At 45.2% G+C, this 72089-nt stretch overlaps 1 protein-coding gene across 1 annotated transcript; it reads left to right on the top strand.

The window, feature by feature from the left end:
• The first annotated feature begins 16693 nt into the window (after positions 1-16693).
• Positions 16694-50117, top strand: LOC136632015 (phospholipase A2 inhibitor and Ly6/PLAUR domain-containing protein-like). Its single transcript, XM_066606551.1, has 5 exons — positions 16694-16800; positions 22713-22826; positions 42394-42540; positions 48082-48216; positions 49789-50117. The coding sequence occupies exons 1-5, from the start codon at positions 16746-16748 to the stop codon at positions 49971-49973; spliced, it is 636 nt and encodes a 211-aa protein (XP_066462648.1). The 5' UTR covers positions 16694-16745; the 3' UTR covers positions 49974-50117.
• The last annotated feature ends 21972 nt before the right edge of the window (positions 50118-72089 follow it).

The following is a 72089-nucleotide window of genomic DNA, read 5'->3' as shown; positions in this document are numbered from 1 at the left end:
TATGGCTTCATGGGCTAGGAATAATCTTTCCAGCAAGCACTCTCTTTCTGGAGCTGCTCGTCATTTTGTAGACGTTCATGATGCTAACATCTTATTATTTAGGGTTTCTGGTGTGGAAAAAATATCCCGTCTGGTGAGAGGAGGTGCTTGGTCTGGGAAATTGTATGCCAGGGAAGCCTTTTGTATCCTTAAATTAGGCACCCAATATCCTAAGGGTCTCAATTATAGGTCTGATTTGGTATATATCTATTAAAAAGAGAAACGGTTAATGCAGTGTGTTACCATGCGGCAGTTGCTGGTTCTCCCGGGGCGGCGGTGAGCGGGGTCCCACGGCCGGGGCGCATCCCCCCGGCTTGTTGTCCGGCTGCCTGTCCGGCGTGGTGCTGGTGACGCATGGTGCCATGCACGCGCTGACCTGTAAGTGCAGCTGCCGTGCACGAGCTCCCTTTTAGTATGTTGTGTTGGGAGTTGGCTGCCTCCCTTTCTCTGCCCCTGAGGGGAGGCTTTTGTTTAAAGGTCGGGCAGAGACTGTCAATCACTGCCAGTTATGGGTTTCCCTCAGTGTGCTAGCTAGTCTGCCTCTGTTGGTCTCCTGCCTCTGTCGGCTTGTCTGCTATGCTTTTCTGTTGTCCACCAGGTTTTTCCATCTGCCTCAAGTTCTGCTTGGTATTCTTCATGTTGGTTATTTTTATCTGCTTTTTCTGACGGTATTCTACCCTTTTCATCCAGGTATGCCAGCATTCCTTTTCGATCCCTAGTGAGAGTAGGGACCATTGCCCAGTTGCCCACCTGGGGTTAGCCAGGAGTGGAGGCAAGCAGGCAGAGACAGGGGCTGTGGGTGAGATCTAGGGCACCCGGGCTGGCGTATCAAGGGTAGTATACCGTAACATAGTGATTGGGTATAGATTAGATATTATTCAAAACAGTATCCTCAGCAGACCCAGTGCATCCTTTAACCCTCTAAAAGATAGATTAGCTTCATACTTAATTGCAGCAGCAAAAGCGTTGATTCCCCTCCTTTTGGGAAAAAAACGTCCCCTTCATCAGTGGTTTTGTAGAAAGAAAAGGTAAATCAAATATGTGTCTTTGAAGAATTACTAAACTGGGCGAATTTATCACATTCAACATTTCTCAAAATATGGTCCCCCTGGAAACAATACTCAATACTTAATTAAAAAAAAAAGCATTGATTATCAGCAAAATGTAGTTTACATGACCTATACATTTTAAGGTTAAGGTGACTCTGGGATAAACATGATAGTGATGTGGCGTTTACTGGAATATGCATTTTGGATAAACACGTTAACAACTAAAAGATATCTTCTTTTGGGACTCCCTTCCTCCCCCCCCCATACCTTCCCCTCTACTCCTGGCCTTCCCCTACCAATTTGTTCACCTCCTCTCCTCTACGTTTCTTATTTTTTTTCTTTATCTTTACTATCTTCGCTTTTCTCCTCAGCTGTTTCATGTCAAGTGATACCACTCCCTAGCAGTTTTTCTTGCCTCTTCACATCTACTCACCAGCTTAAGGGTGTAAAGTGAGTGCAGGGAAGTTAACATGCTCAGACTAGTCAGGACTGGCCTACGGGGGCACATGAGCTGAGAAGGAAACAATTTCTTTAAATCTTGTTTAGTGACCTTTCTTGACATGACAATCTTATGACTGTAATAGGATTGTATTAAAGCAAGTTATCACAACTAGGTTAGAAATGTTATATAAAATCAAAATGCTTGAAATTTTGATATACAAAAAATTAAACTGCAAGATTTTTGTCTGTATTGATGTATGAAAACAAATATGCAAGATTTTTTGTTTATACTGTCAAGGTAAGTCTTGAATAGAAAGCGATTTTAAAAAAAGGAGTCCGTTATAAACTGCACAATGATTAGTTGTTTACAGTGCTAAATATATCTTCATAATCATATTTCTTGATTTATGAAATAATTTTTCACCCCGTTATTTTGGTTGTTTATATTGCTGGACACATGATCATAATCAATTTTTTTTACAAATACCCAAAAATGTATTCATTATTTTTTAGAGATGAGCGAGCACCAAAATGCTCAGGTGCTCGTTACTCGGGACGAAAATTTTGCGATGCTCGAGGGTTCGTTTCGAGTAACGAACCCTTTTGAAGTCAATGGGCGACTCAAGCATTTTTGTATTTCGCCGATGCTCGCTAAGGTTTCCATTTGTAAAAATCTGGGCAATTCAAGAAAGTGATGGGAACGACACAGGAACGGATAGGGCAGGCGAGGGGCTACATGTTGGGCTGCATCTCAAGTTCCCAGGTCCCACTATTAAGCCACAATAGCGGCAAGAGTGGGCCCCCCACCCCTCCCAACAATTTTTACTTCTGAAAAGCCCTCATTAGCAATGCATACCTCAGCTAAGCACCACACTACCTACAACAAAGCACAATCACTGCCTGCATGACACTCCGCTGCCACTTCTCCTGGGTTACATGCTGCCCAACCTCCCCATGCACGACCCAGTGTCCACAGCGCACACCAAATTGTCCCTGCCCAGCCTTCAGCCGCACTCATGCCACACCACCCTCATGTCTATTTATAAGTGTGTCTGCCATGAGGAGGAACCGCAGGCACACACTGCAGAGGGTTGGCACGGCTAGGCAGCGACCCTCTTTAAAAGGGGCGGGCCGATAGCCCACAATGCTGTACAGAAGCAATGAGAAATATAATTCTGTGCCACCGTCATCAGGAGCTGCACACGTGGGCATAGCAATGGGGAACCTATGTGCTACACACTATTCATTCTGTCAAGGTGTCTGCATGCCCCAGTCAGACCGGGGTTTTTTATAAATAGTCACAGGCAGGTACAACTCCGCAATGGGAATTCCGTGTGCACCCACAGCATGGGTGGCTCCCTGGAACCCACCGGCTGTACATAAATGTATCCCATTGCAGTGCCCTGGACAGCAGAGCTAACGTCAGATTAAATGCAGGTGGGCTTCGGCCCACACTGCATGCCCCAGTCAGACTGGGGTCCTTTAGAAGTGGACACATGCAGTTACAACTCCGTGTGGACCGACAGCATGGGTGGGTCCCAGGAAGCCACCGGCGGTACATAAATATATCCCATTGCAGTGCCCTGGACAGCAAAGCTAACGTCAGGTTTAATGCAGGTGGGCTTCGGCCCACATTGCATGCCCCAGTCACACTGGGGTTCTTTAGAAGTGGACACATGCAGTTACAACTCCGTGTGAACCGACAGCATGGGTGGCTCCCCGGAACACACCGGCGGTACATAAATATATCCCATTGCAGTGCCCATCATAGCTGAGGTAATGTCAGGTTTAATGCAGGTGGGCTAAAAATTACTAGGATTACACTGTAGGCGAGGGCCCCAAAAAATTGGTGTACCAACAGTACTAATGTACCTCAGAAAAATTGCCCATGCCCAACCAAGAGGGCAGGTGAAACCCATTAATCGCTTTGGTTAATGTGGCTTAATTTGTAACTAGGCCTGGAGGCAGCCCAGTTAAAATAAAAAATGGTTCAGGTGCAAGTTTCAACGCTTTAATGAGCATTGAAACGTATAAACATTGTTTACAAAAATTATATGACTGAGCCTTGTGGGGCTAAGAAAAATTGCCCGTTCGGCGTGATTACGTGAGGTTTCAGGAGGAGGAGCAGGAGGAGGAGGATGAATATAATACACAGATTGCTGAAGCTAAAAGGTCCCCGTTTTTGATGGTGATAGAGAACGATGCTTCCATCCGCGGGTGCAGCCTACGTATTGTTTAGGTATCGCTGCTGTCCGCTGGTGGAGAAGAGAAGTCTGGGAAAATCCAGGCTTTGTTCATCTTTATGAGTGTAAGCCTGTCGGCACTGTCAGTTGACAGGCGGTTACGCTTATCCGTGATGATTCCCCCAGCCACACTAAACACCCTCTCTGACAAGACACTAGCCGCAGGACAAGCAAGTACCTCCAGGGCATACAGCGCGAGTTCAGGCCACGTGTCCAGCTTCGACACCCAGTAGTTGTAGGGGGCAGAGGCGTCACGATCGGCTACGTACTCCCTCACCATTCTTTTACAGTGCTCCTGCCGACTCAGCCTTGACTGGGGAGCGGTGACACAGTCTTGCTGGGGAGCCATAAAGCTGGCAAAGGCCTTGGAGAGTGTTCCCCTGCCTGCGCTGTACATGTTGCCTGATCTCCGCGCCTCCCCTGCTACCTGGCCCTCGGAACTGCGCCTTCTGCCACTAGCGCTGTCGGTTGGGAATTTTACCATCAGTTTGTCCGCCAGGGTCCTGTGGTATAGCATCACTCTCGAACCCCTTTCCTCTTCGGGTATTGGGTATTCCTCTTTGGGTGTTGCGTACAGGGTACCTGTACGCAACACATGGCTGTCCTCACTAGAAAGATCACTTTCAGGATCCTCCTCCTCCTCAGGCCATACACGCTGAAAGGATGACAGGCAAGCAGCATGGGTACCCTCAGTAGTGGGCCAAGCTGTCTATTCCCCCTCCTCCTCATGCTCCTCCCCCTCCTCCTCCTCCCCCTCAACGCGCTGAGATATAGACATGAGGGTGCTCTGACTATCCAGCGACATACTATCTTCACCCGCCTCCGTTTCCGAGCGCAAAGCGTCTGCCGTTATGCTTTGCAGGGAACTTCTCAAGAGGCATAGCAGAGGAATGGTGACACTAATAATTGCAGCATCCCCGCTCACCATCTGGGTAGACTCCTCAAAGTTTCCAAGGACCTGGCAGATGTGTGCCAACCAGGCCCAGTCTTCTGTAAAGAATTGAGGAGGCTGACTCCCACTACGCCACCCATGTTGGAGTTGGTATTCCACTATAGCTCTACGCTGCTCATAGAGCCTTGCCAGCATGTGGAGCGTAGAGTTCCCCCGTGTGGGCACGTCGCACAGCAGTCGGTGCACTGGCAGATTAAACCGATGTTGCAGGGTCCGCAGGGTGGCAGCGTCCGTCTTGGACTTGCGGAAATGTGCGCTGACCCGGCGCACCTTTCCGAGCAGGTCTGACAAGTGTGGGTAGCTTTTGAGAAAGCGCTGAACCACCAAATTAAAGACATGGGCCAGGCATGGCACGTGCGTGAGGCTGTCGAGCTGCAGAACCGCCACCAGGTTACGGCCGTTGTCACACACGACCATGCTCGTTTGGAGGCTCAGTGGCGAAAGCCAGCGGTCGGTCTGCCCTGTCAGACCCTGCAGCAGTTCGTGGGCAGTGTGCCTCTTCTCTCCTAAGCTGAGTAGTTTCAGCACGGCCTGCTGACGCTTGCCCACCGCTGTGCTGCAACGACGCGTGACACCGACTGCTGGCGACGTGCTGCTGCTGACACATCTTGATTGTGAGACAGAGGTTGCGTTGGAGGAGGAGGAGGAGGGTGGTTTAGTGGAGGAAGCATACACCGCCGCAGATACCAGCACCGAGCTGGGGCCCGCAATTCTGGGGGTGGGTAGGACGTGAGCGGTCCCAGGCTCAGACTCGGTCCCAGCCTCCACTAAATTCACCCAATGTGCCGTCAGGGAAATATAGTGGCCCAGCCCGCCTGTGCTTGTCCACGTGTCCGTTGTTAAGTGGACCTTGGCAGTTACCGCGTTGGTGAGGGCGCGTACAATGTTGCGGGAGACGTGGTCGTGCAGGGCTGGGACGGCACATCGGGAAAGGTAGTGGCGACTGGGAACCGAGTAGCGCGAGGCCGCCGCCGCCATCATGCTTTTGAAAGCCTCCGTTTCCACAATCCTATACGACAGCATCTCCAGGCTGATCAATTTGGCTATGTGCACGTTTAACGCTTGAGCGTGCGGGTGCGTGGCGGCGTACTTGCACTCGCGCTCAAACAGTGGCGCTAGCGACGTCTGGACGCTGCGCTGAGAGACATTGCTGGATGGGGCCGAGGACAGCGGAGGTGAGGGTGTGGGTGCAGGCCGGTAGGCACTCTTGCCTGTGTCCTCAGAGGGGGGTTGGATCTCAGTGGCAGGTTGGGGCACAGGGGGAGAGGCAGTGGTGCAAACCGGAGGTCTAAGACCTATCTGCCTACCACATTGCTTTATCTTTGATATAACCTATTAGTCTCCTCCCTTGTTTATCAGAAAGAGGCAAAAAGTATAGGCAGCAAGTGGTAGTAAGTCTCTCTTTTTGAGACTTGTACACCTCTATAAAACTTGGAGGTCTATGTGTAGTGCCCTATTTGTGCTTTATGTTTTTTTTAAAAAATTACGTATTAAAAAGATTTGTTTTTATAAATTCTTGTCTAAACTGTGAAGGGCTTTATTTGAATATATTAGACGTTTCTGCCTCTGTGATTAGATAGTTTTCAAAATGGGGTAATTTGTGGGGGTTCTCTATCGTTTTGGCCGCTCAATGGCTCTACAAGTGGGCAATGGGGCCTGGAATGGCCACGGGACAAACGGGGGTATCCATTTTGGGGTGAACGTTTTCATTCCCATGTACACCGTACAAAAAAACCTGTTTTTAAATTGACACAATTGCCAAAAAAAAGAAAATCATAATTTTTTCCTTCTGCTTGGCTTAGATTCTTCAAAAACTGTGAAGTCAAAAAAGTCATCGTACCCCTAGATAAATTCGTTAAGGGGTCTACTTTTCAAAATGGGGTCACTTTTGGGGGTTCTCTATCGTTTTGGTCACTCAATGGCTCTACAAGTGGGCAATGGGAACTAAATCTCCTTCAAGCAAAATTTTTGTTCCGAAAGCCACCGGTTGCTCCTTTCATTTTGGGCCCCATTGTGCATACAGATGTAATACTAGGGCCACAATGGTTATGTTTCTGAGTACAGGACAAAGAGGGGTATCCATTTTGGGGTGAACATTTTCATTCCTATGTACACCGTACAAAAAAAACTGTTTTTAAATTGACACAATTGCCAAAAAAAAGAAAATCATAATTTTTTCCTTCTGCTTGGCTTAGATTCATTCAAAAACTGTGAAGTCAAAAAAGTCATCGTACCCCTAGATAAATTCGTTAAGGGGTCTACTTTTCAAAATGGGGTCACTTTTGGGGGTTCTCTATCGTTTTGGTCACTCAATGGCTCTACAAGTGGGCAATGGGGACTAAATCTCCTTCAAGCAAAATTTCAGTTCCGAAAGCCACCGGTTGCTCCTTTCATTTTGGGCCCCATTGTGCATACAGACATAATACTAGGGCCACAATGGGTATGTTTCTGAGCACAGGACAAACAGGGGTATCCATTTTGTGGTGAAAGTCTTCATTCATATATGTGCTGTACAAAAAAAACTGCTTTTAAAATGACAGAATTACCAAAAAAATGAAAATTGTAATTTTTTTCCTTCTGCTTGACTTAGATTCATTCAAAAACTGTGAAGTCAAAAAAGTCATCGTAACCCTAGATAAATTCATTGAGGGGTCTACTTTTCAAAATGGGGTCACTTGTGGGCGTTCTCCATCGTTTGGTCACTCAATGGCTCTACAAGTGGGCAATAGGGCCTAAATCTCCTTTAAGCAAAATTTCTGTTCCTAAAGCCACCGGTTGCTCCTTTCATTTTGGGCCCTATTGTGTATACAGACGTAATACTAGGGCCACAATGGTTATGTTTCTGAGTACGGGACAAAGAGGGGTATCCATTCTGGGGTGCAAATCCTCATTTTCACGTGTATTATAGAAAAAAGTCCTGTCTTTAAAATGACATATTTGCAAAAATATGAAATTTTAGTTTTTCTCTTCTAAATTGCATTGACTCCTGAAAAAAAACTGTGGGGTTAAAATACTAACGACACCCCTCAGTGAATACGTTAAGGGGTTTAGTTTTTAAAATGGGGTGACCTGTGGGGGTATCTATCATTTTGACTCCTATGAGCCTTTCCAATCTTGGCTTGGTGTAGGAAAACAAAGTGTTCCTCAAAATGCTGAAAAGTAATGTTAAATTTGTACGTCTCCTAAATGGTTAAAAAAAACTGAAAGTTTTTCCAATGTGCGCCCAAAATAAAGTAAACAGATGGAAATATATATCTTAGTAAAAATTTCTATATTATGTTTGCACATATTTGAGATATTGCAGTTGGAAATGTGAAAAAATGATGATTTTTTCAAAATTTTCCCAATTTTGGCGCTTTTAATAAATAAACAGAAATTCTATCGGTCTTTTTTTCCCACCTAAATGAAGTACAACATGTGGCGAAAAAACTATGTCAGAATTGCTTGGATATGCAAAACCTTTCTGGTGTTTTTCCATGTTAAAGTGACACATTTCAGATTTGCAAAATTTGGCCTGGTCATTAAGGCGCAAACAGGCTTGGTCACTAAGGGGTTAAGAGTTCGGTGACGGGCAAGCAATATGTGATAAGAGGTTTCATAAATTGTAAAACTAGTGGAGTTATCTACCTAGCATCCTGCTCATGTCCCTTTGATTACGTGGGCAAAACGAGACAGCAGTTACGGAGGAGAGTTCTAGCAAATATCAGGAACATAAATCGGGGTGAACATACCAGCATAGCAAAACATATTAGAGATTAACAGGATAATAACCCCGATGCACTTTGCTTCCAAGACATATTAGAGATAAACAGGATAATAACCCTGATGCACTTTGCTTTCAAGGAATATAAGTTGTTAGAAACAATGGTAGGAGAGGCAACCTTGACCGTAAGCTGCTCCAAAAGGAGTGCACCTGGATTTTCAGGTTAGACTCGTGTTCACCTAAGGGCCTTAATAAGTGCTTATCTTTTACATCTTTTATTTAATACATCTATTTTTTTAGCACTCAGTTCAAATATACAGCTCGACACTCTACTGTATATTGCTCATTCCCCATAAGTAAGACATGAGGTATTTTCCAATCATAACCCAAAAGTAACTATCGAGGTAAGAGGATTTATAATCATCATATGTATGCTGTGTTAATAGTGAGGTATAACCGCATACACATGTATCGATTTTACCAACATTTGCACAAGTTAGATGATTGGTCTCTCATCATCCAATAGTAAAACATGAAGGATTACCTTAGGATACCCCGAAGACATCAAGGAAATGGGGTAACCAATATGAGCTATATATATGTTAGGTGACTCTTAAGAGGCTGAATGCAGGTTGTGTAGTCCCCTATAAAAACCCTATTACTCCTAACCGATTAACGTGAAAGTAACCATACTGTCCCATTTGCTTAAAGGGGTTGTCCCGCGGCAGCAAGTGGGTCTATACACTTCTGTATGGCCATAATAATGCACTTTGTAATGTACATTGTGCATTAATTATGAGCCATACAGAAGTTATAAAAAGTTTTTTACTTACCTGCTCCGTTGCTAGCGTCCTCGTTCCCATGGAGCCGACTAATTTTCGCCCTCCGATGGCCAAATTAGCCGCGCTTGCGCAGTCCGGGTCTTCTGCAGTCTTCTATGGAGCCGCTCGTGCAGAATGCAGGCTCTGTGTAGCTCCGCCCCGTCACGTGCCGATTCCAGCCAATCAGGAGGCTGGAATCGGCAATGGACCGCACAGAAGAGCTGCGGTCCACGGAGACAGAGGATCCCGGCGGCCATCTTCAGCGGTAAGTATTGAAGTCACCGGAGCGCGGGGATTAAGGTAAGCGCTCCGGTAAGCTTTTTTTACCTCCCTGCATCGGGGTTGTCTCGCGCCGACCGGGGGGGGGGGGGGTTGTTGAAAAAAAAAAAAACCCGTTTCGGCGCGGGACAACCCCTTTAAGGAATTGAATCCCATCAAGAGAACACTGTCTGCTACAAAAATAATTGCTATATAATCAATCAACCACAAAAAGTCATCATGGTTTGATTATTTTATTAAAAGACAAAGCTAGTGGCAATAAGCATTAAATATATGATTATCAGATAGAATGATTCATTGATGTACAGGAATTAGGCATGTGATTAAACAATAAAATAAAATATTCTATACTATAAGAACATTATTTATCCAGCCTTCATATTAAAGTCTGAGAAATCTGTATACTTACCTCTATTGTTTTTTACACTCAATGTATCAATGTGATTTAGATAGGACTAATATGTCCTGACATATATCCGTAATGGAGAATGTTTGGCAAAATGCTAGGATATCAACAAAAGACATTTATTGATTGGTACTATTTCTATCACCTTATGGGACAATATCCGCCCTGTGGTTGGTCCTCCCCATGCCGCTTCTCTTGATAGGATCCAGCCCAAATATCCCTTATATGCCACACTGGGTTACCATGGCTACATGGCGTTATACATTATAGCTCTCTGTGGGCACAGTGAAGAACGCTCCAGTTATAGATACCTAGCGCGCATGCCCGAAACTGTTAAAGATCGCGAGGCTATAGTGCAATACTTCCTCATATGCCACAACGGATCACCATGGCTACGTGACGTCACAAGTCACGAGCCCTTCAGAGATACGGCTAAGAGCGCTCTGACTACATGTACTCAGTGCTCATGCGGGACAACATTCAATCATCGCGAGATTACGGCGGTATGCGGCGGACCATCCTATTATGCTTGTTGGAGCAGCTGGGACGAGCCCCATTTAGGTTGGTGGGGAAACAGATATTCAAGGCCATACTTTGAGTGTTCCTACCATCTCTGTCCATTTACTATCAAGCAGCCGAACAGGCTGCATGTCACTTACCTCTATTAATACTCCATCCTGATGATACAACCTTTTTGAAAATGGGTTGTTGAAACGCGTTGATGGGAGAAAGGGGAACTTTGACAAACCAAGTTTAACCCCTTATAATATGGTGGCTCGTTAAAATATGATATCATTTAATAACAGGCCATTTAGGATAGAGGTCTATCAGAGTAAAGTACTACCGGGCTGTAGATCATGCTAATGTTATAAGCACACAAGCTACTGGTCACTTGTTCTAACTGTGTCGACATATTGAGTATGTTTGGCATTATAAACAAAATACTTAGCAATATGCGTATGATGAACAACTAGAGATGAGCGAGTATACTCGTTTCCAGAAATTACTCGATCGAGCACTGCGATTTTCGAGTACTTCCGTACTCAGGTGAAAAGATTCGGGGGGCGCCGTGGGGCGGGGGGGAGGCGTGGCAGAGCAGGGGGTAGCAGCGGGGAACAGGGGGGGAGCCCTCTCTCTCTCCCTCTCCCCCCCACTCCCCGCTGCAACCCCCCACTCACCCACGGTGCCCCCCAAATCTTTTCGCCCGAGTACGGAAGTACTCGAAAATCGCGGCGCTCGGGTGAAAAAGGCGCGTGGCCGAGTAGGTTCGCTCATCTCTATGAACAACCTATAATGGTTGATCATCAGGAGATCTGAACTTTAACAAAGGAGAAGTGATAATTGTTGAAGTGGACTAAGAGCTAGGTGGAAACCTTGTCTATTAGTGACCAGAGCACAGAAAATGCAATTATTCTGATCACAGTAAAATTGATCTACCATTTAATTTAACATAATAGCTGCGATCACTTTGATCACGTGACCACTAACTACTAATGGTCGATCATTAATTTATCTTCGCCTCAACAAAGGAGGGATGATAATTATTGACACATATTAATAATTCAGCTGGGAATCTACTTTATTAGTGATCTGAGCACATAAAGTACAACTGCAGTACATTAAATTAGAGACTGCCAGCAGATTGTCTTTCAGTTGTGGCTTATAGGTATAATAGCGCTATAACATTAGCAAATCAAGATATATGAATTATCGAGAAATTAGTTGAGAGTAATAAGGAGCATTCCATTTAAGATTATCTGACATATTACCTCAACTTATATTTTAATACTTTATGTGGAGACGCCATTTTTAATTTGAACTAATAAAAGTTATATTTTATTTTTAGTGGTCCTTTCAGTGATAATAGGTGTTGCATTATTGGCTTATTTTTCAGTGAATAATGTCTTTTGTTTTTTCTCCCACCTCAGTGATTTTAAGTATGAAGCCAAATTTATGTTGAAAAGACAAGAGAGAGAGAGTCAGAGAGAGTTTACAGAACAGAGAGAGTTAATTAGAAGATAGAGAGAAAAGGAGAAAGAGTCAGGACCAAGTCATCAGTTAACCCTTCCTAGTTCCCGGTCACTAATGCAATTTATAGTGCATGATGCACATGGTGTCTGTGATCTCCTTTGGGTCGCCATAAAGTGGTTTATGTACTGTTCAACCGGGAATACAGAAATATATGTATATATACACTACCGTTCAAAAGTTTGGGGTCACCCAAACAATTTTGTGTTTTCCATGAAAAGTCACACTTATTCACCACCATGCGTTGTGAAATGAATAGAAAATAGAGTCAAGACATTGACAAGGTTAGAAATAATGATTTGTATTTGAAATAACATTGTTTTTACATCAAACTTTGCTTTCGTCAAAGAATCCTCCTTTTGCAGCAATTACAGCATTGCACACCTTTGACATTCTAGCTGTTAATTTGTTGAGGTAAGCTTGTGAAATTGCACCCCACGCTTCTAGAAGCATCTCCCACAAGTTGGATTGGTTGGATGGGCACTTCTGGCGTACCATACGGTCAAGCTGCTCCCACAACAGCTCAATGGGGTTCAGATCTGGTGACTGCGCTGGCCACTCCATTACCGATAGAATACCAGCTGCCTGCTTCTGCTGTAAATAGTTCTTGCACAATTTGGAGGTGTGTTTAGGGTCATTGTCCTGTTGTAGGATGAAATTGGTTCCAATCAAGCGCTGTCCACTGGGTATGGCATGGCGTTGCAAAATGGAGTGATAGCCTTCCTTATTCAGAATCCCTTTTACCCTATACAAATGTCCCACCTTACCAGCACCAAAGCAACCCCAGACCATCACATTACCTCCACCATGCTTAACAGATGGCGTCAAGCATTCTTCCAGCATCTTTTCATTTGTTCTGCGTCTCACAAACGTTCTTCTTTGTGATCCAAACACCTCAAACTTGGATTCATCCGTCCACAACACTTTTTTCCAGTCTTCCTCTGTCCAATGTCTGTGTTCTTTTGCCCATCTTAATCTTTTTCTTTTATTGGCCAGTCTCAGATATGGCTTTTTCTTTGCCACTCTGCCCTGAAGCCCAAAATCCCGCAGCCGCCTCTTCACTGTAGATGTTGACACTGGTGTTTTGCGGGTACTATTTAATGAAGATGCCAGTTGGGTACCTGTGAGGCGTCTGTTTCTCAAACTAGAGACTCTAATGTGCTTATCTTCTTGCTTAGTTGTGCAACGCGGCCTCCCACTTCTTTTTCTACTCTGGTTAGAGCCTGTTTGTGCTGTCCTCTGAAGGGAGTAGTACACACCGTTGTAGGAAATCTTCAATTTCTTAGCAATTTCTCGCATGGAATAGCCTTCATTTCTAAGAACAAGAATAGACTGTCGAGTTTCAGATATGGCTTTTTCTTTGCCACTCTGCCCTGAAGCCCAAAATCCCGCAGCCGCCTCTTCACTGTAGATGTTGACACTGGTGTTTTGCGGGTACTATTTAATGAAGATGCCAGTTGGGTACCTGTGAGGCGTCTGTTTCTCAAACTAGAGACTCTAATGTGCTTATCTTCTTGCTTAGTTGTGCAACGCGGCCTCCCACTTCTTTTTCTACTCTGGTTAGAGCCTGTTTGTGCTGTCCTCTGAAGGGAGTAGTACACACCGTTGTAGGAAATCTTCAATTTCTTAGCAATTTCTTGCATGGAATAGCCTTCATTTCTAAGAACAAGAATAGACTGTCGAGTTTCAGATGAAAGTTCTCTTTTTCTGGCCATTTTGAGCGTTTAATTGACCCCACAAATGTGATGCTCCAGAAACTCAATCTGCTCACAGGAAGGTCAGTTTTGTAGCTTCTGTAACGAGCTAGACTGTTTTCAGATGTGTGAACATGATTGCACAAGGGTTTTCTAATCATCAATTAGCCTTCTGAGCCAATGAGCAAACACATTGTACCATTAGAACACTGGAGTGATAGTTGCTGGAAATGGGCCTCTATTCACCTTTGTAGATATTGCACAAAAAAACAGGCATTTGCAGCTAGAATAGTCATTTACCACATTAGCAATGTATAGAGTGCATTTGTTTAAAGTTAGGACTAGTTTAAAGTTATCTTCATTGAAAAGTACAGTGCTTTTCCTTCAAAAATAAGGACATTTCAATGTGACCCCAAACTTTTGAATGGTAGTGTATATATATATATATATATATATATATATATATATATATATATATATAGGCGAAAGCCCTCACTGACTGACTCACTACTAATATCCTAACTTCCTGGTGTCGTACGAACATGGAATTTGGCACGGTCATTCTTTAGGTCCTTGATAGGAAAAGTAAAGGGGTCACAACTTTATTATTTAATGCTAAGTTCAAAAGTATTGGTACCCCTGTGTAATGTACCTAATCTAATTCTCCAACTTCCCGGTGTTGTACAAACATGAAATTTGGCATGACCATTCTTAAGGTCCTAAATAAAAAAAAGTAAAGGGGTCACAACTTGATTATTCAATGCTAATTGCAAAATTAAGTGCACCTCTATGTAATTTAACTTCCTGGTGTTGTACAAGTGTGAAATTTGGTACAACAATCTAACTGACTTATGTGTGTATATACTGAGGAGAATCTACCTCACCTCCATGTGTATATACTGAGAACAATGTAACTGACCTCTATGTGCATATGCTGAAAGGCTGTAAAGTGCATAAGGAAGTGGCCATGCAGTGCAGTTATGTATCATACCTTTTAAGGCTAAAAAAGGACTGCAACTTCCAGTATGGGGTTACATTTGAATAAAAATGGGTGTGAGGGGTGGCACATTCTGCAGAAGGACATCGGTTCATGCAGTCTGAGGAGAATCTAAAGCTCCTCTATATGTATACATATATTATTCCTTGGTTACTATGAAGTAACCATATCTTCATTAAAAATTTCCATGTGGGCAACCTGTAAGCACCTGTACCAGTAACTCAGGTGAAGCCGGATATATCAGCTAGTGTCTAAATAAAGTTGGAAATTGCTTTCATCTAAAGACTGTTTCCTGAAAGTACTTCCCACCACCTACAACAACTGCACTGGGTACCACACAGCACTGCAGGAAAGTTAGGACTACTACCCCTATGTTTGTTTAATGTGAGTAAAAGAAATGAAAAAGGAGGGTGGAGCAAGACCCAGTGAGGGTAGTGGAATATTTATGGAGTACACAGAGTTTTCAATGATTGAGTATTTTGAATGGTGGAGGTGCTGCCAACCAGATGACGCTCCACCAGTGTGGGCGTAAGTGTAGCAAAAAGGATGTGAAAAGAACTGGTATGGAGGCGCAACACTCTAAGCTACTAGAAGATGTAGATCAAAGTCCAATGTGTGATGGTAAAAGCACTTCTTTTTTATTATTTTTTCAGAAATTAAAAACCAGCAATGGAATACGCGTTTCGGGGAAGAACCCCTTCGTCAGTTCGGCTGGATAGGACAACAGGATGCCTAGGGGTGACACGATTCCAAAGATATATAGGATGTGTCGGAGGTCCTGTGTGCAGGAGGACAGCACTTTTTTCTCCCCTGTCCTCCTGCACACAGGACCTCCGACACATCCTATATATCTTTGGAATCGTGTCACCCCTAGGCATCCTGTTGTCCTATCCAGCCGAACTGACGAAGGGGTTCTTCCCCGAAACGCGTATTCCATTGCTGGTTTTTAATTTCTGAAAAAATAATAAAAAAGAAGTGCTTTTACCATCACACATTGGACTTTGATCTACATCTTCTAGTAGCTTAGAGTGTAGCGCCTCCATACCAGTTCTTTTCACATCCTTTTTCCTATGTTTGTTTAGTCCTCCAATTTTTATATTTATTGTTTCTGCCTGGAACGGGTCCCTAGCCGTTTACAGGCTGGCGTCATGACAAAACAGCATCTTACCCTATCCGACTCCACAAGTAGCAGGTTGTAACAACTACCTATTTTTATTTTGTTTTTATTAGTTTTATTATTATTTTTACCACTGACTGTAGCATGATCATAGACTGGCATTTTTCCACTCTGTCAGGAGGAGCATCAGAGCCACCATGACTACCATCTCAATTTTTGCTCCTTACTGCTCAATACCTCTTAAGTCTGGGTCACTGCAACAGTATATTTATTGAGGATCATTAAAAACATGTCTTTTCTATAGCAGAAAACCTCATGGGATAATTTGAGTAGAGCCATGTCACCCAACCGTCTCGAATTCTGCAGGACAGTATAGGATTTTTGGATTTGTCCCGCTGTGTTGGGAGACAGAAGAAAAGTACTGCTCCCCTTCATGCTCTATTATCAACCCTACATTCAGCTGTCAGTAACCATCTTCTTTCTTCATCCTTCAGGACTCGACTGATAAATAATTCCCACATCCAGCAGAAATCTTAACAATTATTATTTAGCGTAAATGCATGCCCCGACTGAATGACAAACAGCTCGTTCGCTTCTCATTCATTGTGTAGTTTGTGCATGCAGAAAACTGAGCGATGGATCGTCTGGTGTAAGCAGGCAGACATTCATTTATGAACGACTGCCTGTTTACTATGAATGGAGACAGGCAGGCTAGAACGATCCCCCACCAGCTATACCTCTATTGACTGAGCGATGATATAAAAATCAAAACCAGATATAAGAATTTTATGAAGATACATTTCCCTTATCATCAAGAGAACGGAGGGATGGGAGGTCACCTGTAACTTTAATTTCCTAGCAAGCAGGTTTTCATTTCTTCGGAACTACTAAGCCCCTCCTGTGCCCTTCCCTGCCAAAAAAGGATAAATCAAGAACCTCACCCAAGATTTCCATTTCTTGAGAGCATCTGAGCTGAATGATGACTTCTCTAATTGGAATTCTGAGCCTTGTCTCAACTCTTACAGCAACAAGTAAGTTGAATTAATTGACTTTGTACTTGCTTTATTACTATAGATTTCTCATTCACACTTCTGTTAAAACTATCAGTTACAATTCTGTCTCTGATCAATTTTTAGAGCAGAGAAATGAAACTAATTTGGAAATAAACATTTTGTTTTTTTCCTAGTGATTTCAATAGTTAGAAAAAAAAACAACTACAAAAGGAAACAGAGAGCTTTCAGCCTGCTTCCATTTCATTAGGTTTATGTGTTGTAATTGAGCAAAAAGCGCAATCTGCAGAGCAGGGGCGTAGCTAGAGGCTCATGGGCCCGGGTGCAAAAGTTTAGCTTGGGGCCCCCCTACAGACCCCTCCAACCCCGACTCCTTTTCACGGCTACTACTTCTACATCCCTTTTAGCTACATTACTGTTTTTTTTAAATGACCCATCAATAGATCATTAGTAATCAGGGGTTTTAGCAGAGTTTTAAAACATCCAGAACACAAGCCTCAAGGCATGCTTCGCTTCCTCAGGAAAGAATATATATATATATATATATATATATATATATATATATATATATATATATATATATATATATATATATATATATATTGGAGACAGCATAATAACAATACATACAATAGAGACAACATAAGCTAACTTTATATAACATGTTAGGGCTCATGACCACAGCCAGGTTTTCACCACCTATTATGCGTGCGTTGCGCACACACACGTGGTGCGCAGTGAACTGAGTCAATGAAAGTCAATGGACTGCGTGTAGATATGCAAGAGAAATAAATCCCAGCATGCTCTCTTTATTTGTGTACCATGCAACGTGAGCCCTGTACACTTGTATGGGCTGCATGTGATAAACCGCCCATACGCAATACATTGTTTCCATACGCATTGACACTCTAAACACTCCCCATCACATGGAACACCCCTTGTCGTCGTCGCCCCCCCCCCACTCCCCATCACACGGAATGCCCCTTATACCCCCCCACTCCCCATTACACGGAACGCCCCTTGTTTTCCCCCCACACACTCCCCATCACACAGAACGCCTCTCGTTCCCCACCCCCCACTCCCCATCACACAGGATCCCCCTCATTCCCCCCCCCCCCGATCACACAGGATCCCTCTCGTTCTCTCCCCCATCACACAATATCCCCCTCGTTTTCCCCCCATTACACAGGATCCCCCTCGTTCTCCCCCCATCACACAGGATCCCCCTCGTTCTCCCCCCCATCACACAGGGCCCCCCTCATTTTCCCCCCCATCACACAAGGTGCCCCTCGTTCTCTCCCCCCCCATCATTCAGGGTCCCCCTCGTTCTCTCCCGCCCCATCACACAGGGTCCCCTTCGTTCACCCCCCATCACACAGGGTCCCCCTCATGCTCCCCACCCCATCACACAGGGTCTCCCTTGTTCTCCCCCCCATCACACAGGACCCCCCTCGTTCTCCCCCCTATCACACAGGGTGCCCCTCATTTTATCCCCCCCATCACTCAGGGTCCCCCTCGTTCTCCCCCGCCCCATCACACAGGGTCCCCCTCGTGCTCCCCCCCATCACACAGGGTGCCCCTCGTGCTCCCCACCTCCATCACACAGGGTCCCCCTCGTTCTCACCCACTCCCCACCCCATCACACTGGGTCCCGCACACTGACCGCAGTTTCAGCCCCACTTCAGTAGCCTTGAGCAATTCCAGCAACCTCATTGGTTGTTGGGGACACACCTTCCTTTCAGATGTGCCGGAGGATACATTTACACAGAGCTGTGCATGAGAAGCAGGTGCTGACAGGAATACAGTTACACAGATCTGCGGTGTATTCACTGCTTCTCGTGCTTCCACAACTCTGTGAATACACCGCAGATCTGTGTACTGTATTCCTGTCAGCACCTGCTTCTCATGCACAGCTCTGTGTAAATGTATCCTCAGGCACATCTGAAAGGAAGGTGTGTCCCCAACAACCAATGAGGTTGCTGGAAGTACTCAAGGCTACAGAATTGAGGCTGAAAAGAAACATATACGCGCGGGCCGGCAGCTTCTCCTGCAGAGGGGAGGAGTCTGAGCGGAGGTCCGGGAGGAAGCGCCGGCGTGCAGGAGAAGCTGCCGGCCAGCACAGAGACCTTAATGAAAGTAACTGCGGTCAGTCCGTGTGAAAGAGGGCCCCCGGGGGCTCAGGGGCCGGGTCGCAACCGCGACCCCAGCACCCCCTATATGTACGCCTATGCTGCAGAGCTAACAGCAAGGAAGCAAACTGTAAGCTTTCAGTTTTTTTAAATCTATCACGTTGTGCTCCTGGGACCTGTAGTTCTATGGGTTCCAGAAGCATGCTGCTCCAGGTATGTGGTTGATTTGGCTGGCTGATGGTGTGGATTTCCTGAGCCAACCAATCGCCATAAATGTCGATGAGTATCAGACCCTCTTGCTAGAAGGTGCTGGTCATTATCTATTCCTGATCATCTCCTTGCAGAACCCAGGTGACTACATTATTTGTTCAAATAAAACTATTTGCTGTACGATATGCTTCTGAGGTTCAAATTCAGTAAGTGGATAGCTGTGGCCAGGAAATAACTCCCACCACAACACAAACGGACATGCTCAAACGTTATTTGTTTATTGATTGACAGGCAGCAATTTTTGCAGAGGCACATGCTTCGATTACAAAAATTCTAATTTGTTATAATTCATTTATTACCATTGTTATATAACACATTAACAGAATATGAATAAGCAAGATAAATAATTTAACATCTAAAATGCCAAATGCAGCACAGGTGCAGTAGAATCATACATGATTAGCTTTTCAGAACACAAAAGTACAGTAATGCTTAAAAATAAGTTGTTAAGAAATAATACTTTGGAACATATGTAAACAGCTAGGAACATATCATCTCGACATGGAGGCCAGTCTGAAGGCCTTTTTAGTATCTTATGGTAGCTCCGGCCTCGGCTGCTCACTCAAGGCTTTTTTTGAACGACTATTTAATATCTGTAGTTTCTTATTTTAAAAGGGAAAATGACAATGTATGAAGGATCATACAAGATGGCAACAGCATACAAAAGAGAGTCATATTCATTTCACTGACAGTATGCATGTTGGCATGGTGTTCTGTTTGATGTGACCCCAGCTATGCTTATATGGGAGGACTTCTGAATCCCTATGTCCGTCTGTGTGCAGACACCTGGTGTGAAGAATGTCTTGTTCAGTGTCTGTCTGTATGCATTTTTTGATTTCCTGTGTGGTGATCGCTCTGTCTATAGGTTTGTGGACTTCTGGTGTGTTTTATGTGCTATGTTGCAGGTGAGAAGATGCCTGTTGGGCGTTATGTCCTTCTTTGGTGTTCCTGCCTATTATCATCTAGGGCTAAACAGATGTTCCCAAGGTCCCAGTGTGGGCTCATTCTTATTGGAATAATTGCCCCGCTTGTAGGCAGGGTTCCTTTTTTTCTGATTTAATTGTCTTGTTAGTGTAGGGACTCATAAGACAAAAAAAAAATTGAGGAGGGCTTGTAAGCGTATGTCCTTTGCCAAAATACTGATATCTTGTACTTATTCATATTCCCATCTGCTTGTTGTGTCAGTACTAGAGATGAGCGAACGTACTCAGTTCGGGTGTTTTTGGACTCGAGCACCGCTTTTTCCGAGTAACTGACCACTCGGACGAAAAGATTCAGGGGGCGCCAAGGGGCGGCATGGTGGAGCGGGGGGTAGCAGTGGGGAACAGGGGATAGCTCTCTCCCCCCCCTACTCCCCTCTGCAACCCCCCCGTGCACCCCTGGCGCCCCCCAAATCTTTTCGTCTGAGTAGTCAGTTACTCGGAAAAACACCCGAACTGAGTACGTTCGCTCATCTCTAGTCAGTACGTTCCATAAGTATTTTTCTGCCTGGTGGGGTCGAGGTGATCATCCGTTGGTGTTATCTTTGTGGTTGTTGTTCGCACATTTGGTGTGTGAGCCTACATCCTTGCCTTCCCCTTCTCCTGTTTCCCTTCAGCCATCTATAGATTCTAAGGCCAAAGGACGCTAAGGTCCTGGAGCCTCATGGAAACTATAGCAGTGAGATGATTTAGATGTTAGTTAAGGAATTAATGGTGTCAATGAGGTTCATTTCGGGGTTAGCAGAAAGTCCCTGAAAAGTCTGGTGAATTTTACTGAGCCTTGGTTACAGGGTTTGGATTGGGCAATGGAAAATCAGCAGGAGAAAGCAGAAAGTCTGCCAGCTGAGTGATATCCTGGAAACAAGAGGATGATTGATCAGGAGAAATTTGAAAAAAAAAAGGAAGAGGTATTATAAGGGGGTGACAGCTGGACGGGACCTTCAGTGGAGAAAATGAAGCAGGTTGTCCCGCCCACCTGTCCTTTGGTTTGGAGTGACTGTGCATCTGTCGTGGGCATTAAGGGTATCGTTAATGTTCGGTTGTTGGTTTAGTCTGGGTTCATATGACCAAGACTACTCCATGTTATACAAAATTATTGGAGTTTAAGTTATTTGCTAGCCCTGTTTGAAAAATGAATGTTGCAGCCATTAGATGTCATACTGTTGTCAGGGTCTTTATTTCAGATATAGTTTATGAGGTTAAATTAAAGCATAAGATGGACATGCTGCAATTTTTTTTTACTCGGACTATTAAAGGGGTGGTCTCGCGAAACAAAGTGGGGTTATACACTTCCGTATGGCCATATTAATGCACTTTGTAATATACATCGTGCATTAAATATGAGCCATACAGAAGTTATCCACTTACCTGCTCCGTTGCTAGCGTCCTCGTCTCCATGGTTCCGTCTAAATTCGCCGGCAGCTTGCTTTTTTAGACGCGCTTGCGCAGTCCGGTCTTCTCCATTCAGCACGAGCCGCTTCAGTGTGCTCCCCGCTACAGCTCTTCTGCGCATGCGCAGATGAGCTGTCACTGCTCGGGAGCGCGCTGGAGCGGCCATTCTGTACCTTCCTCTGTTAGAGGAAGGTGCAGAGCTGCCGAGCTGCCGGAGAAGCCGCCCAGCTGTCCTGCCGTCCAGCTGTCCAGGTAAGTGATGGGCCGGGGGGGGCTGTCGCTGCGCCGGGGGGGCTGCCGCTGCGATGGGGGGGCTGTCGCTAGGCCGGGGGGGGCTGCCGCTGCGATGGGGGGGCTGTCGCTAGGCCGGGGGGGGCTGCCGCTAGGCCGGGGGTGATGTTCACTGACAGGTGAAGGCCCCGGAGCCCAGCGCTGGGCTCCGGGGCCTTCACCTGGGCTGAGTGTCTAGCGCTGGGGAGCCGGGGGCTAGCGCCGGTTACCTGCTGCCTGGCGGTGGGTGACTGGTCGGCGGCTGCGAGGCGTCTGGTCGGCGGCTGCGGGGCGTCTGGTCGGCGGCTGCGGGGCGTCTGGTCGGCGGCTGCGGGGCGTCCGGTTGCCATGGAGACACAGCTGGCAGCGTCTCGGGAGCGCGCACGTCGGGCTGCAGCGAGCGACGGGGAAAGAGCCGGCGGCCATCTTGGGGAAACTTTTATAAGTTACTGAAACGCTGGAACGGTAAGTACGAACCAGCTAGAAATGTCATTTACAGGGGTAATTAGTAATGTATGTTTAATTAGGGGGACTGGGCAAAAAAAAAAATCACTGCTTCCTCGAGACATCTCCTTTAAGCCGAGTAAAAACAAGCCCTTGTGCATACACACACTCAAATGAATGGGTGTTATTTCTGTCTGATATTTGGATCTAAAAAATGAACAGAAATATCGTCGGTGTGCATGTACCCTTAATAATGACAGAAATAATAAATAGCAGAAATGGTGGTGGTAATAAGACATATTAATATTTCTATTATAGCAGTATAAGTCTCTGTATGACAACTATTACCTCTCCTCCTGTTCATACTGGGAGATAAGCTTTGCAGCAGAAAACCAGAGTGTGATAAGTGATAATTGTGCTGATTGTGTGCTGTGTGACATCTCTCTAGGTTCCGCTCTCTCGTGTACGAAGTGTGAATCTGAAACCTCGACATGCTCAGGCGACCGCATAACTTGTCCTTCAGAAACTATGTGTGGAACTGCATACTTACAAGGCCTTGTTGGTGAGTTCTATGACTAACCTTTTAATGACCAGGGCTATTTTGGGTCTTGATGGCCGTAGCAAAATTTCACAAAATGGAATGCCAAATTTCATATTTTTATTTTATATAAGTTTCTTGGTCTAATCAAAAAAAATATAAAGGTATTTTTCTATAACAATATATAATATAATTTTATATTTATTTTTTTTTTTTTTTTGTTTTTAGTGGAACGCTTAGCACTTTCTAATTCTTCCAAGCTGGAGTAGATATCCTTTTTGTTCTGTAGGTTACCGATAGTGATAAATTGGCATAAACAGAAAAAAGGAGACTTTTTTCTCATTAAGTGGTTTTTTCTATCTATAATATTTACACCAATAATACATTTCCCTAATTCTCCTTTGCACAGTGATGCCAAATAGCGCTGCAAGAACTCAGCCTTTATTTTAGTTCGTTATGAGTCCTTTCTCTAGGATTTTTGCAGGCAAGGAAATTTAACTTCCCTTAAACCCATGATAGTACCAGTAATATATAAAAAACAGAAACAACTTTCTTTATAGCTGCGCTACAACATTAACCCTTGCATAAAATAAGGGAATGAGCCTCTAAAAAACCTCAGTTCAATAGACAGCAATTACTTTTTATTCCCCACAAAGCAAACAAATATAAGTAAATTAAAAGCAACGCGTTTCTGCGCCTAGCTGACGCCTTTATCAAGCTTATAATCATCCTCTCCTAACACACATATAAATAAGTAAGCGGCATACCTTAATTACCGGTCCCAATAGCATACATCTGCTTTGTACCGGTAATTAAGGTATGCCGCTTACTTATTTATATGTGTGTTAGGAGAGGATGATTATAAGCTTGATAAAGGCGTCAGCTAGACGCAGAAACGCGTTGCTTTTAATTTACTTATATTTGTTTGCTTTGTGGGGAATAAAAAGTAATTGCTGTCTATTGAACTGAGGTTTTTTAGAGGCTCATTCCCTTATTTTATGCAAGGGTTAATGTTGTAGCGCAGCTATAAAGAAAGTTTTTTCTGTTTTTTATATATTACTTTTTCCCCATATGTTTTGTAAACTTTGGGGTATTTCTATAAGCTGCTGCTCTCCAGGACGGTATAGTTGAGTACTATTAGATACACAGATATTTACTCTTCTGGATAAGACAAGAAGACCCTTCAGCAAAGAAACCTTAGAAAAGGTGAACTTGGATTCCCGGTGCAGGCGGGACACAAAAAGTACTTTTTGGTGCTCCGCCTGACACCTGGTAAGTAGAATCCTATACAATTATATTTTTTTCCCTTTGGCTATGGGGCTCTCCCTAACTTTTGTTTATGATAGTACCAGTGAGAGACTCACTCCCATCCAGACAGGAAACAGGAACCTCCCAGATCTCTTTAAAGACAGGCACACCTCCTCAATTTCTGTTTCTTGTATATAAGACAGGTTGGAGGAGGTAGCTGCCGTTTGGCTGCCTCTGCTCTTTCAAGGATTCTTTGAAATCTCTAAAGGTGGTGGACTGCAGGGCTTCACTTCCAAACTTCATGGCATGAGAGGTTACCTGTCCCGGTGTAAGGGTGACTACTCACTAGCGTTTTTTTTCTGCTGCGAATTTGCTGCTATTTTTTCTTCCAATTGTCAATGGGACTTTCTAATGTTAAAACTGCAACTCGACGCAACTTTGCATTTTTAACATTAGAAAGTCCCATTGACAATTGGAAGAAAAAATAGCAGCAAATTCGCAGCAGAAAAAAAACCGCTAGTGGGTAGTCACCCTAAGACTCCACAAGGAACAACTGGGTAAGCCTGGAATCATCCTCTCATCTCCTGCAGCAGATGAACTGCTTCCTTGGCTGTGGAAGTTCTGGAGGGAAGTCCCTGTCTCTACCTCATGGGATTCTTCTCCTGCAGTTGTTGGAAAACCCTTCAGTGGTGGTAGATCTACTCCCCGTATTTTTGCATCTGGCATGGATTTTGTGGTGCCTTCATCATCAGATGAAGTTCAGGGGTGTAATACTCAGGGCAGTGTCTAGTAACCGCTGATTGGAGCAGCAGAGCTGGGAGAAGAAATGGGAATAGAATGTGAAGCGCTGAGTGAGAGGTCACCGAGAATTGAGTGATACTTAGCGGTGATCTGCCTGCCTTGTGAGTTGGTCCGTGGCTCAGGTGTATCATCACAGAGTAGAATGTTCGGGAGAGGCACAGGTGTTTACTTTTCCTCAGACTCCATTCTCATCAGGTGCCAGTCCTCATTTTTACCTCTAGGGGCTAGTTCCTGCAAAAGGGACAACAAACAGACATCCAAACTTGTTTCAGTTGCAACCATAGGGATGTCTGATGTATCCAGTGGGAGTAGAGCTGCTATTTTGCACTTCAATTTTCTAGGATATTCGGAGTAACTTCCTTGGTGCAAGCCTGGACCTTGATCACAGTTACTTGTTTAGGAAGAGCTAAAGAATTGTACACAGAGCCTGATTTTGTGTTCTGGATTGTGTTAGCTGAGGATCTAACAAAATTTCTACTGCACTACAAGGGTGCGAAATTGAATGCAATTCCAAAAATGTATCTTGAGTAAGTGCAGATATTAACAGCCCTACTTTCAGCCAGTCTACACATTTCAGCGAGTGCCATCAGCTTTGCCTACAGAAAAGGCATCCCAGGAAGGGAGTGTTTTCTACAATTACCTCACTGTTGCATAGCCTATTTCTCTTGTTCTCTTGCCCGTTTTCATGGTTTATTGAGCCATCTATGAAAAACTCAAAATCTGCATGACCCAGGTACAACAGAGTCATTCCCACAATGCCCCCCTCCTGGCGAATGGAGACATATGCAGACTGCTTATGTTTTCGATAATCTGGCCACAGCCGCCATTTTATTATACAAACAGTTTACTTTAATGCTATCGTATATGTTGAACAAAAACCCTTGTCTGCCCCTCGCCTCACCACTAATGCCTTCCCTCCACAGCAACTGACTCGGGAGACCCAACCTCACCACTTGCCTCCTGCAGCTTACCTTCTGGCCCAGAGACCTGATAACCATTTCAGGTCTAGCCCAATTCACCATCTCTGCAAGGCCACCACCCTGTCAGAGCTAAGAAGCGACAGACATCTGTAACCATTGGTGACTCCAAGGGACCCCCCCCCTCTACTTTCCGCCACTGCTGTGACAATGCTACAATTGGCCCAATTGTTTCCCCCACAAATACTCCCCCGTAACCACTCTTTTTAACTACCATGCGGACGGGACTTCCAAACTTCTTTCTTGCTGCTTTTCCCTCTATTCTTGACTCTTGAGTGACTCCCAGTCTCTGTACCACTCTTCCTCTTATTATTTTCCCTCCTCCTTTGCTGCTGCCTTCCCTCTATCTCTGTTAACCCCTTCCTAATACTCCCTATTAACTCTGTTTAGGGACGGCCTCTCCTATGGCCCTGCAGGCCCCCCTAGTTACGTCCTTTCTATAGCAATGGGAGTTTCAAGAACCTTTTTAAGACCACTAGTTTCACTTCCATTAATTCTAGACAATCATGCGCTTGAGATTCAATTTCATGGTCTGCCCCTGCCACCCCTACCTTCCTCTTTCCGAATTCAGTGGCAGTAGTGAAGCTTTATTTAGAATTATTTTGATTGTGATGTGAGGTTACTAGCAGGGCTGTCTCATACTTAGTGAATCTGGCAGCTGAAGGATGTTTAGTTTGTGCTTTATGCAGTATTTCCATGGCCACTTGAAGGACCATGACAGTAAGGGGGCTCATAACTCCTCTGGTGAAAAAAAAAACATTTGTTGAAAATGGGAGGATGAATTGTCATTATAATCTGTAACCATAAGAAAAGCACAAATTTATTAGGGGCCTAATACCACTTGGGACATATTTTATTTACTAGCCTGTCTTATGTCAACTGGGCAGGGCTCTGACATTAAAAGTCTACCCATATTTTAAATGTGACACAGTTTAAGTAAAACATTATAAACAGAGTTTAAATTAGTAACAATGTACTTATCAGGCTTGTCAAGTGCATAATTATCTTATTTTAGCATAATAATTCAATAGTACTTGAAATAAGTGGAACCAAATATTTTATTTCATAACTTTGCCCCCCTTACAAACTGCAAATTAATACTACACAAACAGTGGGAACATTTATTCATTCAGAGTTATAAACTTATCATATGACGTACGAACTGGGATTGTACTTACGCAGGATTGCCGACAGTGCATGGAACATGCAGGTAAGGAAAACTCTTATCGTGGTTTGACATATTTTATCCTAAATCAGTCATCCAAGAATGATCCTCAGAACACAACACAGTCCCTTCATCTGAATCGCTCTGCCATTAATTGTCTGTTTCTCAGTCTCAATGTGTTATTCGTCATTTGCAAATGTTTTTCACTGTGCTTTGTATTTTACACAAATGCTTATAACATTAGACTGAATATACATATATCTCTCAACATCTACATTCTATAGCATTCAACATTCTAATATTTAAGCTGAGTAGCTAAGCTAACATTTTAATATTCTTAACATATTTTATCATAATCGAAACATTAAATTCTGAGGAAAATAAACATGGATGGCATCCACTGGGCCCGCATCTTTACTGCCAAAGCCCCATCTGCTCCACCCTGCTCACCGCCGCAACTCACCTCTCACCCGCGCCGGCAGGCAAATCTTTAGAGACGAGCGGGCAGGTACTCGAATAAGGCACGACTCGCTCGAGTAGTTTGCCTTATCGAGTATGCTCGCTCATCTCTAATTATTACACCTTCCTCATTATTATTGTGAGCATAAGCATTACATTTATTTTACAAATGATATAATGACACAATATTGATATAATGACACATGATTACTCTCCTGCCACAGTCACTCTCTGGCAGTGACCAGTGTGAACCCAGTTTGTTTTCCCTGCAGGCTTCACTGAAGTGGTTGTTGCCATAAGAACTTGGTAAGGACCCTCGTAGCGTGGTCCCAGAGATTTCCTTACATGTTTCCAATCTCCTGGCTCAGAAAATATGTTGTATACATGGAGTCAGGATTTGGAAGGGAAGCCAACACTTGTTTATGCATCTAATATAAAGGTTTCTACAGGGCCTGGGCATACCCGGGGAGGGTATCATACTGTATCTGCAACTGCTGCTGAAAGTACCGCCCTGTACTGGAAGCTGATCCGAAGGGTGGCAGGGAGTGTGAAAGGTGTCGCAGTTGTATTGTCTCTGGAACACCATTCCGACAAAATTACCTAGTTCAACAACGTCGCTGCTACCTCTGTAATGGCAAAACAATGATCTGATCAGATAGGCCTTAACGTATACAGATAAGCTTTCAGCACAGATATGGCATAATATATAATACAAATGTAAAAATATAGTTTAAAATGCGCCTCTCATGCTATTTAAAATTGCTGTAATAGCTTAATTACAAGTGGACTTACCTGGTGCTCGAAGGGTTAATTCGGTAGTTAAGGAGTTAACCCCTCTGCACCTGCTGTCCACGTTAGCCTTCAGTCAGTTTCTTTTTTCCCCATGCCTCTTTCTTTTTAGGAGCAGGGTCCGGGGATTCCTGAATCCGTGCTTGCAGGCACGGTCAGAATGAACAATGTACAGGGAAATTAAACCAGATCCCGCACCGTAAAAGAAACGTATCTCTTTTTTATTCTCAATTCAGCAACACAAGCTTGATAAAGACACAATTGTGTCGAAACGCGTTGCTGAATTGAGAATAAAAAAGAGATAAGTGTCTTTTACGGCGTGGGATCTGTTTTCATTTCCCCATATAATACAAATTTGCAACATTTAGAAGGGGGTACAGCGGCCCGGGTGTGTGCCTCTGTGCTGTCTTCGCTACCCTCCTTATGTTGTGTAAAGCACAGGTTATATGTGCCTGGGTATACCTGGTTGCGACCAGGCTGAATCCAGGAACAATCCAATGTTGAGACACAGGGTTTCACATATCAGTCTTTGACTGGTGGGTTTTTCCGTGTGCACAGTGGGCCATCATCGAGTAGAGGGCATGAGACATATTCAGTGGTCTCTTCCCACAGGCTGGTGTCCATTTGGCTTGCCCCTATCTTTGTCCAACGGCTCAGTTATGAAACTAACTGGAGGGGGTGGGGTTACAGGTTTGGACGTTGACCTAACCCTCTCCCCTAGGTCTTCCCACAGCTGCACTTCCTTTTGCTTCTATACAGTCCTCCTTTTTTATCCCTAGCTATTTAAGCAACATAAGAGCCTGCATATTAGGCCGTTATATATGTGTATGTATATATTAGCTGATATACCAGGCTTCGCCCGAGTAAATTTGGTATTGGTATTTATCTGGTGTTTACACAGAAAATCTTATGATGTTGTGGTTACTTTAGAGATACCAAGGAAAAAAATATGTTCACCATTTTGCATGGTTCTCTGCGTTACCCAGGAAACACCATGTGGAGTAAACCTGCGATGTTTCCTTTATATAAATTGACATCAGAAAGTGAGAGAATTAGATTACGGAAGTAAAATTTGGACGCTAATTGTTTTGCATTTAGAATTGAATAATCGAGTTGGGACCCATTACCTTTTTCTGTATATGACATAATCAATGCTTGTGCCAAATCTCATGTTTCTATGACATCAGGAAGTGAGAGAATTAGATTCCGTACGTAAAATTTGGACACATTCTTTTGCGCTTAGAATTGAATAATCGAGTTAGGATCCAATAACTTTTCCTATTTATGACATAATTAATGCTTGTGCCAAATTTCAAGTTTCTACGACATCGGGAAGTGAGAGAATTAGATTCTGTATGTAAAATTTGGACGCTAATTCTTTTGCGCTTAGAATTGAATAATAGAGTTGCGATTCAATAAGTTTTCCTATTTATGACATAGTCTAAGCTCGTGCCAAATTTCAAGTTTCTATGACATCGGGAAGTGAGAGAATTAGATTCTGGACGTAAAATGTGGATGCTAATTCTTTTGCGCTTAGAATTGAATAATCGAGTTGGGACCCATTAACTTTTCCTATTTTTGACGTAATCAATGCCCGTGCCAAATTTCAAATTTCTATGACATCGGGAAGTGAAAGAATTAGATTCTATAAGTAAAATGTGGACGCTAATTCTTTTGCGCTTAGGATTCAATAATCGAGTTGGGACCCATTAACTTTTCCTATTTATGACATAATCAATGCTCGTGCCAAATCTCAAGTTTCTATGATATCGGGAAGTGAGAGAATTAGATTACGTACGTAAAATTTGGAGGCTAATTCTTTTGCGCTTAGAATTGAATAATCAAGTTGGGACCCATTATTTTTTCGTATTCTTGACATAATCAATGCCCATGCCAAATGTCAATTTTCTATGCCACCGGGAAGTGAGAAAATTACATTACATACGTAAAATTTGGACGCTAATTCCTTCGCACTTAGAATTGAAAAATCGAGTTGGGACCCATTACCTTTTTCTGTATATGACATAATCAATGCTTGTGCCAAATCCCATGTTTCTATTACATCAGGAAGTGAGAGAATTAGATTCCGTGCGTAAAATTTGGACACTAATTCTTTTGCGCTTAGAATTAGATAATCGAGTTGAGATCCAATAACTTTTCCTATTTATGACATAATTAATGCTTGTGCCAAATTTCAAGTTTCTACAACATCGGGAAGTGAGAGAATTAGATTCCGTACGTAAAATTTGGACGCTACTTCTTTTGCGCTTAGAATTGAATAATAGAGTTGGGATCCAATATCTTTTCTTATTTATGACATAGTCTAAGCTCGGGCCAAATTGCAAGTTTCTATGACATCGGGAGGTGAGAGAATTAGATTCTGTACGTAAAATTTGGACGCTACTTCTTTTGCGCTTAGAATTGAATAATAGAGTTGGGATCCAATATCTTTTCTTATTTATGACATAGTCTAAGCTCGTGCCAAATTGCAAGTTTCTATGACATCGGGAGGTGAGAGAATTAGATTCTGTACGTAAAATTTGGACGCTAATTCTGTTGCGCTTAGAATTGAATAATCGAGTTGGGACCCATTTACTTTTCCCATTTATGACATATTCAATGCCCGTTCCAAATTTCAAGTTTCTATGACACCAGGAAGTAAGAGAATTAGATTCCTATATAAACTTTGGACGCTAATTCTTTTGCGCTAGAATTGAATATTTGAGTTGGGACCAACTAGCTTTTCCTATTTATGACATAATTAATGCTCGCGCAATATTTCAGATTTCTATGACATCAGAAACTGAAAGAATTTGATTACGTACGTAAAATTTGGATGCTAATTCTTTTGCGCTAGAATAAATATTCGAGTTAGGACCTACTAACTTTTCCTATTTATGACATAATCAATGCTCGTGCCAAATTTCATGTTTCTAAAACATTGGGAAGTGAGAGAATTAGATTCCGTACATAAAATTTGTACGCTAATTCTTTTGCGCTTGGAATTGAATAATAGAGTTGGGATCCAATAACTTTTCCTATTTATGACATAATCAATGCTCGTGCCAAATTTCAAGTTTCTACTACATCGGGAAGTGAAAGAATTAGATTCCGTACGTAAAATTTGGACGCTAATTCTTTTGCGCTTAGAATTGAAAAATCTATTTGGGACCCATTAACTTTTCCTATTTATGACAAAATCAATGCTCGTGCCAAATTTCAAGTTTCTATAACATCGGGAATCAGAGAATTCGATTACGTACGTAAAATGTGGACGCTAAGTCTTTTGCGCTTAGAATTGAATAATTGAGTTGGGGCCCATCAACTTTTTCTATTTATGACAATCAATGCCATGCCAAATTTCAAGTTTCTATGACATCCGTAAGTGAGAGAATTAGATTACATACATAAGATTTGGACGTTAATTCTTTTGTGCTAGAATTGAATAATCGAGTTGAGACCCATTATTTATGACATAATTAATGCTTGTGCCAAATTTCAAGTTTCTATGACATCAGGAAGTGAGAGAATTAGATTCTGTACGTAAACTTTGGACGCTAATTCTTTGGTACTTAGAATTGAATAATCTAGTCTATATATATAAAGACGAAAGCCCTCACTGACTCATTCACTGACTGACTCACTGACTGACTCACTGACTGACTCGCCAAACGTTCTCCAACTTCCCGATGTCGTAGAAACATGAAATTTGGCACAAGCATAGATTATCTCCAAAATAGGAAAAGTAATTGGGTCCCAACTCGATTATTCAATTCTAGCGCAAAAGAATTAGCGTCGAAACTTAACGTACATAATCTAAGTCTCTCACTTCCCAATGTCATAGAAACTTAAAATTTGGCACAGGCATTTAATATGTCATAAATACGAAAAGTTAATGGGTCCCAACTCGATTATTCAATTCTATGCGCAAAAGAATTAGCGTCCAAATTTTACGTACGGAATATAATTCTCTGTCTTCCCGGTGTCATAGAAACGTGAAATTTGGCAGGAGCATTCATTATGTCATAAATAGGAAAAGCTTATGGGTCCCAACTCGATTATTTAATTCTATGCGCAAAAGAATTAGGGTCCAAATTTTACATACGTAATCTAATTCTCTCACTTTCCGGTGTCATAGAAACGTGAAATTTGGCACGAGCATTGATTATGTCATAAATAGGAAAAGCTAATGGGTCGCAACTCGATTATTCAATTCTTGCGCAAAAGAATTAGCGTCCAAATTTTACGTACTTGAATGTAATTTTCTCACTTTCCGGTGTCATAAAAACGTGAAATTTGGCACGAGCATTGATTATGTCATAGATAGGAAAAGCTTATGGGTCCCAACTCGATTATTCAATTCTATGACAGAATCCCTCTAACACCTTTTTAGAGCCTTTTTAAGCGATATGTACCTAAGATATAATGAGTCATTTGTATTTTCATATTGTGCCTTCTTGTACTTCGTTGGAACTAATAACCAGACAGTGCCAATGACAGAATGATATGCCACCATTGTGGCCAGCGATGTGTCAAAATGAAGAATATGTTTACAGCACTCCAAAAGTTATAAGTGCGGAATGGACAAACCATTTGCATGGGAGCCGTGGGAGATTTTGGATGTCATTCAGCTGAGAGCTGCCCCTGAGCCAATCAGAGGCAGCACTCACTCACCCATTCATGAATTCATGAATGGGTGTGAGTGAGATCTGCCTCTGATTGGTCAGGCTGTGACCAATCAGAGGCAGCTCATTCAGCAGGCGGGGATTTTAAATCCCCGGCTGCTGAATACTACTCACAGCTGTTCAGAGCAGGTCAGGAGGACTGCCGCCGGCCGCGCTGAACTCCGTCTGCCGGGACTAGGTGAGTATATTTTTTTAAAGATTTTTACACATTTCTGGATGAATTGCAGGGAAGGGCTTATATATTTAAGCCCTTCCCGACAATTCATCCCGCGATCGCCGGCAGCCCATTCCTTTAATGGAGCCGGCTGTATTGCCGGCTCTATTGAATTCAGTGGGCTAACATCGTTCTGCTGGGACAAGTTGAGTATATATTTTTTTTATTTTTACACATTTCTGAATGAATTGCAGGGAAGGGCTTATATATTTAAGCCCTTCCCGACAATTCATCCCGCGATCGCCGGCAGCCCGTTGCTTTAATGGAGCCGGCTGTATTGCCGGCTCTATTGAATTCAGTGGGCTAACATCGTTCTGCTGGGACAAGTTGAGTATATATTTTTTTTATTTTTACACATTTCTGAATGAATTGCAGGGAAGGGCTTATATATTTAAGCCCTTCCCGACAATTCATCCCGCGATCGCCGGCAGCCCGTTGCTTTCTATGGAGCCGGCTGTATTGCCGACTCCATTGAATTCAATGGTCAGTGCTCGTTTAATCGAGACGAGTACCGCGTGGTGCTCGTCTCGAGTAACGAGCATCTCGAGCACCCTAATACTCGAACGAGCATCAAGTTCGGACGAGTATGCTCGCTCATCCCTAGTCCCAACTCAATTATTCAATTCAAGCGCAAAAGAATTAGCGTCCAAATTTTACATACGTAATCTAATTCTCTCACTTTCCAATGTTATAGAAATTTGGAATTTGGCACGAGCATTGATTATGTCATAAATAGGAAAAGTTAATGGGTCCCAACTTGATTATTCAATTCTGGCGCAAAAGAATTAGCGTCCAAATTTTACGTGCGTAATCTAATGCTCTCACTTCCCGATGATGTAGAAACATGAAATTTGGCACGAACATTGACTATGTCATACATAGGAGAATCTAAGGGGTCCCAACTCGCTTATTCAATTTAAGCGCAAAAGAATTAGCATCCAACTTTTACGTACGTAATCTAATTCTCTTATTTCCCGATGTCATAGAAACTTGAAATTTGGCACGAGCATTGATTATGTCATAAATAGGAGAAGTTAATATATCCCAACTCGATTATTCAATTTTAAGCGCAAAACAATTAGCGTCCAAATTTTACGTACGGAATCTAATTCTCTCACTTAAAATTTGGCACGAGCATTGATTATGTCTTAAATAGGAAAATCTAATAGGTCCCAACTCAATTATTCAATTCTAGGCACAAAAGAATTAGCGTCCAAATTTTACGTAAGGAATCTAATTCTCTCACTTCCCGATGTCATAGAAACATGAAATTTAGCAAAAGCATTGATTATGTCATAAAAAGGAAAAGTTAATGGGTCCCAACTCGATTATTCAATTTTAAGCGCAAAACAATTAGTGTCCAAATTTTACGTATATAATCTAATTCTCTCACTTCCCAATGTCATAGAAATTTGAAATTTGGCACGAACATTGATTATGTCATAAATAGGAAAAGTTGTTGGGTCCCAACTCTATTATTCAATTCTAAGCGCAAAAGAATTAGCGTCCAAATTTTACGAACAGTATCTAATTCTCTCACTTCCCGGTGTTATAGAAACGTAACTTTTCCTATTTATTACATAATCAATGCTCGTGCCAAATTTCAAGTTTCTATGACACCGGGAAGTGAGAGAATTAGATTCCGTACATAAAATTTGAGCGCTAATTCTTTTGTGCTTAGAATTGAATAATCAAGTTGAGACTAGAGATGAGCGAACGTACTTGTCTGAGCTTGATGCTCGCTCGAGTATTAGGGTACTCGAGAGGCTCGTTACTCGAGACGAGCACCACGCGGTACTCGAGTCAATTCCATTTCCTTCTCTGCATGTTTTGCGCCATTTTCTGGCCAATAGACATGCAGAGAAAGCATTACAACTTCCTCCTGTGACGTTTCAGCCCTATCCCACCCCCTGCAGTGAGTGGCTGGTGAGATCAAGTGACCGCCGAGTACTTAAAGCAGTCCCGCCGCAGCTCGCCTCAGACACACACTGGCAGAGATTAGGGAACGTGCTGTTGCTCTTTCAGGCATAGTGTTAGCGTCTTCAAGAACCCCAATGGTCCTTCTTAGGGCCACATCTGACCGTGTGCATTACTGTTGTGGCTGCTGGGAGCAGTTTTGCACAATTTATTTTTGTTTTCATCTTGGGCTATGCAGACTATTGTCTTGTCAGTCTGCAGCCAATTATACAGAGTATAGGGGCAGTACTGGTCAGGCAGGGACAGTGGTAGTGTACAATCCTGTCAACAAGTACCCCAAAAAAGCTCCTGCTTAGGGCTACCTGTCCGCGTGTGCAGTTTACTGCGTGGCTGCTTGGAGTTGTAGTGGCTCACTATTAGCCAGCTAGGCCTTTTTGCAGCCTAGCGTATAATTTTTTTGGCCTACAGTGTGCGTAACATAACCGCTGTTAGCCTCCAAGTGCAGGCAAATAATTGCCTAATTTTTTACACCGCTCTGTGCGTCCCATCAACTTCACGCAAAGCATACGCCCACAGCCGCTGATAGACAGAAAGACATATACACGCTATCAAGGTGGCTGGTTTTAAAAAAACAAAACTGAAAAAACAATCCTCCTTAGGGCTACCTGTGAGCGTGTGCATTACTGTTGTAGTGGCTCACTATTAGCCAGCTAGGCCTTTTTATAGCCTAGCGTATAATTTTTTGCGGACTGCAGTGTACGTAACATAACCGCTGTCAGCCTCCAACTGCACGCCACTAATTGCATAATTATTCAGACCGGTCTGTGTCTGCTCTATTGGTAATACACCATGCTGAGGGGTAGAGGTAGGCCTAGAGGACGTGGCCGTGGACGGGGGCGAGGACGCGGAGGTCCAAGTGAGGGTATGGGCACAGGCCGAGTTCCTGGTCCAGGTGAATCGCAGCGGGTCCATGTGGTAGACCTTTATTACAAAATAAGCAGTGTGAGCAGGTCCTGTCGTGGATGGCAGAAAATGCATCCAGAAATGTATCGACCACCCAGTCTTCTACGCCGTCCACTGCTGCAACTCTGAATCCTCTCACTGCTGCTCCTCCTGTCTCCCAGCCTCCTCACTCCATGAAAATGACACATTCTGATGAGCAGACAGACTCCCAGGAACTATTCTAGGGCCCCTGCCTTGATTGGGAAAAAATGGTTCCTCTTCCACCTGAGGAGTTTATCGTGACCGATGCCCAACCTTTGGAATGTTCTCGGGATCCGGGTGATGAGGCTGGGGACTTACGGCAACTGTCTCAAGAGCTTTCAGTGGGTGAGGAGGACGATGATGATGATGAGACACAGTTGTCTATCAGTGAGGCGGTAGTAAGGGCAGTAAGTCCGAGGGAGGAGCGCACAGAAGATTCGGAGGAAGAGCCGCTGGACGATGAGGTGACTGACCCCGCCTGGTTCGCTAAGCCAACTGAGGAGAGGTCTTCAGGGGGTAAGCAAGTGCAGCAGCAGGACAGGTTGGAAGAGGCAGTGGGGCGGGCAGGGGTAGAGGCAGGGCCAGAGCAAGGAATCCCCCCAACTGTTTCCCAAAGCACCCCCTCACACCAAACCACCCTGCAGAGGCCTAGGTCTTCATAGGTGTGGATGTTTTTCAGTGAGAGCGCGGACGACCGATGAACAGTGGTGTGCAACCTGTGTCGCACCAAGATCAGCCGGGAAACCACCAGTACCAGCCTCACTACCACCAGCATGTGCAGGCATATGATGGCCAAGCACCCCACAAGGTGGGACGAAGGCCGTTCACCGCCTCCGGGTCGCACTATTGCCTCTCCCCCTGTGCCCCAACCTGCCACTCAGCTCCAACCCCCCTCTCAGGACACAGGCACAAGCGCCTCCCGGCCTGCACCCACACCATCACCTCCAATGTCCTCGGCCCCATCCAGCAATGTCTCTCAGCGCAGCATCCAGCTGTCGCTAGTGCAAGCGCAAATACGCCGCCACGCACCCACACGCTCAAGCTTTAAACGTGCACATTGCAAAATTGATCAGCCTGGAGATGCTGACGTACAGGCTTGTGGAAATGGAGGCTTTCAAAAACATGATAGCGGCGGCGGTCCCACGCTACTCCGCCCCCCCAGTCGCCACTATTTTTCCCGGTGTGCCATCTCAGCCCTACACCAGCACGTCTCCCGCAACATCAATCGTGCCCTCACCAACGCGGTTACTGGGAAGGTCCACTTAACCACGGACACGTGGACAAGTACTGGCGGGCAGGGCCACTATATCTCCCTGACAGCACATTGGGTGAATTTGGTGGAGGCTGGGACCGAGTCAGAGCCTGGGACCGCACACGTCCTACCCACACCCAGAATTGCGGGTCCTTCCTCGGTTCTGGTATCTGCGGGGGTCTATACCACCTCCTCTAAACCCTCCCCCTCCTCCTCCTTCAACACTGAAAACATTCTTGGCAAATGCTTTCACTTTGGTCCGTCTTGCGCCGGTCCAAGAATTTCACCTCTAGTGGCACAATACGAATTCCCCCAGCCGTCCCTCTTAATCAGGGCCCCAGTTCCGAAAACAAACAAAATACAACCGGGGTCCTATTTCATTATTCCTAGCTGAAGCATTCAGCCGACCAGTAGAGCAATAGTGGAATACCAACTCCAACATGGGTGGCGTAGTGGGAGTCAGCCTCCCCAATTCTTTACCGAGGAGTGGGCCTGGATGGCAGACATCTGCCAGGTCCTCGGAAACTTTGAGGAGTCTACCCAGATCATGAGCGGCGATGCTGTAATCATTAGCATCACCATTCCTCTGCTATGCCTGCTGAGAAGTTCGCTGCAAAGCATAAAGGCTGATGCTTTGCGGTCAGAACAGGAGACGGGGAAAGAGAGTATGTCGCTTGATAGTCAGAGCACACTCATGTCTATATCTCAGCGCGTTTTGGAGGAGGAGGAGCAGGAGGAGGGGGAAGAGACAGCTGGGCTCACTGCAGAGGGTACCCATGCTGCTTGCCTTCCATCTGTTCAGCGTGTATGGCCTGTGGAGGAGGAGGAGGAGGAGGAGGAGGAGGAGGAGGATTCTGAAAGTGATCTTCCTAGTGAAGACAGCCATGTCTTGCTTACTGGCACCCTTGCAAACATGGCTTATTTCATGTTAGGCTGCCTTTCTCGTGACCCTCGCGTTAGACACATTCTGGCCACTACGGATTACTGGGTGTACACACTGCTCGACCCACGGTATAAGGAGAACCTTTCCACTCTCTTTCCCGAAGAGGAAAGGGGTTCAAGAGTGATGCAATACCACAGGGCCCTGGTGGACAAACTGATGGTAAACTTCCCATATGACAGCGCTAGCGGCAGAAGGTGCAGTCCCGAGGGCCAAGTAGTAGGGGAGGTGCCGAGATCAGGCAGCATGTTCAGCACAGGCAAGGGGAACACTCTCCAAGGCCTTTACCAGCTTTATGGCTCCCCAGCACTTTTGCGAAACCTCCTGCTTCAACTCAATCTGGAATTCTGATCATGCGTTAATTTATCATGAATTCTCATCAGCATAGTGGGATATTGCCCACAATTTCAAAGAGGGTCGCTGCCAGGCCCTGCCAACCCTCTGCAGTGTGTGTCTCTGGTTCTCCTCATCCAATACGCACTTATAAATAGACATGAGGGTGGTGTGAGGACAGCTGAATGATGCGCTGGGAAAAATTTGAGTACGCGGTGTATGCAGGCTTGTGCCTGCGTCCTGGGAGGGATTGGACAGCAATGCCAGCATGCAACACAGGAGAAGAGGCAGCGGTGTCACCCATAGGCGGTGATTTGCCTTCATTGCACCTAGTGTGGTGCTTAGCTAAGATGTGCCAGTGCGTGTGCCTTTCTGATTATGGTCTGTCCCAAGTAAATTGTTAGGGGGGGGTGACCACCAGGCTCTTGCCCACAATTTGGTTTAATAGTGCGACCTGGAAGCCTCAGATGCATCCATGCATGCTGCCCTGCTGTTCCCTATACATTCTGTGATGTTTCCATCACTTTCTGATGTTTTTAGGTGATTCACACACCTTCCCCTATGCAGAGCATGGGTCACCTTGAACAATGCTCGAGTCTCCCATTGACATCAATGGGGTTCGTTAGCCGAAACAAGCTCTCAAGTATTCCAAAAAGCTCGACTCAAGCACCAAGCACCTGAGCATTTTGGTGCTCACTCATCTCTAGTTCATATATAAAATGAGACAGCTCGGACTGGGTGAAAACGTGTGCATCTATTTGCTCAGAGATAGAAATCAGAGGGTGGTAATAAATGGTTCGTACTCTGATTGGGCCACCGTTACTAGTGGGGTGCCACAGGATTCAGCATTAGGCCCCATTCTGTTCAATATATTTGAATATATCAATAACCTGATAGAAGTAAAATATCAATATTTGCAGATGATACAAAATGGTAAATGAAGTTCAGTATTGATAAATGTAAGGTTATACACATGGGCAGGAGAAACAGATATCACCAATATACACTAAATGGGGTACTGCTAGGGAAATATGATATGGAGAAAGACATGGAGGTACTAGTTGACTGCAGATTTAACTGGAGCAATCAATGCCAATCACCTGCTGCAAAAGCAAATAAAGTCTTGGGTGCATTAAAGGAGATATAGGGGCAATGGACGAGAACATTATCCTCCCACTATATAAGGCACTTGTCAGGCCTCACATAGAATACTGTGTAGAGTTCTGGATACCAGTGCTCAGGAAAGATGTTGCAGAGCTTGAGGGGGTACAAAGAAGGTAAACTAAATTAATAATCGGAATGGGAGGACTGGAGTACCCAGAGAGGCTATCAAAATTGGGATTATTTACCCTGGAAAAAAACGTCTAAGGGGCGATCAAATAACTATGTATAAATACGTGAGGGGACAATACAAGGATCTCTCCCATGATCTGTTTATACCCAGGACTGCGACAGTAACAAGAGGGCATCCTCTACGTCTAGAAGAAAACAGGTTTCATCACCAACATAGAAGGGGGTTCTTTACTGTAAGAGCAGTGAGGCCGTGGAACTCTCTTCCCGAGGACGTGGTGGTGGCAAATTCGATAGAAGAGTTTAAGAGGAGACTAGATGTCTTTCTAGAGCGCTATGATATTACAGGATATGGACATTAAACAACCAGTGGGGTTGTTGATCTCAAATGTTGATCGAGGGATTACTCTGGCTGCCATTATGAAGTCAAGAAGGACTTTTTTCCTCCAAATTAGCTAAATTGGGTTGTTGTTTTTTTTTCTTCCTCTGGACCAACAAGGGGGGTTGAAACTGGCTGAAATAGATGGACATGGTCTTCATTCAGCCTAACATACTATGTTACTATGTATCTGAGGGCCACTTAGGGACATGTGTGTCTGGTATTAGGGACAGTAATAGGGACAGATTAAGGAAGACACAGAGAGGTAGCATTAGGGAAAAGATTCCTCTGGTTATTTATATTCCATACCATCTGCTTCAGTTTCCACTGTCATTTTCGATATAATCATTTTCATCCCCCTCATCCGGTTACCTGCATCTTATGTCCTGGAATCTAATGGGGAGTTCTTAATTTTTGTATGTGTTGTTTATACTGATATTTGTTTCTTATCTATTTTTGCTGACCTTCCAGTTATTACACTGTTCAGCTCTACAGTAGAGGTGCTTTCACACTGAATGATCATTGTTCAGATTCCTGCAATCCAGTGAGAATCTAAACAAATATCTTTTGGTGTAAATAAATGCACAGACTGAACAACGAACAGGACGCCTTTCACTTCTCATTCGTCGTTTATTTTCTGCATTATGAACCACTGCCTGCCTACTGTGAATGGAGGTGGGCCATAATGACAATACTGGCCCTACTCCGACTCCATTAACTACCGCGATTCCAGTCAGTGATGCTCGTTCTTGTGTAAAAGCACAGGAATGATAATCGCTGGAATGGCCTGTCGGGTTCTGTAGCACTCTAAGGCCTCAGGTCCACGGGCAAATTAAGAATTAAAATCCGGAGCATTTTTTCCGCACGTGGATCCGCGCCCCATAGGAATGCATTGACCACTCGCGGGTAGATTGAACTGCGGATGGTCAATAAAAGTGAATTTAAAAATTTCTGGAGCATGAAGAAAAATGGACATGCTCCATTTAGGTGCGGATCACGCATGCGGGAGCTCATAGAGCACATAGCTCAATTGATCTCCCGCATGAAAAATAAAAGACAATTACTGGGCATCCGCACTGCATCTGCAGCCAAAATCCGCATTACAAATCCGCAGCGGATCTGATTTTTCCCGTGGACATGAGGCCTCAGGCACGGAACTCCCGTGGGGAAGGCTCCCGCAGGCTTCTATTGAAGCCTATGGAAGCCGTCCGGATCCGCGGGAGACCCGCACCTGAATTAAACTCACCTGCTCCGGGCAATGTAGGTTTTTCTTCGCGGCCAGAAACTTCTTTCTTCGGCACGGCGGATGTGCCGGCACGCAGCCGAAGTGCTAAGTACATCCGCCGGGCCGAAGAAAGAAGATACGGCCGCGACGGAAAGACACGCACGGACAGCTGCAGGTAAGTTTATTCTGATTATTTAGCATCATGTCCGCGGGGCAGGAGGGACCCACTACGGATTCTCCATGGAGAATCCGTAGCAGGCCTGATTTTCCCCGTGAACATGAGGCCTAAGTCCTAGAGGAAACTGTTAGTACCAAGGATAGGCAACTACTAAAAGTGAGGGTAAGTTCTGTTTTACATTTAGCTGGTGTCGTTCATATATAGGAACACAAATTGTGACCTTCTATTTTAGGAGTTATTGTACTTGTAACTTTTTGCTTGGGTTGCATTTTAGCTGCTAGATTCACTGGCTATACTCCTTTAAAACATAACTTTTAATAATAATAAAGACAAACAAAACATATAAAAGAGACGGTCTACCCTGGCAGACCAGGTAAACAAAGTGGACGGGAAGGTCTTATCTTGCAAAAAGACCAAACAGTGTGAATATGACCCACCAAATATTTGGCTAATACCATTTTTTATGCATCTGTTATGACAAATTAACAATTTAACACAATTTTGAATGAAGGTGTCTGTATACTATATGGAAAGTGCTGAGTGGCATTTTGACAATGAGCCAGGTGTCTACTCTCAGAAAATATATGGGTACAGGGGGTCATTATGATCTTTTTAATTTCACAATTTAGGTTTTATCTGTAAATGTCAGAAATGTGAAAGTTGTCCTGAATACTGGAGGTGCAAAATGCACTGATGCCCCCGGCAATAGAAGGGTGAAATTTACATGAGGAAATCTTTGATCTTTCTATTTGCAGAGGGAATAAGGATTCAAAAGCTGCACAGAGGATGCCAACCTTTATCTGAATGCGGCATCAGTGGCACCATAAGCATAAAGGAAGGACGATTTGGGATTGGCAGTTCATGCTGCAGCACTGATGACTGTACTCCCACTCTTCCCACATGTAAGTCATCCATTACTGCTTTTTTATCTACATAGAAACGTGGTTTGGTAAATCTTTCATAGACTTTACAGCTCCTAGTTTACCAGCACAGCAGAATTTCCATTCTGAATAATTACGGAATAATGAATAATTCGGTAATGTGGCACAATATCACTTGGGTCTGTACAATATTGAGCTCCTTACAATAGCCAAAAATGTTGTCTTCCCCTTTCATAATCTCCCACAGATCCCATGCAAAACCCATTTGTTTGCTCCACTCCATCAATCGTGCTTCATTTTGATGCATGACCAGGGTACGCCAGACTCACCACAGGCATACTACCCTCCTCCAGTACCCCCAATAAATAGACCAGACCATGTCCTCTTTTGGGATATTTTGGCCACAGCAGCCATTTTATTGAAAAACATAAGAAATTACAACTTTTAAATAACAGAGAGGTGGCCCTTGGTGACACAACCAAAACTTAAAAGGTGGTCTGGTGCTTTGTACATAAAAAGTGAACTTTGCCCTCAACCATACCCCCGGCTCCGAGACACCAGTAGGCCCCCCATTGGGAGGCTAGAAAATCAAAAATTGATCAAGTCCACCCGGAATCCCTTCTCTGGCTTTCCCCAATGCACCAGACCCAACCACAATGAACCAACAGGGTAGGAATTCTTACAGGTGAGGCCGTACCCACCATAACTCCCTTCACCCAATATTGAACCCACCTCCAAGGATGCCCCCTCCCCCCCCCCCACCAGCTACAGGCTGCCACGACATGATATACAATTTTCAAACCTACCCTAAACCTTATAATTCCAACTCTGCCTTCAAGGACACCATTTTTCTGACACCTCTCTATAGGGAGGGTGGGAGGGACTCTCTTCTCTGTCTTTTTAAAGATGGTGCCCCCGCCTAAATGCTCCAATCCCTTTTAATCTTTTCTATCCCCTCACTCCATCAGCTCTCCACCAATCATATTTGAACTACACTTCTACCCACTCCAACTAACTAATTTCATCACTCCTACATCAAAATTAACCCCTTTTTGCTTCCTCTGCTCACTGACAATCCTGTCATGCAGGGCCTCGCCTTGTGGGCCCTTCTGGGGGGCCCCGATATGGCCCTGTGCTTTACAGCTGCATGTCACTCTATCATTACCACTGTCATTATCTCCAACTACGTTTGTACAAGAATGCACAATTAAACTATATAAGAGGAAGAAAAAAAATAAATACATTTTATTATCAGCACATTTAAACAACCAGAAACCAATTACAAACATTTAAAAATCCTAAAATAGCCCCAATGCCCACGAATATATTATAGCTGCAGAATTCATGGCCGGACGCCCGCCACGAATTCCACAGCAATGTCCATCCATAGACATGCTATGTTAAAAGATTCTCCCCTGCCCACAAGCGGAAAGCAACTGCGATTTTCCGCTCAAGGGGGGGAAATCGCAGCATGTTCTATTTTGTGCAGAAAATCACATGGACGGCTTTCATTGCAGTCAATGGAAGTCATCCGTTCCGCGATACATCTGCAGTGAGCACTGCGGAAGTATCACGGGACTATGTGTCATAGCCCAGTGCTGATGCTTCATGTGCTGCACTGCGAATGCACGCCAGCTCATCAGCCAAGACACTTGCGGCGGATCTGGACAGGTGAGTATAGGGTCTCTGGGGGGCATTGGGTCTGATTCCGCTGTGATATTCCGCAGTCTGAATCCGACCCAGCTGTGGGCATGAGGCCATAGTTTAAAAAAGGTAAAAGCAGACACCTATAATAAACAGTGACCCCCATAAACATTATTATAAACACACAAGTGCAAAATATTACTAATATGAAAATACAAATACAGTAACTCATACCTTAGGTATGTATCATTTACAAAGGCTGTTAAAGGCATTCTGACAACATTATTTTAACCCTTTCCAATCCACTGTCTGACATCTAAAGACATTCTGATTGAAGGCTGTACAGCTCCGATGTCGGAAGACGTCCGGCAGGGTATTCTTTCTGTAGATTACTGGCCGCTCTGTTGTTGGGGGCCTCTCCAGCATGTCCTATACCACAGTACTGGTTCTAGCCAGCAGATGGCGCCATTGTATAAAGGCAGAAAGAGAAAGCCCCTTAGGAAACGCTGAATCTAAAATTGGATTGCAAAGGGTTAAACTGGCCCTATAGCGCTCCCCTGGCATATTACACACGAGGGCTCAGTCTGACAGGCATTTTTGGCTGCACATGTTTTTTGCATTTGCGATTTGCATCTATTAGAACCAATGCTTTTCAATGGCAGTGGTCAAATGTCCAATTTTTACCTGCGCAAAAAAATTTGCACAGGTCATAAATAGGACAGTGAATTGCAAAACGCACGTAACTGCAGCATCAGGATTCTTCGGATGTGGTCAAATGGGCCCGCGGCAGTAGCGGCGTCCCCATTGACAACATACAGAGAAGACCGTGATCCTCTACCACAGCTGTGACAGCTGTGGCCGCGGGTTTCTTCATCCCCCACGGGGATTCTCCTCATCACTGAACACTGTGACAGCACTGTCACAGTACTCAGTGACAAGGGGACTCCCTGCAAGGATGGATTCCCCTGCCCCTAGAGATGAGCGAATGTACTCGGTTCGGGTGTTTTTGCACTCGAGCACCGCTTTATCCGAGTAACTGACTACTCGGACGAAAAGATTCGGGGGGCGGCGTGGTGGAGCGGGGGGTAGCAGTGGGGAACAGGGGGGAGCTCTCTCTCTCCCCCCCCACTCCCCTCTGCAACCCCCCGCTCACCCCCAGCGCCCCCTGAATCTTTTTGTCCGAGTAGTCAGTTACTCGGAAAAAGCGGTGCTCGAGTGCAAAAACACCCGAAAAGAGTACGTTCGCTCATCTCTACCTGCCACAGCTGTCATAGCCTGCTGAAAGGGCTGCCTCGGATTGGCTGTGCGCTGTAACCAATCACAGGCAGTGCTCAGCCATTGAATGACAGCTGAGCACTGCCTGTGATTAGACCCTGCGCTCAGCCAATCAGAGACAGCGTTTAGCCAATCATTGAATTCAATACATGGCTGAATTATTTCAGTGATGCGATTTTTTGCCACATGTCTTGTGTGTGCGTTTTACACAAGTAAATGCGCAGCAAAAAACACTCATCTGACTGAGGCCTGGAGGACGCTTTCACAAGGGGTGACAACCATATTGATGCGTTTCATGGAGGCGGGGATTTTAAACCTCCAATCCAGGAAGGGCTGCCAGCTGTCTACAGAAAAGTGCGCCGGAAATGATAGTGCCTGATAGTTGATGTATTTTTTTTATATTTTTTTATGCACATAGGCCTTACTTTAGGGCTTTGACAGTAGGATTTCCTACTGTCCAAGTTGCATCTCATTGCACGAAAACCGCATTTTCATGCAATGCAAGACAAAAGAAAGGTCCATAGGGAAACATGGGCTACAAAATATTGCAAATCACAGCTGTATAGAGCATGCCACAAGTTTGTATTCTCGCAATGTGACATCCTACAAAACATTGTTCATGTGGTAGAACCCATTGGAAAGGATGGGCTCCACATATATACAATTTGTAGCACTGTTGCATCGCAAGAAAATCACACAATTTTGTTGGCCGTGGGGAAGCGGCCTAAATGTCACATGCGTATTACAGCAAGCACTTTCCTTATTTTTGTAAAGACTGCACTTTTATTGTGCCCCAAGCCATATGCAAATCGGCTCACCGTGAGTCACGGAGGCGAGCCGCTTAAAGCCCCAAGTCACTCTGTCCAGTCATCCTGCATGTCCCTCCAGCATTCTGGCTCCCCAACCCTTTCTGCTTATGTCAGCACAAACAGCGCTGTGCGGCTCTCGGAGACAACCGGACGTGGACTTGTGCTTTTTGTGCACAGTGTTATATGTTGTACACAAAGCAGGATCAGCCTAGGTATAAAGATATACAACCAGCACTGAAGAAACAAGCCACATATAAAGTGCACAAAGCATGGTCAGCCAAACTGAGTAAAGAATTTACCAGAGCAAAGAAGGGGGATCAGGCTGATACCCAGAGGCGTAACTTTAAGCTCTTGGGCCCCAATGCAAAACCTGTAACAGGGCCCCCAACTATAATGCTTTATTAATAGTACTGGACTTAATATATGCGGAAGAGTGGCCTTATGGGCCCCCTAAGGCTCCTGGGCCCCGGGTGCAACCGCATCCCCTGCATCCCCTATAGTTACGCCAGTGCTGATACCCCACACATATGACTCCAGTACAGGGGCTTCTTCAAAGGTGACCAGAGGCGGCTCATGTGCACAAAAATAAAGGAGGATAATGAGAGGCTCACGAGGATCACCTAGAGCTACAAGCTCCAAAAATGGCACCGACAGATCAGTGATAGCATGCAAAAGAAAAAAAAACAGGCCCGTCCATTCCAAGTTGGAAGTCACAAGAATGCCTTGTGTGACCTCTTGTGTCTGTGTATTGCATGGACAATCACTGATTTCTTTTTACTTTACAGAGAAGGGGACCAAAAAGTGTCCTGACCGTGATGTTAATGTAGTGGCCCGGAGTTGGGGTGTCTTTAGAGTAGGTGTATGTCTGTTTTGTGTAAACTGTCTTGTGAGTATCTGTGTATACTTGTGTGTATCTGTCTCACCTAACTTGTTCGTTGTGTCTGGTATCGTGATAGTTCAGAAGTAGTTGAGGAGCGGAGTCTAGAGTAGTGGAGAAGAGAGTGTGTAGAGATGTAGTCGGCGGAGGAGGAAGTGTCAGTGGGAGGGTGAAGCTCACTTTTGCTTCTGCCTGCGCAGAGGCGTGGGCCTTTCTCATTTGCCGTGGGATATCTCCCCTCCGGGGACTGAAGCTCAGAGTAATGGCTTCTGTTATGACAAACTGGGAGGAGTAGCTAGCTGACGAGGAAAGGCAGGAATTGTGTGGACCCACCGTGTCAGGAATGTACGCCCAGGGATCATCTATCAGATAACTTGGACTGAAGACACCTAGAATCAAGAAGGAAAGTGCCTCCTAGAAGAACGTGTGTGTAACAAAGGTGAATCAGAAGGAAGCCTCCGGAAGTGTTGTGTCTAAAAATATCACTTTGCTTTATTCTTGGAAAATCAAAGTTGGATTCTGTGAGTAAGAAAACCGTGTACCTTCAGTTTTGAAAACTATCTTTGTCTGTGGACTCTTTCATTAAATGATGAGCAACCGCTTTCTGGAAAAAAAAGGTACTGGCATTACGTGACAACACCAATAAGACTGTTCACTAACGTTTACATTTGCCTGTTCTTTTTGCACTGCGCGCGACCAAGCTGGACTTTTTGCCGCCATTGTTGGGGAGGGATCACAGAGCCACCCGTAACAACCATCTTGAGAAACCCATGGTCTCTTCCGCAAAGGCTTGCCTTTGCTCGCCCACCCGCCACATTAATAGGCTCTAACACAGGGACAACTGCTTTATCAAAGAGAAGGGTAGATGTCATCAGGTTCTTCATAGGTTTATACATTATGGTTTATGTGTGATGCAGACAAGTCAACTTTTTATTTCTTTCTCCTGTTCTTTTACAGTTCCAACAAAAAGCTCTAACCCCAATGGAGTGATATGCCCATCTTGCGCTCCTGCCCCATCTACCTCGTGTGACGCCTCAGATACTGTCCAATGTACAGGGGATGAGAATATGTGTTTTCTCCAGACAACAGAAGGTTTCAATAACTATTTTATTTTTGTACTTTGCTTTATAGGGAACCATTGATTAAGATTGAAAGTATCTCTACATACGATTTCTTACCAACACTGAACTAGTGAAATAAATAGTCCTCGACTGCCCATTTGGAAACCAGTAAAAGTATTTGCTGTTACTAGAATGGCCAATTGAAGAAAAACCTTTCCCGTTTTCACATGTAAACATCTTATAGCTTATCGGGCTTGTAAGTCCGGGTACAAAACATATACCAAATAAACCTCATTTATAAAAGATACTATTTCACTGGGTTGATTCTAATCTCTGTGCTAAAACTTAACCTTTAATAATATTAAATGTAAAAAATAGAGAAACATCTGACGTATACACAAGGTGGGCATATGGCCGACTATATAAAATCAAAGGGAGGAAAAATAGTGCAATACCCAAAAATGGGTAGATGATGTGCTAACAGAACAATCACATCATTTATAGCGAATCGATGGGCTTTATGGTATTAGTCACAGGAATGACATGGGGTGTTGCGCTAAAGTCCCTATATATTTACTAAGGCGAATTGGTGCTGTATTCCTTTAGCGTATAATAGGAGTGGCACCAAAATAAAAGGCCAATTGCGTCTCACTGTAGAGACAACAATATCCAAAAGGATAATGGATAAATGATGTGCCGATAAATAATCTGCATCGACTACACAAAGTCCTGTGACTTTATAGTTATTAGTCACTGGGATAACATTAGATATTAAACTCCACTCCTAGTAGATGTATTTTCCTTAATTAGGTAGATGGATACTGCATTTAAGTGAGACAGAAATGGTATAAGAATGAAGGGCCTATTCGGTGTCACTATCATCCGCCACAATAGTGTGGCCTCATCAGGAACGTGTAATTTCTATACAAATATGTTGGTGTTTTAGATCGACTCCAGATAACAGCACTGGTTTAAGGGAGATGGGTTAAATAACTCACAGCGAGGTGGTTGCTGAAAGATGGCGTAATCTCTATCTTGCACCACCTGTTCATAAAATCCCCCCCACCAGAGATACACAAAAATAACACATTAAAGTAGCAGCATCTCCAGCCTTAGTGGTAAACTGGGCCCTCTAAATATATAGGGAGTTTAGCGCAACACCCCATGTCAGTCCTGTGACTAATACCATAAAGCCCATGGATTCGCTATAAATGATGTGATTGTTCTGTTAGCACATCATCTACCCATTTTTGGGTATTGCACTATTTTTCCTCCCTTTGATTTTATATAGTTGGCCGTATGCCCACCTTTTGTGTACGTCAGATGTTTCTCTATTTTTTTAAATTTAATATTATTAAAGGTTATGTTTTAGCAGAGATTAGAATCTACCCAGTGAAAAAAAAGTGAATTTGAAAATTTAGATTCTTCTGCTACAGTGAATAAGTAAGTCATTTATGAAAGAAGTCTCTCAGGAAAAAAGAAAAAAGATACCCTATCACAGCAAAGCTTTTATTTCCAGGAAAATTTATGAAAAAGCTGTACTTTGGTCAGATTTTATGAGGCCTCATATTGTGGTATATTACATCTTTGTGTATCTTTGCAGGATTAGCCTCAGCCATGCGAGGGTGCGCAACAAAGTCCTTCTGTGATCTTTCCAGACAGTTCTATAACAATGGAGGATCATCAAGTAATGTTAAAATGATTTGTACCAACGGAGGCATAAGTGCCCATAAAGTCGTCCTGACTCCAGCCATTCTGTGTCTTCTACTGCTGAAATTGTTCCTCTAACAGTTGTAAAGGATCCCGAAACAAGAGAAGTTTACAGGATGGAAGATTTTATAGGATTCCTTTATGGTGTCGGGCTTTTGCTTCTTATAATCCTTGGGTGGAAATGATCTTGGCTAATACAATAATAAACACTTCTTAGCTGTATGTATCACTTTTATTGCTTTTTATTCTCTAATTTTACCCTTCCTTCCCATAAGGCTTCCACGGTTAATTGAAATGACTCCTCCCCCACTTCACCAAAAAAACCCTACTTTTTCTTCCTCATCAGTTGCAAATACTGTAAGCTGAAAGCATCTTAAGATATCTGTTCAGTTTATCCCACTTTCCCTCCATGTACAGTATACAATTTTTGTATTTTTTCCCTCCCTTGGTGAAGCGCTGTGTAATCAGGATCTCCATCACATACAATATGATCATTTCATAGATGACAACGATGAGACGGACATACTGCAACAGATGAGACCGAGATGCAATGTGTTGCATCTCCTAATGATGATATTAATTTCAAAATGGTAATTTTGACAAAAAAACATGATGAATTTCTAGCTGTCTCACTGATTGGGCATGTGACACTAGGGAAAGAGAGGACTGCACCTAATTGCAAGGAGATTACAGGTAATACTATTCTTCATGCTACAAGAAATCACATATAACACACGATTAAAGCCATAGCGGTAGGAGAGCTTACAAGAATTAAACGTCTGTGGGGATGGTGAAAAATATAAGATACAGGCTGCCTTCATATGAGTATTTTATCACGGCAATTTTGCCGCCATAAAATGCTGGCCAAAAATTGCAACCATCTGATGCATTGGATTCCAATGCATCCGTTCAGATGGGCGATTCTCCGGTGCACAAAAACGGCCATCCGGAAAAGATAGCGCATATAGAGCACTGTGGGAGGACAGCTCGGTAGAGTGTGGGTTGGCGGCAGTCAAAGATGGAAACAAGTGGATAAAGTCCAAGTGCAGGCGGGACCTGCATTTATTTCAGTTCAGAAAAATCAACACAAATTCAGCCTTAGCTTCAGGCAAGAAAATAACAGTCCAGCAATAGGTCAATAGTAGAGATGAGCGAGCGTACTTGTCCGAGCTTGATACTCGTTCGAGTATTAGGGTACTCGAGATGTTCGTTACTCGTGACGAGTACCACGCGGTGTTCGAGTCACTTTCATTTTCTTCCCAGAAAATTTTGCGCCGTTTTCTGGCCAATAGTAACACAGGGAAGGCATTACAACTTCCTCCTGTGAAGTTCCAGCCCTATCCCACCCCCCTGCAGTGAGTGGCTGGGGAGATCAGGTGACACCTGAGTATATAAACTGGGGCCGGCCGCCGCTCGCCACAGATGCACACTGAGAGACATTAGGGAAAGTGCCGTCTTGCTGTAGCTGCTATAGGGAGAGTGTTAGGCTGTTATATTCGTCTTCAAGAACCCCAATGGTCCTTCTTAGGGCCACATTTGACCGTGTGCAGTACTGTTGAGGCTGCTTTTAGCAGTGTTGCACTTTTTTTTTGCATATCGGGCGTGCAGACCATAGCGTCCTCAGTCTGCAGTCATTTTACTGAGTATAGGGGCAATACTGGTAAGGCAGGGGCAGTGGTCCAGGGAAAGAGGTATACTGGCTATATAGGCAGTGGGCTTTTTCAAAAAAATTGGAAAAAAAATCTTTGGGCTGCCTGTGACCATGTTCAGCTTACTACATGCCTGCTGGGGGTAGTAGTCGCTCACTTATTACCCAGCTAGGTGTTACTGCAGCCTTGCGCATAATTTTTTCAGGCTGCACTGTGCTTTCAATAACCACAGTCATCCTCCAACAGGGAAATCCATATACAGGCTATATAGGCAGTGGGCTTTTTCCCAAAAATTGGGAAAAAATACTATATTTGGGCTGCCTGTGACCGTCTTCAGTTTACTGTGTGTCTGCTGGGGGTAGTAGTCGCTAATTAATACCCAGCTAAGCGTTACAGCAGGCTTGCGCATAATAGTTTCCTGGCTCTGCTGTGTCCGTTACATGATCACCGTCATCCCGCCAGAGGGAAACAGTATACATATACACGCTGCATATGGTATCTGTCTGGTTTTTCACCTCACCATTTTAAACAATTGAAGCAAAATACTTAAGGTCTACCACTGGCCTTTGGCCACTTGACTGGTTCTTCGCTGTGAATTCCAGTAGCTCAGTCATACGCACCTAGGTCTCACTACAGGCTTGGGCATAATTGTTTCCTGGCTCTGCTGTGCGCTTGTAAGCGAAGTCAGCCTCCAACCACAGGCCAATAAGCGGCACATTTAATTACAGCGTTCTGTTTCTGCTCTATTCGTAATACACCATGCTGAGGGGTAGGCCTACAGGACGTGAAAGCGGGCGAGGACGGGGAGGCCCAAGTCAGGGTGTGGGCACAGGCCGAGCTCCTGGTCCAGGTGTATCGCAGCCGACTGCTGTGGGATTAGGAGAGAGGCAAGTTTCTGGGGCCCCCAGATTCATCTCACAATTAATGGGTCCACGCGGTAGACCTTTATTAGAAACTGAGCAGTGTGAGCAGGTCCTGTCCTGGATGGCAGAAAGTGCATCCAGCAATCTATCGACCGCCCAGTCTTCTACGCCGTCCACAGCTGCAACTCTGAATCCTCTGGCTGCTGCTCCTCCTTCCTCCCAGCCTCCTCACTCCATGAAAATGACACATTCTGAAGAGCAAGCAGACTCCCAGGAACTGTTCTCGGGCCACTGCCCAGATTGGGCAGCAATGGTTCCTCTCCCACCGGAGTTTGTCATGACCGATGCCCAACCTTTAGAAAGTTCCCGGGGTCCGGGGGATGAGGCTGGGGACTTCCGGCAACTGTCTTAAGAGCTTTCAGTGGGTGAGGAGGACGATGACGATGAGACACAGTTGTCTATCAGTGAGGTAGTAGTAAGGGCAGTAAGTCCGAGGGAGGAGCGCACAGAGGATTCGGAGGAAGAGCAGCTGGATGATAAGGTGACTGACCCCACCTGGTTTGCTAAGCCTACTGAGGACAGGTCTTCAGAGGGGGAGGCAAGCGCAGCAGCAGGGCAGGTTGGAAGCGGCAGTGCAGTGGCCAGGGGTTAAGGCAGGGCCAGACCAAATAATCCACCAACTGTTTCCCAAAGCGCCCCCTCGCGCCATGCCACCCTGCAGAGGTCGAGGTGTTCAAAGGTGTGACAGTTTTTCACTGAGAGTGCAGACGACCGACGAACTGTGGTGTGCAAGCTTTGTCGCGCCAAGATCAGCCGGGGAGCCACCACCACCAGCCTCACCACCACCAGCATGCGCAGGCATATGATGGCCAAGCACCCCACAAGGTGGGACGAAAGCCGTTCACCACCATCGGTTTGCACCACTGCCTCTCCCCCTGTGCCCCAACCTGCCACTGAGATCCAACCCCCCTCTCAGGATGCAGGCACGACCGTCTCCCGGCCTGCACCCACACCCTCACCTCCGCTGTCCTCAGCCCCATCCAGCAATGTCTCTCAGCGCAGCGTTCAGTCGTCGCTAGCGCAACTGTTTGAGCACAAGCGCAAGTACGCCACCACGCACCCGCACGCTCAAGCGTTAAACGTTCACATAGCCAAATTCATCAGCCTGGACATGCTGCCGTATAGGCTTGTGGAAACGGAGGCTTTCAAAAACATAATGGCGGCGGCGGCCCCGCGCTACTCGGTTCCCAGTCGCCACTAATTTTCCCGATATGCTGTCCCAGCCCTGCACGACCACGTCTCTCGCAACATTGTACGCGCCCTTACCAACGCGGTTACTGCCAAGGTCCACTTAACAACGGACACGTGGACAAGCACAGGCGGGCAGGGCCACTATATCTCCCTGACGGCACAATGGGTGAATATAGTGGAGGCTGGGACCGAGTCAAAGCCTGGGACCGCTCACGTCCTACCCACCCCCAGAATTGCGGGCCCCAGCTCGGTGCTGGTATCTGTGGCGGTGTATGCTTCCTCCACTAAACCACCCTCCTCCTCCTCCTCCTATGCAACCTCTGTCTCGCAATCAAGATGTGTCAGCAGCAGCACGTCGCCAGCATTCGGTGTCGCGCGGCGTGGCAGCACAGCGGTGGGCAAGCGTCAGCAGGCTGTGCTGAAACTACTCAGCTTAGGAGAGAAGAGGCACACGGCCCACGAACTGCTGCAGGGTCTGACAGAGCAGACTGACCGCTGGCTTTCGCCCCTGAGCCTCCAACCGGGCATGGTCATGTGTGACAACGGCTGTAACCTGGTGGTGGCTCTGCAGCCCGGCAGCCTCACGCACGTGCCATGCCTGGCCCACATCTTTAATTTGCTGGTTCAGCGGTTTCTGAAAAGCAACCCACGCTTGTCAGACCTGCTCGGAAAGGTGCGCCGGCTCAGCGCACATTTCCGCAAGTCCAACACGGACGCTGCCACCCTGCGGACCCTGCAACATCGGTTTAATCTGCCAGTGCACCGACTGCTGTGCGACGTGCCCACACAGTGGAACTCTACGCTCCACATGTTGGCCAGGCTCTATGAGCAGCGTAGAGCTATAGTGGAATACCAACTCCAACATGGGCGGCGCAGTGGGAGTCAGCCTCCTCAATTCTTTACAGAAGAGTGGGCCTGGTTGGCAGCCATCTGCCAGGTCCTTGGAAACTTTGAGGAGTCTACCCAGATGGTGAGCGGCGATGCCGCAATCATTAGCGTCACCATTCCTCTGCTATGCCTCTTGAGAAGTTCCCTGCAAAGCATAAAGGCAGACGCTTTGCGCTCGGAAACGGAGGCAGGGGAAGACAGTATTTTGCTGGATAGTCAGAGCACCCTCATGTCTATATCTCAGCGTGTTTTGGAGGAGGAGGGGGAGGAGCAAGAGGAGTACGGGGAAGAGACAGCTTGGCCTACTGCTGAGGGTACCCATGCTGCTTGCCTGTCATCCTTTCAGCGTGTATGGCCTGAGGAGGCGGAGGAGGAGGAGGAGGATCCTGAAAGTGATCTTCCTAGTGAGGACAGCCATAAGTTGCGTACAGGTACCCTGGCACACATGGCTGACTTCATGTTAGGATGCCATTCTCGTGACCCTTGCGTTAGACGCATTCTGGCCACTACGGATTACTGGGTGTACACACTGCTCGACCCACGGTATAAGGAGAACCTTTCCACTCTCATACCCGAAGAGGAAAGGGGTTCGAGAGTGATGCTATACCACAGGACCCTGGTGGACAAACTGATGGTAAAATTCCCATCCGACAGCGCTAGTGGCAGAAGGCGCAGTTCCGAGGGCCAGGTAGCAGGGGAGGCGCGGAGATCAGGCAGCATGTACAGTGCAGGCAGGGGAACACTCTCCAAGGCCTTTGCCAGCTTTATGGCTCCCCAGCAAGACTGTGTCACCGCTCCCCAGTCAAGGCTGAGTCAGCGGGAGCACTGTAAAAGGATGGTGAGGGAGTACGTAGCCGATCGCACGACCGTCCTCCGTGACGCCTCTGCTCCGTACAACTACTGGGTGTCGAAGCTGGACACGTGGCCTGAACTCGCGCTGTATTCCCTGGAGGTGCTTGCTTGCCCTGCGGCTAGCGTATTGTCAGAGAGGGTGTTTAGTGCGGCTGGGGGAATCATCACGGATAAGCGTACCCGCCTGTCAACTGACAGTGCCGACAGGCTTACACTCATAAAGATGAACAAAGCCTGGATTTCCCCAGACTTCTCTTCTCCACCAGCGGACAGCAGCGGTACCTAAACAATAGGTAGGCTGCACCCGCGGATGGAAGCATCGTTCTCTATCACCATAAAAAACGGGGACCTTTTAGCTTCATCAATCTGTGTATTATATTTATCCTCCTCCTCCTGCTCCTCCTCCTGAAACCTCATGTAATCACGCCGAATGGGCAATTTTTCTTAGGCCCACAAGGCTCAGTCATATAATTTTTCTAAACAATTTTTATACGTTTCAATGCTCATTAAAGCGTTGAAACTTTCACCTCAACCAATTTTTATTTTAACTGGGCTGCCTCCAGGCCTAGTTACAAATTAAGCCAAAGTAACCAAAGCGATTAATGGGTTTCAGCTGCCCTCTTGGTTGGGCATGGGCAATTTTTGGGCATAGGCACCTGTATTTAATCTGACGTCAGCTCTGCTGTCCAGGGCACTGCAATGGGATTTGTTTATGTACCGCCGGTGGGTTCCAGGGAGCCACCCATGCTTTGGGTCCACAGGGACTTCACATTAGGGATTTGTACCTGCCTGTGTCTATGTATTAAAAACCCCGGCCAGACTGGGGCATGCAGTGTGGGCCGAAGCCCACCTGCATTTAATCTGACGTTACCTCAGCTGTGCTGGGCAATGCAATGGGATTTATTTATGTAACGCCGGTGGGTTCCAGGGAGCCACCCATGCTTTGGGTCCACATGGACTTCACATTAGGGAGTTGTATCTGCCTGTGTCTACTTATAAAAAAAACCCAGTCTGACTGGGGCATGCAGTGTGGGCCAAAGCCCACCTGTATTTAATCCGACGTCAGCTCTGCTGTCCAGGGCACTGCAATGGGATTTGTTTATGTACCGCCGGTGGGTTCCAGGGAGCCACCCATGCTTTGGGTCCACAGGGACTTCACATTAGGGATTTGTACCTGCCTGTGTCTATGTATTAAAAACCCCGGTCAGACTGGGGCATGCAGTGTGGGCCGAAGCCCACCTGCATTTAATCTGACGTTACCTCAGCTGTGCTGGGCAATGCAATGGGATTTATTTATGTAACGCCGGTGGCTTCCTGGGACCCACCCATGCTGTCGGTCCACACGGAGGGTTACCTGCCTGTGTCTACTTATAAAGAACCCCAGTCTGACTGGGGCATGCAGTGTGGGCCGAAGCCCACCTGCATTTAATCTGACGTTAGCTCTACTATCCAGGGCACTGCATTGGGACAAACTACAGGAGCAATACAGCGCTAATGAGAAGTGCACAGCTACGCTAGCATTGGAGTCCGCTGTAGGCACCGATTGCTGAGGGTTTGTGCAGAGGCCTATGTCCTGGGTGCAGTGAAAGTCCGCTTCCAGGCTAGGATTGCTGAATTTGTGGGCCGAGGCCTATGCCGTGGGCACGGTGCAAGTCTGCCATGTTTGGCTGCTCAGATCAATTTTTTGTTCATGTCTTGGGTTTCCTAGGACCCACCTATGCTGTTGGTGCAAACTTAGTTCCCATTGCAGTGTTTGACCTGTCTGGCACAAAGGCGCTGACTGACTTGGGTAGGGGGCAGAGCGCTGACGGCTTTCCCCTTGCAGTGTGGATTGAGCTATGCGACACCTTGACAGAATGAATACTGTGTGGCACATGGATTCCCCATTGCTATGCCCACGTTTCCAGCTCCTGACGGAGGTGGCACAGGATTGGAGTTCTCATTGCTTCTGTACAGCATTGTGGGCTATCGCCCCGCCCCTTTTAAAGAGGGTCGCTGCCTGGCCCTGCCAACCCTCTGCAGTGTGTGCCTCCGGTTCCTCCTCATGGCAGACGCACTTATAAATAGACATGAGGGGTGGTGTGGCTATGAGGTCAGCGTGTGGCATGAGGGCAGCTGAAGGCTGCGCAGGGACACTTCGGTGTGCGCTGTGGACACTGGGTCGTGCGGGGGGGGGGGGGGGTTGGGCAGCATGTAACCCAGGAGAAGTGGCAGCGGAGTGTCATGCAGGCAGTGATTGTGCTTTGTTGGAGGTAGTGTGGTGCTTAGCTAAGGTATGCCTTGCTAATGAGGGTTTTTCAGAGGTAAAAATTGTTGGGGCGGGCCCACTCTTGCCGCTATTGTGGCTTAATAGTGGGACCTGGGATCTTGAGATGCAGCCCAACATGTAGCCCCTCGCCTGCCCTATCCGTTTCTGTGTCGTTCCCATCACTTTCTTGAATTTCCCAGATTTTCACAAATGAAAACCTTAGCGAGCATCGGCGATATGCAAAAATGCTCGAGTCGCCCATTGACTTGGGGTTTGTTACTCGAAACGAACGCTCGAGCATCGCGGGAAGTTCGACTCGAGTAACGAGCACCCAAGCATTTTGGTGCTCGCTCATCTCTAGTCAATAGGCAGTCCCTGCCTGACCAGGTCACGCTCAGCAGGTGCACCACACAGCAGGGCTTTTACCTCTAGCAGGTATCACAGGCTGCCAGGGTCCAGCAGCCATCTTAATCCCCCCCTGTTTCAGTGCACACTGCTATTTATATGCACTCCTCCTGCTGGCTCAGCCTCAGCACCTGTGCTGATTGACCTTGCCCACACCCTGGAGTGGAGGAAGTGGAATGGATGGCCCCATTACCAACCTGACATCCATTCCAAAAATCCAGGCCCAAAGACTTTTAAAGGAAAACCTCCAGCAACTACTTGCTGGAGATTACATTGCCCTCCTGGATTTTCATGTCTGAAGCAGTGGGACATGAACTTCCTCCAGTCCCACTAGGCATAATAACGGAACCTAGGGGCGATGTAGCGACCATCCACTATCACGCCCCTCAGTGCCTCACAGCACATATAGAGCACATTCTGTCTGGCCAATTGGGACCGGCCAGCATATTCTGGCTGGAAGATATGTGCACACGAGCATGTGGTAAAACACTGTTTCTCACGCATGCGCTCATGCACAGGCTTCCTGGTTTCATTTTTTTTAATTTCTTGTTCTGTCACTTAGCGACGTTACATACTACAGACCTTTATATATGCAATACAATTGCATATGTACAGCATTTTGTACGCATCTATAGAGAACAATAGGGCTCCATCGTGAATAATACGGGGTAAACTAGCACATGCTGTGTGAGTGTAACAACGAAAATTAATGTATTTAAAATGCTGCAATGTACAGCTTTTTATAGGTGCATTTTATCCTGAGATTGGCTGCACGTGGCTATCCTATTTATTCTCTTAAAAGAGTCCCAAATAAGAACAGAAGTTCATTGTTACAAGTGAAAAATAAACGTGAAGGTTAAAATGCTAAGACACCTGAGATTACTTCCTCTACACAACAGTAATGAATACAAGGACATTGTTGGATTGGTTAAGACAATTGTGATATTATATTAAGATGACCCATTAGATAAGGTTATAAAACCATGGATATCGATTGGTTGGTAAAAGGGGCCGGACTGCGGGAGATGTTTTATCACCGAGTACTTTTACTAGTAAAGCAATGAGGGAAACACGGTTAAAGGTAATTCTAGGTATGGGCAATAGACAAAGACATGGAAATACACATGAAATTGAAAAATTGGGATAGTTCATATTCTTCTGATATTCCCATACCCCACATGTTACCATAATGTTTGTAATGAATGTGTTGCATGGAGATAAGCAAAATGTGTTGCAAAACTTTCAGGATTTTTAAACCGCGATCACAACATCCATTTGGATTAAATTATAAAATGGAATTGCTATATCTACATAATGGGGAATGAGAAATGGTTTATGGTGGATGTTAATATAGCAGCAACGCCCCAGGATTGTTTTTGTGGGGTTTCTGATAATTGTTTTTAATAATTGTTTTTAAGATTTTCATTGTTAGGATGCCATGACTAACGCTAGATATATATGTGCTATGGTATACACACCATGGAAACTGTGTTTATAGATTAACAGTCTATACAGTCTATTTTGGCTCAAAGTGTGCTACAATTTTTCATCTCCATTTTTTAAAAGCCATAACTTTTTTATTTCTCCGTCAACATGGCTGTATGAGGTGTTTTTTTTTTTTTAAATCAAACTTTAATAGGGGTTTTCAAAATTTACACACATATTGTCCCAAAGGGGGACACATCATATCATGGTCTTGCTTAATGGAGTAAATATACAGCAATAAATGCTAGATTGTTGAACATATATTGGAGCATATATTGTGTTTGAGTCAGCCCTTCTGGGCCACCAATCTTTTCAAATTAAAATAACCCAAAAGAATGGGGTGGGGGGGGGGGGGGGGGGAAATCGGCAGAAAAGGGAAGGAAGGGTAATGGGGAAGTGGGGGGAGAGAAGTGTGCCCTAGAATATGTTAGACAACAGCCCAGTCTTTATCAGTCCGAGGTCCATTCAGCTACTCTCTCATAATAGGAAAAGTGGTATATCCCAAAAGAGCAGGAAGGCACTCCACTCCACCATCATTACATGTCTAACAATGCATGAGCTTCTAAAGCCCTTAAAGGAGATGTCCCGCGCCGAAACGGGTTTTTTTTTTTTTAAACCCCCCCCCCGTTCGGCGCGAGACAACCCCGATGCAGGGGTTAAAAAAACCACCCGCACAGCGCTTACCTGAATCCCGGCGGTCCGGTGACTTCAATACTTACCGCTGAAGATGGCCGCTGGGATCTTCTACCTTCGTGGACCGCAGCTCTTCTGTGCGGTCCACTGCCGATTCCAGCCTCCTGATTGGCTGGAATCGGCACGTGACGGGGCGGAGCTACACGGAGCCGCTCTCTGGCACGAGCGGCTCCATAGAAGAAAGCAGAAGACCCGGACTGCGCAAGCGCGGCTAATTTGGCCATCGGAGGGCGAAAATTAGTCGGCTCCATGGGAACGAGGACGCCAGCAACGGAGCAGGTAAGTATAAAACTTTTTATAACTTCTGTATGGCTCATAATTAATGCACAATGTACATTACAAAGTGCATTATTATGGCCATACAGAAGTGTATAGACCCACTTGCTGCCTCGGGACAACCCCTTTAAGGTCTCTGATCGACACGCCTCCAAGGACTCCACGTCTGCACAAATCCATCATGGTTGCCTTTTGACCAACTTGAAAGTTCTTCTGAATGATAAATTAGGTCTACTTTCTATCTCCATTAAGATAAAGTTGGAGGAATCTTCTGTTGCCAGTGGAGAGGGATCAAAGCTTTTGCTGCGTCCAGGAAGGATACAATCAGTCTGTTTTTCAGGGAATGAAAGTTTGCGGAGGGTTTTCACAGAAAGCCCCCATCCGCTGAGAGAATCAAACCCGGTTTCAGTGACCGCAGTACCCTTTCTACATCCCTCCAGAAAGGACTAATGACTGGGCATGCCCACCAGATGTACAAAAAGGAACCCTCAGCCATATCGCATCTCCAACACTTTACGTAATGGCTTGTTTTTGTTGCGTTGTGAACTGCAGTTTTTAATGGTAACGTTTTTGTGTACAAATAAAACTTGTTTTTTTTAGAGGGCAGTAAGAGCAAACACATCAATTCTGACATTTGTTTATTTATTTTTCAAGTGTTAATCATGCAGCATAAATGACGGGATACATTTTTCTGCGGGCCAGTACGATTACGATACCAATTTTTTTCCCCCTTATGTACAATAAAGCCCCCCCCTTTTTAACTACATCATTACATTGAAAGTCCCATAACTTTTTTTTTTTTTTAGTTTTCCATTAATTGAGCTCTGAGGGCTTGTTTTTAACATGACAAGCTATAGTTTCTATTGTTACCTTTTTGGGGTACAAACTGCTTTTGATCACTTAAAATAAAATAAAATAAGCATTTTTTTACATGTTTTGCCGAGAAGGATAGTGTATTGAATTTATTGTACAGGTCAATATGCATACGATGATACCAAAGATGTGGGCTTTTAAAAATCTTACATTTTTATACAAATTAGGGAAAGTACGCATAAGGCCTTAGTCAGACGGGCGTTTTTAGCCGCGATTTGCGCATGCGCATGCGTCCGGCGATTTTATAAAACCATTGCTTTGCAATGGTATCGGACACATGAGCGCTTTTTATGCGCTCGTCCGATAAATTATAGAACAAAAAATCGCAGATCGCACCTATCTGCGATTCCTGTTCTCTTCTGTATATGCGCTCAATGGGGCCGGCGGCAGCAGCGCCGACCCCATTAAGAACATATAGAAGACAAATCATTCTTCTCTGCCACAGCTGTAACAGCTGTGGCAGAGAAGAACGATGTTTGCCCATTGAATTCAATGGAGCGGCAATACAGCCGCTCCATTGAAAGCAATGGGCTGCCGGCGTGCGCGGGGTGAATTGTCGGGAAGGGGTTAAATATATAAGCCCTTCCCTGGAATTCATCCTAAAATGTGTTAAAATAAAAAAAAATTGTATACTCACCTTTCCGCTGCAGCTGGAGTCCAGCCGCGGCCGCTGTCAGTTCTCCTGAACTGCTTCTCGGCACTTTTCAGCCGGCGGGGCTTTAAAATCCCCGCCTGCTGAATGATCTGCCTCTGATTGGTCACAGCCCTGACCAATCAGAGGCCGGTTTCACTCACACACCCATTCATGAATTCATGAATGGGTGAGTGACTGCTGCCTCTCAGCGCTGAGCCAATCAGGGGCAGGTCTGACTCACATCCATTCATGAATTCATGAATGGGTGTGAGTGAGGCATGCCTCTGATTGGCTCAGCGCTGAGCCAATCAGGGGGCAGGTCTGACTCACACCCCCTTCACACCCACTGCAGGACGGCCGCGCGGAGCTTCGGCTGCCGGGAGAAGGTGAGTATACAATTTTTTTTTATTTTAACACATTTTAGGATGAATTGCAGGGAAGGGCTTATATATTTAAGCCCTTACCGACAATTCATCCTGGGCTCGCCCGCAGCGCATTGCTTTAAATGGAGGCGGCTCTATTGCCGTCTCCATTGAATGCAATGCGCTGGACAGCTCCGGCCCGTTTCTAATGAAACGCGGCTATGAGCAGATTTTCGGGCGATTTGCGGGCGACTTGCGCGCACCGGTCACGCGATTTGCGGATGCGCATCCGTCATGCGATCCGCAAATTGCGCGAAAAAACGCCCGTCTGACTAAGGCCTAAAAGTGTTTTTTTCTTTACATTTTTTACACTGTTATTTTTTTTCACAATTTTATATGTCTCTGTGGGGACTTGAACCACAACATCCATGATCACTATGGCCATACATTGTAGTACTTCTGTACTGCAATGCCTTATCGTTTACAATAGCATACTTAACCATTTCCAATCCGCTGTCTGACGTCTGAAGACATTCTGATTGAAGGCTGTACAGCTCCGATGTTGGAAGACATCCGGCAGGGTATTCTTACTGTATATTACTGGCTGCTCTATTGTCCGGGGTCCTCTCCAGCATGTCCCATACCGCAGTACCGGCTCTAGCAAGCAGATGGCGCCATTGCATAATGGCAGAAAGAGAAAGCCCCCTAGGAAACGCTGAATCCAAAATTGGATTGCAAAGGGTTAAGCCATGGCAGGCCGGAACACCGGATTACATTAAGAAGGGCCGATAACGTCATAGGGCACATGTTCTATCTGTGAACCCTTTAATTGTAGCAATCTACAATTATCACGGCCTGGTTTTAAAAGCAGAGATCCACGCTGTTGCAGTGGGAGGCCGGCTATCAATCACAGCCGCCTTCTGCTGCTGGACAGCAGGGATCAGCTTCTGCATCCATAGGACGTAAGTTTACATCCGGTTGCATGAAGTACCCTGCAGTCAGGATGTAAACTTGCGTTTATTTATAAAATAAAAGCTATGTTTTAACCCCTTAATGACATGGCCTATTTTGGGCTTAAGGACTAGAGATGAACGAGCACACTCGGACGAGTGTTCAACATGCTCGTTACTCGAGATGAGCACCACACATTACTCGAGTCAATTCCATTTCCTTCCCTGCATGTTTAGCGCCATTTTTTAGCCAATAGATATGCAGGGAAGGCATTACCACTTCCTCCTGTGACGTGTCAGCCCTATCCCACCCCCCTACAGTGAGTGGCTGGTGAGATCAGGTGACCGCCAAGTACTTAAAGCGGTCCTGCCCGTGGCTCGCCTTAGACACACACTGGGAGAGATTAGGGAAAGTGCTGCTGCTGCTATAGTGAGAGTGTTAGTGTAGCATCCTGTCCTCAAGAACCCCAACGGTCCTTCTTAGGGTCACATCTGACTGTGTACATTACTGTTGTGGCTGCTGGGAGCAGTTTTGCACCAAAAAAAAATTTTTTTCATCTCGGGCTGTGCAGGCCATTACAGCTATAGCGTTCTAAGTCTGCAATCTGTAATACAGAGTATAGGGAAAGTGGTGCTGAGACAGGGACAGTGGTAGTGTAGGATCCGGTCTACAAGAACCCCAATGGTCCTTCTTAGGGCTACCTCTGACCATGTGCATTCTACAGGTTGTCTGGTGGGAGTTGTAGTGCATCACTATTGCACAGCCAGGCCTGTTTGCAGCCTTCCATATAATTTTTTTCTGCCTGCAGTTTGCGTTACAATATGGCTCTCAGCGTCTAACTGTCCACCAATAATTCCATAATTTCTTACACCGTTCTGTGTCTGCCATGAACTTCACGCACAGCGTACGGCCACAGTCACTGATAGAGGGAAAGTCATATACACGGTATATAGCCTGTATTCTTTTTCAAAAAAATAAAAATAAAAGCTCCATTGTAGGGCTACCTCTGACCGTCTGAAATTTACTGGGTGTCTGGTGGGAGTTGCAGTGCATCACTATTGCACAGCTAGGCCTGTTTGCAGCCTTCCGTATTCTTTGTTTCTGCCTGGAGTTAGCGTTACAATACCGCTGTCAGCGTGAAAGTGTACACAAATAATTCCATAATTATTTACACCGCTCTGTGTCTGCTCTATTCGTAATCTACCATGCTGAGGGGTAGGGCTCGAGGACGTGGACGCAGGTGAGGACGCTCAGAACCAAGTGAGGGTGTGGGCACAGGCTGAGTTCCTGGTCCAGGTGAATCACAGCCGGCTGCTGCGGGATTAGGAGAGAGGCAAGTTTCTGGGGTCCCCAGCTTCATATCACAATTTATGGGTCCACATGGTAGACCTTTATTACAAACAGAACAGTGTGAGCAGGTCCTGTCGTGGATGGCAGAAAATGCATCCAGCAATGTATAGACCACCCAGTCTTCTACGCCGTCCACTGCTGCATCTCTGAATCCTCTGGCTGCTGCTCCTCCTTCCTCCCAGCCTCCTCACTCCATGAAAATGACAAATTCTGATGAGCAGACATACTCCCAGGAACTGTTCTTGGGTCCCTGTCTGGATTGGGAAAAAATAGATTGTCTCTCACCTGAGGAGTTTGTCGTGACTGATGCCCAACCTTTGGAAAGTTCTCGGGGTCTGGGTGATGTGGATGGGGACTTCAGACAACTGTGTCAAGAGTTTTCAGTGGGTGAGGAGGACGATGATGATGAGACACAGTTGTCTATCAGTAAGGTAGTAGTAATAGCAGTAAGTCTGAGGGAGGATCGCACAGAGGATTTGGGGGAAGAGCAGCTGGACAATGAGGTAACTGACCCCACCTGGTTTGCTAAGCCAACTGAGGACAGGTCTTCAGGGGGGGAGGAAAGTGCAGCAGCTGGACAGTTGGAAGAGGCAGTGGGTTGGCCAGGGGTAGAGGCAGGGCCAGAGCGAAGAATCCCCCAACTGTTTCCCAAAGCACCCCCTCGCGCCAAGCCACCCCAAGGGGTGTGGCATCCACGTGAAAAATACCATAGCATATTCTTTAACTTTTAAATATGAATATCCAGAAGAAAGAATAGATATTTGGAGGGTATCATGAATTGGCATGAGATAATCAGGTAAAAAATCTGATATAGCATATCGTGCATATATAATCATGTTAATAGGCCAGTAATGATATTCATAATACACATGGATGTCACAGTGGCTCATCATGCATTCATCAATATTCAAATGATGCTATAGCCTCCACAAGACTACCACCAGTAATCGCATATCAATAATACACAAAAATTGGCTATTCGTTCGCATAACACTGCGATGCAGTATAGATTTCTTTAGTGCCATAACGACATCATAAATGCACTGTGAAGACATAAAAATACAAATAAGTGAGTGAATTAAAATCCATATAAATGGCATAACCAATGCAGAAAAAGCAGAAGAACTACAGGAACATGTGGGTGTCATATTCATGATTTAGACCCTTTGGGGTCATGGTATCAAGTGTAAAAATCCAATATAATTCTTTCTTTAATAACATTCGTGTTCTATCACCCCCCTTAGATGTTTCAGGTACAGTTGGCATACCGAGTGTCCACTGTCATAAAAATGGCGTGGTACTGGCTGATCTAATTTTTTGGTGCGTATCGCGCTCTTGTGGCTCGAAATTCTACTCCTCACCTCCTGTGTTGTTTGGCCGACATATTGTAGGCCACACGGGCAGGTGAGTAAGTAGATGACATGTGTCGATGAACATGTGTGACGTCCCTTGATATGAAAACTTTTCCCAGTCTGTGAATGAAAAAATTAACTACCCTTGATCATGTTTGAGCAGCTGGAACAGCCCAAACATGGATAACTGCCTCTCCCGACCGCTAAGAAAGTCCTAGATGTCCGAGAGAAAGTTTTTTCATATGTTGACCGTACCAATTTGTCGCGCAGACTAGTGCAGCGTTTATATGACATGATTGGCCGTTCACGGAATGCATTCGCCTGCGGAGCTAGCTGCAATAATGGCCAATGTTTACGTAAAATGGAAGATACCTGTCTACTCATGGTGGTAAATGTAGAGACAAAAGGAATGCGTTCATTTTTATTAGTTCTACCTTTAGAGATTAATAGTTCATCCTGCGAGAGCACTCTCGCTCATTTCACTTTCTCAGTCACTAGATTTGTGGGAAAACCTCGATCAAGAAATTTTTTACACATCTCTGTTAGGCGTGTCTCCACATATGCATCATTGGTGACTCGCCTAATTCTTAGGAATTGACTCCACAGAAGCGAGTCAATTGTGGTTTTAGGATGGAAACTTGTGTTCTCAAGAAGATTATTTCGGTCAGTTGGTTTGACATAGAGATCAGTGGAGAAGCCAGTGCTGGTTTTAATAATTGTTACATCCAAGAATTCTATGTTGCTATTAGAATATTTAAGAGTAAATTGCAGCTCTGGCCTGATGCTGTTGAGTTCCTGATGAAACAACAGTAATTCCTCAACAGAACCGGACCAAACAACAAATATGTCATCGATGTATCGCAGCCAGGAGACCGCCTGGGGCCAATATGCAGATGTATAGACAAACAGATCTTCAAAGATGCCCATATAAATATTTGCATAACTCGGGGCCATATTGGCCCCCATGGCGGTCCCCTGGCGCTGACGATAGAACCTACCACAAAACAAAAAATAACTCTTGGTGAGTACAAATTCCAAAAGGGTCAGAACTACATGTTCACATTCAATAGATACCAATGCTGATGACATTTTTTGTCTGACTGCCTCTAAACCAAGTTCGTGAGAAATTGATGTGTAGAGAGCAGTGACATCAAGTGTAGCCAATATTGAATTCTCATGGCAAGGGATGGATCTCAATTTGGTTAGAAAATCGCTGGTATCCTTAACATAAGAGCAATTACTTGCAGAGTACTCCTGCAGGATATAATCCAAAAAGATGGAAATATGGTTAAACATGGAGTTTCGTCCTGACACAATTGGACGTCCAGGAGGCTCAGTGAGATGTTTATGTATTTTAGGTAATACATATATAGTAGGTATATTTGGATGGTGTATATACAGATATTTAGATAGAGCTAAGTCAATATTACCTTCACAGAGGGCCTCATTCAAAATGCTTCTCAATTCTGTCTGGTAATTGTCAGTAGGATTACATGTCAGTAATTCATATACAGTTGTATCATTTACCTGTCTATAGATCTCTTGTTCATACTTGACAGAATCCATCACTACCACCGCGCTGCCCTTGTCGGCCAGTTTGATAGTGATGGATCTGTCAAGTGAAAGCCCTGAAAGAGCTTGACGCTCCGCATAATTCAAATTGTTGTAGTATCGTGCATTCGTGTATGATGATCTTAATTTCTGTACATCCCGATTTACAAGATCTACGTATGTCTCAATGGCATGTACATTGTTCGGTGGCAGACCCCTGTAACATTTCTGTAGCTGAAGTATAGGCAGACCCCTGTAAAATTTCTGCAGTAAAAGTATAGGCGAACCCCAGTAACATTTCTGTAGTAAAAGTATAGGCCGACCCCAGAAACATTCCTGTAGCAGAAGTATAGGCAGACCCCTGTAACATTTCTGTAGCGGAAGTATAGGCAGACCCCAGTAACATTTCTGTAGTAAAAGTATAGGCAGACCCCTGTAACATTTCTGTAGCTGAAGAATAGCAGACCCCTGTAACATTTCTGTAGTAAAAGTATAGGCGGACCCCAGTACCTTTCCTGTAGCAGACGCATAGGCAGACCCCTGTAACATTTCTGTATCAAGAGTGTAGGCGATCACATGAAACATTGGTGTACCAAAAGTATAGGCGGACCCCAGTATCATTTCTGTAGAAAAAAGTATAGGCGGACCCCAGTAACATTATTGTAGCTGAAGTATAGGCAGACCCCAGTAACATTCCTGTAGCAGAAGTATAGGCAGATCACAGTAACATTTCTGTACCAAAAGTATAGGCGAACCCCAGTAACATTCTTGTGCAAGAGTGTAGGCGGACCCCTGAAACATTGGTGTGCCAAAAGTATAGGATGACCCCAGTCACATTCCTGTAGCAGAAGTAAAGACAGACCCCAGTAACATTTCTGTAGCAAAGGTATAGGCAGACCCCAGTAACATTTCTGTAGCAAAAGTATAGGCAGACCACTGTAACATTCCTGTAGCAGAAGTATAGGCAGACCCCTGTAACATTCCTGTAGCAGAAGTATAGGCAGAGCCAAGTAACATTTCTGTAGCAAGAGTTTAGGCGAACCCCTGAAACACTGGTGTTCCAAAAGTATAGGCAGACCCCAGTAACATTTCTGTAGTAAAAGTATAGGCGGATCCCAGTAACATTCCTGTAGCAGAAGTATAGGCAGACCCCTGTAACATTTCTGTAGTAAAAGTATAGGCGGACGAGCAAGCAAGGAGAGAGGTCGCACGCTGTTTTGATCCGCCATATACTCTCCCTTTTCAACCCTTTTCTGAGTCAAATCAGTGACCCAAACAGAGGCAGACAAGGGCACAGCACCTGGGGACCCACCAGAACCCACAACCGGCCCGGAAAGGGCTCACCTGGTGATCTCCCGCCGCCGAAAAGAAGCCGGAGAGCCGCGATCCTGCACAGCGGCCCGCGGCCTAACCCGACAAGTCCCGCGCTCAGAAACACCCGGCGGGGATCGCTCACGGAGCCCGAAGCAGAGGACTACGGCACAAGGTAACCCCTGCCGACTTACAGAGAGGAGGCTCTGTCACCCTCAGTGCCCGCGCTCTCACCGCAGTGCCTTGCAAACACACAGCCGCGGCTCCTTCCCTCTGAATATACTGCCGTGGCTGCCGGCCCACAACTCGGCGACACATATACTCACCGGGGTGTCCCCCCGCTGGATTGATCCCCACGCTGGTGCTTTTCCCCCTCCTGCTCTCAGAGGCGACAATCAACACGGACAGCCGCAACGGAAGATCTGCGCCCAGTCCTTGGCTTCCTGTGAGGCAGCGGCCATCTTGCGTGTAACAGAGAGCGGGAAACACCAGTCCCGATAACCACATACCCGGAGAGCCCATAGCCGACCCCTACAGACAGCACACAAAGCGGACAACAAACCGCTCCACTCACCCTACTGCAGGAGAGAGCACCAGAGGCTGAACACAGCTGAAAGGACCACACGTGCGGGACTTACGATCCCGCGGCTCCCAGTCAGGCATAAAGACGTCCACAGCTCCCCCTGCAGGCAGAAGTACTCCCGGGTGCTAGAGAGACTCCCCGACCCAGGAGAAAGAAACTGCACAGCAAAAGGCACAGCAGCAGGACCTGAGGAGCGCTGGTATAGAGACTGCAGCATCTAACTGGGTGAGTCCCCTGCTGCTCTGCTACACCCCGCACAGCAGAGCTGGCAGCACATACACCAAAAGACCACTCAGAGAAGCAGGTGCTCCACCGACAATAGAAAATCTGACCCCTGCAAAGCCACTATTCATACCTGGCTTATTGCTAAAGCAATATCTGCATACTTCTATCATTCTCATTACTGTCACCAATTAGTGACCCACAGAAAAACCGCCCGAACTGTAGTACAGTATATTGTTCATAGACACAGATGGACTCTGCTGCCACCCAGTGGCCTGTGTTGATATTACCTACACAAAGCAACGTAAAACAACCACACAGCAGAAGCAGCGCAGATAGAAGTAAATCATAATACTACAACACAAAATATAATTTACGCACATCGCCACACTAGTGCGTCTTAACAAAAGTAGCCCGAAAAAGAGACTTTCACCTCTAAGAAACATGCCATCTTACTAATGTAGCACTAGCCGTGCACGGCTCTGAATGGTGGCTACAACACCGGAAAGACCCTGAGACCCAAATTACCTAAAACTCAAACGAAGCAGCTTCTAATCCACTTATCCCAAACACAACAGCCATGCGCTCAGCTCAACCCCGAACAGGGAAAAACAATATAAATTCACAACAGAGCGCTAAAAACTCTCAAAACAAAAGGAGACTACCATCTCTTCCGACGAAACATCTCGCTCGTCGATAGAAGACTTACAGCTCCCATCACGCGCTAACATGGACAGCCCTAACAATAACTCCTCAGAGGAGTCCACTTCTATCACATCAGACAAACTCTTCACCCGAATAGAAGCATTATTACAAAAAGAGCTAACAAGGACCTCCACAGAAATAACTACTAAACTCTCCAACGAGATCCGAGAGCTTAGCCAGAGGACAATCGCTCTAGAAGACAGAATGGACAACACAACCATAGTCCTAGAATCCCATGAAAAAGAAATAGAACAACTACACGAAGAAATACATTTTCTACACGATAAACTAGAAGACATTGAAAATAAGGCACGACGAGACAATATACGCATCCGCGGAGTCCCTGAATCCGTCAAAGATCTACAATCAACAGTGACCGCGCTCTTCCAGGAGCTCTGCCCGAACATCCCAATTGACCGACTGGAACACGATAGAGTTCATAGAGCCCTACGAGTGCCAAATCCAAATGGTCCTCCAAGGGACATCGTATTAAAACTCCACTTCCACAGAACCAAAGAGCAGCTGATGCGCGCTGCCCGATCCTCTCGTAAACTAACATTTCAAGGATTCGACTACCAATTATTCCCCGATCTAGCACCATCTACACTGTCCAAGAGGAGAGCTCTTAAACTGTATCTATCTATCCTACAACAAGAGAAGATACTATACAGATGGGGCTTTCCATTTAAACTGACTTTTACATTTCAAGACAAAGTCCATACCATCCTATCACCTGAGGGTGCCCGGCACTGCTTCAAAGAGTTGAACCTACAACTACCCCCACCCCAGCCGGATTCCACAGCCTCGTCTCCCAAATCCCCACCACCCCCAAAAACCACGCCAGGAGCCAGGAAAAAAGACGCCACAACCACCTGAATAAATTCACAACAACCCTCTGGAGTTGAATCTATGAAGGACTTTTGGGTCTGCAGGCCGTTAGATTTTTGTTTTTCTTGCAGACCTAATCTTTCACCGGTCGCAAACAATTTTTCTTGCATTACCGTGAGTTAATTCCACTATATATATGAGACCCTACCCGAAGAACAAAAAGACAGAAATAAGGCAGACCTTTTCCGGGCAGTGGACCTCTTAGAGATAAGAACAAGTTTCCTCCTGGATAGAACATTACTCTCTAACGAAACATTCCAACAAGAATTACAGTCAATATTGAAATGCCTTATGTTTTATAATGCTTTCTACCCAGATCTACCCTCCCTTCCCCACCTCCTCTGCCCTCTCTACCCCCCCCCCTTTCCTTCTCACCACTCCCCCCCCTCTTAGGGTCTTTCCGACCCCCTTTAACTTTAAACTACAAATACTCATAGCCACCCCAGCTCAGAGCTAAAATGGCTTCCTACTTGTGCACCACCTTATAACTATGAAGAGTTTACTACTTGTTACTACTAAGACAATCTTACCCATTGTACCTAACAATAAAAGGATATGTTGTCCACACCCTCCATCCCCCTGCTCCTTCCCTCTTCCTGTCCCCCCCCCAACCTCCCCTCCCATGGGGTGGAGGTCCTGAGACGGTTTCCATTTACAATAATTACCACCCGCGCAAATGGACCTAAAAATAATAACCCACAATGTACAGGGCTTTAATTCCCCACAAAAGCGCTCAAAAGCATTTAGATACTATAAAAGCAGACACGCAGACATAGTGTGCCTACAAGAAACCCATTTCTCC

Source organism: Eleutherodactylus coqui, chromosome 6 (assembly GCF_035609145.1).
Source record: "Eleutherodactylus coqui strain aEleCoq1 chromosome 6, aEleCoq1.hap1, whole genome shotgun sequence".
Taxonomy (NCBI): domain Eukaryota; kingdom Metazoa; phylum Chordata; class Amphibia; order Anura; family Eleutherodactylidae; genus Eleutherodactylus; species Eleutherodactylus coqui.
This window is presented reverse-complemented; position numbering and strand designations above follow the sequence as displayed.

What these genes read in the sequence shown, in the direction of transcription:
- LOC136632015 (XM_066606551.1), top strand. Translation starts at nt 16,746, where the DNA reads ATGATGACTTCTCTAATTGGAATTCTGAGCCTTGTCTCAACTCTTACA. An exon ending in CTCAACTCTTACAGCAACAA is followed by an intron (nt 16,801 to 22,712) that starts GTAAGTTGAATT and finishes ACATCTCTCTAG; the next exon opens with GTTCCGCTCTCTCGTGTACG. An exon ending in ATACTTACAAGGCCTTGTTG is followed by an intron (nt 22,827 to 42,393) that starts GTGAGTTCTATG and finishes TTCTATTTGCAG; the next exon opens with AGGGAATAAGGATTCAAAAG.